Here is a 72,089-nt window from a genome sequence, read left to right on the forward strand (position 1 = left end):
CATCCATTTTGAGTCTATTTTTCTGTGTGGTGTAAGGAAATGGTCCAGTTTCATTCTTCTGCATGTGGCTGTCCAATTTTCCCAACACCATTTGTTGAAGAGACTGTCTTTTTTCCATTGGACATTCTTTCCAGCTTTGTCAAAGATTAGTTGACCATAGACTTGAGAGTCCATTTCTGAGTTCTCTATTCTGTTCCATTGACCTATATGTCTGTTTTTGTGCCAGTACCATACTGTCTTGATGATTACAGCTTTCTAATAGACCTTGAACTCCAGAATTGTAATGCCACCAGCTTTGGCTTTCTTTCTCAACATTCCTCTGGCTATTTGGGGTCTTTTCTGGTTCCATACAAATTTTAGGATTATTTGTTCCAGCTCTGTGAAAAATGTCGATGGTATTTTGATAGAGATTGCATTGAATGTGTAGGTTGCTCTAGGTAGCATAGACATTTTAACAATATTTGTTCTTCCAATCCATGACCTGGAATGTTTTTCCATTTCTTTGTGTCTTCCTCAATTTCTTTCATGAGTATTCTATAGTTTTCTGAGTACAGATACTTTGCCTCTTTGGTTAGATTTATTCCTAGGTATCTTAGGGTTTTTGGTGCAATTGTAAATAGGATCGACTCCTTAATTTCTCTTTCTTCTGTCTTGTTGTTGGTGTATAAGAATGCAACTGATTTTGTGCATTGATTTTGTATCCTGCCATTTTACTGAATTCCTATATTAGTTCTAGTGTTTTGGGGTGGAGTCTTTTGGGTTTTCCACATAAAGTATCATATCATCTGCAAAGAGTGAGAGTTTGACTTCTTCTTTGCTGATTCTGATGCCTTTTATTTCTTTTTGTTGTCTGATTGCTGAGGCTAGGACTTCTAGTACTATGTTGAACAGCAGTGGTGATAGTGGACATACCTGGGGTGTTCCTGACCTTAGGGGAAAAGTTCTCAGTTTTTGCTTTGCCTTCACTCTTCAAGAATATTTTTACTTGATGTATAATTCTTGGTTGATTGTTTGATTTTGTGTTTCAGTTTTTAAAGATGTCATCCTAATATCATCTGGTCTCCACAGCTTCTGATTAGAAATCCATGGTCATTTGAATTATTCATCTTTATGTAATGCGTCATTTTTTTCTGGTGGCTTTCAAGGTATTTTTTTCCTATCTTTGGTTTTCAGCAGTCTGTGAAATACCTAGGAGTGGTTTTCTTTGTATTTATTCTGCTTTTGGTTCATTGAACATCATGAATCTGTAAATATATGCCTTTTGTCAAACTGTGAGAATTTTGGAGTATTATTTCCCCACATATAGTTTCTGCATCTTCACCTGGCACTCCATATAATTAAGACTCTGTTCACTTTTCCTGAATTTTTCTCTCTTCTTCATATTGGATACTGTCTATTTATCTATCAAGAAGTTTACTGTCTCTTTTCTATGTTATTGTGCTTCAGTGAATTTTTATATTTCAAACATTGTGTTGTTAAGTTCTGGAATTTAGTTCTTTTTAATACTTTTTTATAATTTATAATTATAATGGGATTTTTTCATTCTTTGTAAGTATATTTTCCTTTTTGTGATTCAGCATGAATATAATAACTTTTAAAAAAACTTCTGATAATCTAACATCTTCATCATCTTAAACTTGGCCCGCTTTATTATTTTTTCTCTTGTTCCTAGGTCCCATTTTTTTGGTTGTATGTCAAGTAATTTTAGATTGTATTGTGGACACATATTATGTTGTGGAGATTCTAGATTATTTCATATTCCTTTGAAGAGGATCAATATTTTTTTAAGCAGGTATTAACTTATTTGGATTCAAACTTTGAACTCTGTCTTTTTGATGACAGATTAAATCTTGGTTGAATTATCTTATCCTTAACTGTTCTTGACGTGTTCACACAGTTATAGTTCAGGGTTCATCCAGAGATTTTTGGCAGAGATTACATACAGACATTGGGGCTCATCCTCCGTGGCTTTCCCCTTTATAGGATTTTTCCTTTCACTTTACAATGTTAGTATTTGCCCCAAACTTTGTGCTGTGATTCTTCAGGTCAGAAAGACTGTGGGTTCTCTACTGAAATTCTGGTTTTTCCACATGGCACTGACTGCATCTGGTTCTAAGGCTAAAGATCATGAAAATAAGTGACTTATCCTATATCATCTTCTTTTTCCAAGTGTTAACTCCTAGAATCTGCTTGCTTTTGTCCACTTCACAGAACTTTTAAGTCATTGTTTCTTGTATTTTGTCAAGAATTTGAGAGCTTTCTTGGCCATATCAGAGGTGGAACTCTTTGATCGTTGTTTTGAATTTCTAGTTTTCCTTCAGTGTTATAAGACATAAAATTCATCATGAAACCACTTGCCTTTTTCAATCTGATATTCTCGTCCAGCATGGGATTTTCACCTGCCTCTTTTAACAGACAGCTACAATCTCTATCATGCTACACTGTGCTTTGTCTATGTGACTTTAGTATATCAACCAGATTAATTTACCATGATGTTATTTTTCTGATCTGTACTCTTGTCTTCCCAATTATGAAGCCAATCATTTTCATACTGACAAACAAGGGTTTGGAAAAGGTTTGTGAGAAAGGTACTCAGTGAGGTCTTTTGAATGTGATTTAGTTAGGATTCCAAACTGGCTTCAGTATGACAGTCCCATATTCCTGCAGAATAGTTAAGGTGAAATAACTAAGTAAAATAATTTTAATTTTTTTTGCTGTTTCTAGACAATGTCCATCTTTTATTCAAATACAGACTTACGTTAAGCTCTGATAATGTGCCGAGAACTATGCTAGGCTGGGGCTCTGTATTCGTCTGCTTGGGATGCCATAACAAATTACCACGGACTGACTGTCTTAAACAGCAGAAATTTATTATTTTACAGTTCTGGAGGTTGAAAGTTCAAGTTCAAGGTGCCAGCATGTTTGGTTTCTGATGATAGCTCTTTCTGGCTTGCAGATGGCTGCCTTTTCTGTGTCCTCACATGGGGAAAAGAGAAAGAGTAAGCTTTCTGATGTCTTTCTTATAAAGACAATAATCCTATTGTATTAGGGCCCCACCCTTATGACCTCATTTAACCTTAATTACCTCCATAAAGGCCCTATCTCTAGAGTCACATTGGGAGTTCAGGCTTCAGTATTTGAATTTTGTTTGGACACAAACATTCAGTCCATAGCAGCCTCCAAGATGAATCTGACAGAAGGATCACTGTTATGTACAATCTGCATGTACCGAACAGAAATAGGCAAATGAGCTTCAATGAAGAGGGATGTAATATATTAATCTTCACTTTAAAATTTGATAAAATAAATGGGAAGAAAGGGAACTTGAATTGCACATTGAAATTTTCACTTCATTCCCACAGATCATAGCTTAGCAGCAGATCATGTAAAAAATGGAGAGTAAGAAGTCAATAGTCACTCAGTGTATATCCACATTAGACACAGATTAAAAAGCTGCTATCAGGGTAGGTTATAAGTGTAGAATATCTAAAATGAAGGAGGTGATAATCTTGCTGTTATCTATGCTTGCAAGATGACACCTGTAATATTTTACCCAGTTCTGGATGGCAGAATTCATGAAGATTATAAATAAACCAGCATTCACCTAGATGAGTGACCAGGGTAAGGATGGGTAAGGAATGAAAAACTATATCATATAAGGGAACCTGAGTGACTCAGTCAGTTGAGCGTCCAACTCATGATTTCAGCTCAGGCCATGATCTCAAGGTTATGAGATCGAGTCCCATGGAGGCTGACTTAAGATTTTCTCTTTTCCTCTGCCCTTTCCCCCCTCACACACACTCTCTCTTAAAAAAAAAAGTATATCATATAAAGAGTGGTTGAAGAAACTGGTAAGAGTGGCTCAAAGAATAGAAAACTAAAAGGACTATGATCTCCACTTTTAAACATGTAAGTGAATAATACAAGAGCTATTTTTTTATCACTAAACATCTTCAATAATGGATATGACACAAGCCCACTTATACATCTCATTTTATTGCCTCATGATAGTACTCAATTGATAGGCAAGTATTTTTGAGAATTCATTCTATGCTTAGCACTGGATAGGGCCTGGAAAGTAATAGAAATCTCACACAGAGCCCGGGCCCCCAAGGATTTCCACTGTCCTCAGGGAGTCTATAGGCACACAAAAGCCCAAGGGAATGGACTGGGCTCTAGGATTTCACACAGATTGATGTAGGTGAGAATGGTCAAGGTACAAAACATAAGCTAAGATGTACAAGACTGAACTTCTATTTATCAATCCCTGGATACATTTCCTCTTTCTTGTGTCCTTATCTCAGGAATGGAATCAGTTTGCAGCAAGTTTTCCAAGCAGAAATTTGAGTCATCTTTAATGTCACCCTACCCCTCTATGCAAATCATCAAATCTACTGGTAGATAATGTAAATTTTACCTTTATCTCCTACATATTTTTTCCTGTTATACCTGTCACCACCATAACTAAGGATGCTTGGAAAATTGCAACTTCTACTAACTGATTTCCTTGCCCCTTACCCTATTCGTTCTCCACGTTTTAGATGGAATGATCTTCCCCAATTCCAACCTGAACATGTCACTCTTCTACTCAAATCTCTTCATTGGTACCTCATTGCTCTAAAGATAAATTTCATACACCATAGGGTGCTGAAAGTCTGGCCCTAGCCTCTTTCACCAGCATCATTTCTTGCCTCTTTTATCCTCTGTGTTCCTGCCATATTTAAATCATTTAAAAATCTTAAATTTCCTTCCCCTGCTCTTGCTTGCCTCCAGAACTTTCAGCATCCTAGTTTTTTCTGCATGGAGCACTCTTTCCCTTGTGCCTGGAGAACCCGAATTACTTTTTTATCTCCTTTTAGATGTTATTTCCTTTGAGAAATCATTCCTGACCACTCCCCCCACCCCCACAAATCTAGGTTTGGTTCCTTTCCTCTGTGGTACTAATACCCTGTATTTTCCACCATCATATGACCCTTTCCATACTACAGTGCAATGGCCCGCTCACTTATCGCTATATTCCATTAGCCTGTGAGCTGTGTGAAGGCAGTGACTTTAGCAGTCTTGTTAATGTATATTTAATTATTAACACCTGTTACATAGTAGGCACTGAATAAGTAGTTGAATAAATGAGGGCAAGGCATACCAGAACATGGGGGGAGACTAGTATCAGCAAAGGCAAATAGATTGAAATAAAACATGGTACATGTACGCTGGGGAGTAAGCAGGGAAGACATGTTGTATGAAGTGAGTAGAACTGCCTGATAGTAGTCAAGTGTATGCGTGCATGTGTGTGTGCACAGGCAGTCAAAATTGGAGAGTTAGAGTGGGGTCAGATTGTGGAAGATCTTGAATACCAGAGTGAAGAATTTCAACTTGATGAATAATATAAAGAAATTCTGTGAACAAACATTTTTAAATCTCTGCTTCGGACCCCCAAATATCTGCTTTCTATACACTGCTCCTCCTGAAATATAAGGGGAAAAAATTGGGCAGCACCACTTATTAGTAGGTTGACCTTGGACAAATTTTTTTTCAAACTTTTTGTTTTTATCAGACATTATTGAGAACTCACCAATGGTAAACATACAGTTTTACAAGTTGTGACAAATGTGACAAATGTGACATGTAACCACCACCACAATCAAGATAAAAAAACATTTCTTTTACCCCCCCCAAAGTTCCCTCGTTCCCTTTTGCAGAAATCCTGTTCTCCCAATGCTGGGCCCTGGCAACCACTGATTTGTTCTTCATACCTATAGTTAGCCTTTTCTAGAATACCATATAAGTGGAATCATGCAACATACAGCCTTTCAAGCATGGCTTCTTTCACGTGGCATAATGTCTTTAAGATTCATTTATGTTTGTTACCGTATCAGTAGTCTGTTATTCACCAGTTGATGGGCATTTGAAATGTTTACAGTTTGGGGCTATTACGAATAAAGTTGCTGTGGACATTCAAGTAGCAGTGGTGCTGTGCTTGCCTAGCCCCTCAACTCAGAGCAAAGGTGCCTGGCAAGAGATGAATGGACACTGAGAGAGACTTTTGGATCAAGAACCCATGAAGATTTAACATTCCTCTCTCCCTTCACCCTGTCTAATCCATCAGCAGCTATAAGGGTATTTTTATTGGTGACCACAATTTAAAAAATAGTGATTTTTCATTTCTCATTCAAAGATTTTTGTGACTACAAATGTATTGTAGTCACTCAAATATTTGCATCTTCTCTCTCTCCCTCCCATTTTCTGTATTTTCCTATTTACATTTATTTCTCCTCAGTTTCTGTACCTCTTTTCTCCTCTTTTTCCCCTTTTCTTCTTTTCCTTCTCTCCCTATCTTTTCAATCTGTCCTTCCTCTTTCCTATTACCTCCTCCTCTCTTTTTCCTTTCATTTCCTTCTTCCTTCCCTGTCATCTTCTGCTATAGAAATTTGTATTTACAGAAGTTTAAATCAAGGATATAGCCAACTTATGTGAACAGTTACACACCATAAGCATTTTGTGCACTGCCAACTCATTTTATTTACTTGTTTTAACTGGGAGGAAACTAAGCACTCAGTCCCATTTCTATTACATTAGATCACATCAGTCAATTACACTTAATTTCCTATAGCAATTCTGAAAAATTCAGCCAGATAGAGCTTTTATGTTTTGCTTTAAAACATGCAGTTGTTGATTCCTATGCTGCATACCACTGCCAACCCTTCCTGCCCCCCATTAAAACTCCTATGTTTTGACAAATTGGAGTCATTAGTATTTCAGCCCTCTGAAATAGGTTTAATCATTCAGGCGGTGATGTTCTATGTTCAGATTTTGTATTAACAGACTCCCCCATTCCTTTTCTTGTTAAATAGGAACCTGATATATTTAAGCATCCTAGATTAGTGTGTTACAGGTGCACTTTCAGCCCACCCATGAGGACCCGTGCTCAGATTCCCATGTCTAATGCCAGTGAGCATTAGGGGGACTAAAGAAGTTCATTTTATAGCTTTATTAGAATTGCTCCTTTTGTACATAGGCCTTTTCTCATAAGGCTTTGGCTTGAGAGTCTGTGCTGGTTAACTCATATTCTGTTTCCTTTCCCAGGATCATGAGGCCCTTCCTTAAATGAAATGTGGAGGTGGGGGACTTACTGTGGTCCAGTCCTGCTAGTTGTAAGTGAGTAAGCCCAAAAACAAGGGGAAGCGAAAGGGGCAGTAGGAAGTATGGTGTTTAGTGTATGTAGGGAAATAGTACCAGCATCAAAGAACCAAATTGAAACATCACTATCTTGTGAAATAGCTTTAGGGAAAGACAGGAGAAAGAAAAGGAGAGGAGAGAAGGGGCAAAGAAGAGGGGAAAAGACTAAGGGAGGCCAGGCTTCTGAGCAGTCCCTCACCTGCATGGTTTCCAGACTATTCAGCATCTGATTCTCTCCCTGCTAAATAAGTGCATTTTAGCTTATGGCCGCTACACAAATATTACCCCCATTCTGCTATTTTCATGGAACACTGCAAGTACAGGTCTGCCAAGCACAGAGCTGGGCTGCACTATCACTCCCTTGTTTCTCACTCTATCTTTCTATTAATGCAGATGAAGATGGATTTAGTTTTCTGTGCAGCCACAACACACAACTGAATTATATTGAGCTTACAGTCCCTGAAAAACCCTAAATCTTTTTACGTGTGCTGCTACTTAGCCATGTCTCCTCCTTTGCTTGTGCATCTGGTTGTTTTTTGACCCAAATGCAGGATTTCACATTCATGTTCAATAGTTTGTGAACATTTAAAAATTATTTTCGATGCATGTGTTATTAAGCTTATTTAAGATGTTTTTGAAAATAATGTTTTGAAAATAACGCTCATAAATTTTGCAGTCAAGTAAATGTCCTGTTTTGTTTTGTTTTCATTCTGAAAATTAATTTTCAGAATGAAGGCACAGATAATTAAGCTTTCAAGGGCATTTAGATTTTCAAAATTCATCTTTAAAATGTAAATGTTCTCAAATTTAACCTGTTGATAAATAACAGATTTAGATTCATTTTGCTGTTGATTTCAGCCTAAGGTGGAAAAAAAGTGGCATATGTTTAGACTGTCTCTATCCTCCTAAAATGGTGCAATGCTGCAAAAACAACCATAGTCCCTTGTTGCTGGGCAATGGAAGCATCAGGAATCAAACTCCCTTTATTTTTGCATTTACTTATTTTTAGCTGAATGTTGAGATAGGCCACAAACAAATAAGTTATTTGTTATATAAGTGTTAATGTATTTCAGGAAATTTTTAGATCTTAGTGTTTATGTGTACTTTCTGTGTTTTCATCCTTGAAAAAGATACAAGTTATTTAGAGCCAAAATTAAAATTACATTAAAATAACTCAATCTAACCTTATTACTTTGTGATAAACATGAGTCTTAGAAAAATATCTTTGTTGATGTTTTCCATTTGAATGATTTCCAGCAGATGTCATTAAGTTATAAGGTGATGGATTTAAAAAATTACAGAATGGTCTTCTCATTTTAAGGGAAAATGCAGGTTGTTGTTAGCTTTTGTTTTTCTCCCTAAACTGAGGGAACACAAATTCAAAGAAAACTTTCTCAATCTAGAATGCATAATTAGTATATTTCCAGCTCCGCTCAATTTATGTCCAGTCCTTTATAACTGCTAAGAATACCATTCAAGAATATCTTTCAAAAGTATCATAAGTTGTTATGTCCATTATCAGTTATAATAGCTATATTATTTATGCATGACATATCAGAATTCACTTCAAAGACACCATTGCCTCTAAACAGATTGTTTCTTCTGCAATTAGGGGCTGTATACTAAGCTAGCTAAGAAAATAAGCATTAGCCTCATGTACCTAGGCTCTAAATTTAACAGCATTGTTGTGAAGGTAAATGAACAAGATGGATTTATGGGCATTTGGGGAGGAAGCAACAACAGTGCTATACATAGATAAAGAATTATGATAAAAATAACAGTCATCAGATCTGACCTAATGGAAATTGGACCGCAGAACTAAAAGCAATTTCACAAACCTTTCAAACCTGTCTTCTTTTTTTGTTTGTTTGTTTCCATGGCAATCTGTATTTGTGTAAAAGGCTCACCATTGGGATTAATTGCACCATTAGTCCAAAATTTCTCTCCACCTCGTTCTCCAAAAGCCCCCTACCACTTGTCCATTTGGACAAATATCCAAGTAAGTTCAACCAAATAGCTAGTTAATTCAGTAAAATTGGTCAAAATGCCTTAGGATTTGACTATCTCAAGATGATTTTGAAGATAATGAACAGATACTAGCCTTTGAGATGACATTGTAGGTAACATGGCCAACTGTGCAAACTAAGAATGGGTTTCTTCCACTATACCTGACAACTACAGGAGGGAGAGGTTTGTAGTGCCAAAGGAAGGAAAATCAACAGAAATAAACGTGACAAGAAGAGTAGAAAATGTTATGATTCTGATTAGTTTTCTTTATCATATCTAAAATTGTAATATGTATGTATGAATTATAAATTATATATATGAACTATAAATTATACACACATTATATAGGTATATATATTTACACACACATTTCCTCTCAGCTTTTTTGCTTTACCTATTCAAACTAGTGGGTTTGTTATAATTTGAACATAAATTTAGATTTAGAGAAATGTTGCAAGAACACTGTAAAAAATTCCCAGATAATACCTTGATCTCAGATTCTCTAAATTTCAACATTTTAGTATATTTGTTCTCTCTATATATGTATTTTTTACCTTTATATTATATTAATATATGTATTTCTATTACTCTCTATATATGTATTTCTATTACTCTCTATATATATACTTTTTTCCTGAACCATTTAAGAATAAGTTGAAAATATAATACTCACATCACCCTTAAAATAGTGCGTATTTCCTAACAACAAGGAATCCTGATTATTTTTTAAATCTGCTCTAAAATGTTCCACAACTTTTTTAAAAGTTCTCTTTTTAATCATAAATTATTTGTTGTCTCAGTAGAAAATACATGCATGAAGAAAAATGAACAATATCACAAATAATTCTCCACCACATAAAAAAGTGAGCAGAATGAACATGCTATTTTCTTTGAAATGTTTTCTATGTAAGCTTTATGGGATATCACCGTATATTTGTAAAACATATAACAGTTCTCAAAAGCTTCATCAATATAGTTTCTAAAAATTCTGGTTAGTTAAAAAAAAAAAAAAACCTGGGAGGAATAAAACAAGATGAAACTAGAGAGGGAGACAAACCATAAGAGACTTCTTAAGCATAGGAAAGAAACAGGCTTGCTGGAGGGGAGGTGGGGGGGATGGGGTGACTGGGTGGTGGGCATGAAGGAGGGCACGTGATGGAATGAGCACGGGTGGTTGTATGCAACTGATGAATCACTGAACTCTAAAACTAATAATACACTATATTGTTAATTAATTGAACTTAAAATTAAAAAAAAAATCCAGTACATGGCAGTTCATCTTTTATAGGGGAAAATATTTGCATTTCTTAGCTTTGGCTGTAAAAAACAGTGACAGTTTTGCCTCTCACTCTTTCTCCCCACCAACAGTTTCTAGATTCAGTGGTTTCTATCCTCACAATAACTCCCTTCCTCTTTCAGTTTTCAGCCACTTACTTAACTCAAAATTCCTAACTCTTTTCTGGGTGACAGATACTGAACTATGACAACACAGGTTTTAGAATCAGAGGGCCTGGATCGAATTTGTAGCTCCACTGTTCACTAACTTGTGTGATTTCGGGCAATCTGCTTAACCTCTCTGGGCCTCAGTTTTCTGGTGCGTAAGAAAGGAATACTAACAGTGATGCATTGCTATGAAAGCTGAACCTGGCTCACAGTCAGCATTCAACAAATGTCATTGTCGTCGTTGTTAGAAGCACCTCGCAGGAGTGTTGTGAAGGGAAATGTGACAATGTATGGAAAATCTTAATGTGGTGCCTGAAAAATAAGAAGCTCATGATAAATAGTAGCTAGTATTAGTTTTATTTCCATATTAGGCGTAGAAGATACACAGATGAGTAAGTCACCCTTCTCTACTTTTGGAGAACTAACCATCTAGTATTTACAGCTGTCAGATTAATCTGACCATATCTCAGAGTTCAGTTCAAATGTGACCTTATCCACAAGGCCTTCACTGATCCTCTCAGCTAAAAAGAATATTAAGAATATTGTCCTTTACTAAACTTCCATGACCATTTTTTTCTGCACTTTTCTTATCAAACTTTAACACGTTGTACTATTAATGTTGTTTATGCGTCTTTGCTCCACTTCTAGACTTAGTTACTAGAAGGGCAGTGAATGTGTTGTATTAATCTTTTAGCTGCCAACATAGGCACAGAGCATTTTGCATTCTTTGGTTCCTCCCTCCTTCCATCTTTCACCCATCATATTTCACCAAATAGTTGAGGGCTCCTTCTTTATAGTGGCATTTAATAAAGGTTGGTTAAATGAATAAGCATTGGAGTTAACCATATGAAGTTCAAGAAAACATAGTTACCAAGTCTGTCTCATGTATTTTCAAAAAGTATAAAATTTAAGCTACTTCTTGAGGTCATAAGAACAAACTTCCCCTTCATGTTGAGTCTGTGCTGAGTTCCACTTGGTAAGTTTTTTGGCGCCATCTTACAGCTATTTCAAGTGGGATTCTTTCATGGTGTACATATTTTTAAAATATTGTCATGCTGTGCCCAGGATAGTCACAGAACTTCCACAGCAAGTGCTCCTTGTTGAAGTACAGAGTTATTAATAATGGCAAGTCATTTGGATACTTTAATTAGTGTCCAGCACTATTTCCATTAGTTAATATATATTTTTAACATCACAGCGCCTAACGGCAATTGTAGTGTAGATTTCCTTGGCACTGCAATTTCCCCACTGTATTATGCCATCCTAAGTTTCTGGAGATCTTGTTAAAAATACTAAGAGAAAATCTTCTGTAAGTAAAGGTCACATAGTTAATCAAAAAGATCTTTAATGCCAAGTGGCCAAACCTTTTCCTCTACTCCTTTTAGGACATGTAGAAGACTTCCCATATTTTTTCTCTGCATTCCTACCCTTCCTCCTCTACTTGCTCATAGGGGTTCAGGGAAAGGAGATTTGATAGGGCCATCCACCAATCTCTTCCTAATCATCTACACCCCAATCTCAGACACTACTAAATGACATCCAAAAAGTCAGTGGCCATAGTTTGCAGCTAGTCAGTTCTGTATCCTTAGTACTGACAAAGTTATGAAAATAGCTTCTCATATTCAAGCATGGGAAAATGTGTTTGTCCAGATACTTAGTAAAATTATTCATTGATTAATACGCAGAGTTTTTTTCTGTTTTGCTTACTCATGTATCCTCAGAATTAGAAAGCAAAGTAGGTGTGCAATGAATATTTGTTAATAAATGCACAAATAAATAAATCCCATTTGCCTAAGATCTCATAGTGCCTAAGCACTCTGAGCACTGAAGATGATTTTTTAGTTTTGAAGGTAGAGGTACCAAACAGCTCCTCTAATTTTTATTAGGTGAATCCAATCGAGTGCTTATACTAATTTCCTATAGGAATTTTGAGTATTTCTGAGAATTCAGATGAGAATCAGATGAAATCAACTTTTGCATTTGAATTTATTGCACCTAATTTTGATTTTCTTTTCCCTACACACCATGTCCTCCTCTAAACTGTCCTCCTCCAAGCCCCATAATTAACTGATGTGCTGATTGGACAGTTGTCTGATTGGACACATTGAAATCTAACACAGACTCTGATCTGAAAATTACCAGACTTCTGAAAAGGGCCGATCTTTTCATACATGGGTATTTAATATGTGTAACTCTAATTGTAATTACCCCATCTTCAGTTTTTGTTTTCTTTTGAAACAGAAACCTGAACTACTAGGAGCCTGAATTAGAGGGACAGGTGGACTGTCAGCTCTAGAAGTGGCCTCTGAGCCCTGTCCCTGAGGATCTGTGCCCAGGATAGCATAACTAATGGCAGGCAGATAAGGTCATTTTCTTCTCAGTTGCAAGCCCTCCCTCTGGACTCAGATCATGGCCTGGCTTTTCAATTTGGCACAAATAAGAAATTTTACCAAAAATTGCTAGGGGGCACACATGGCCCTGAATGATCTGGCTTCTGTCAGGTCTCTAGCCTCATTTCCAGCCACTCTCCACACATCTTGTGCTGCCATACTTTGCACTTCTTTGCCCCGTATTCCCCCAAAAAAGTGAATTGCGGAGTAGAACATCAGGGAGACATCAGATGCGCGAGGCAGGCAGAAGTTTTGCTGTAGGAAGCCTTATAAGTGCCCTCACCAGGCCTAATGATAGGGATGCTTGAGTCTGGGGAACTTAGGTCGAGAGCTTCATAAGTGCTGACAATCAGAATTCAGTTTTCTCTGCTAGGCTTCCATAATGCTTTGACAGTAGGTCTTTCAAAGCTTACCATGCTCTGCATTATATTATACTTAGCTATGAATGGGAATACATTTCCCACTAGATCATAATCTTGAAGACAGTGTTTAATCTTTATTTTCTTATATCTCTAATCACTTTTTTTAAAGATTTTATTTATTTATTCATGAGAGACAGAGGGAGAGAGAGAGAAAGAGAAGCAGAGGGAGAAGCAGGCTCCCAAGGAGCAGGGAGCCCGATGCGGGACTCGATCCCAGGACCCTGGGATCATGACCTGAGCCAAAGGCAGACGCTTAACCATCTGAGCCACCCAGACGCCCTATCTCTCATCACTTTTTATAATGCTTTGGGTATAATCTGGCTGAATACATGTTTTTTAATTGTCCAAAAAGAAGGATGATGCTATAAGACCCAATAGGGTATCCATTTGAGTCTTATTCAGATTCCCCCCTCCTCATCACTGTCCTGTCTCCACCCCCACCATCATCACCAACCTAAATCCCAGATACCACTGTAAAGAGATATTTAAAAAAAAAACAAAACATGATTATGCTGAGGCTAATCGAGAGTTCTATATTCAGATTTAACTCACAGTTATTGAATACTCATTTGACTGATGAGGAGATGGAGACTCAAATAACTTTCAGCAGCTTGCCAAATGTCACACGATTACCCAGCTAGTAAGTAGCTCTGCCAGGACTGAAATTCAAGCCCCCTGATACAAAGTCAAAATCTCTTTCCACAAACACTGGAACATTTAGATGAACTCTTCTCACTCTCTACTTTATAGTTCTAAAGCACCTGGTTGCCTAACCAGAAACATTTTCTGTGCACCATCAGTCAGGAAGAAGCTAAATATTCTGAATACATGAGGTTCATTTTACGTACATCTTTATTTCCGTGTTCATGTATTTGCGCCTTTATTTTATGTTTTCCTATATGTTTGTATATTTATGTATTCAAGTACCTGGCATACTCATGTATTTATACCTGTGTGCATTTATTTATGCATTTATGTATTTATCTTACCTGTAGGGCTATGAAGCTCTTACTCCCAAAGCAATTAGAAGAGAGCATATCAATTAATTATACCTTAATTTCCTACAGTATTTCTGAGGATTTCACCTTCAAACTGGTGTTGAATTTCAACTGAAAGACCCGCCCCTCCCCAACTCTTAAGCTTCTGCGGGAAAGGACAGAGAGAGCAGTTGTGTGCAGAACCAAATTGCTGAGCTCTGGAAACACCTCGAAGCCAACAGAAGCCTCAGCTACGAGAGCAGGAAAATAGGAAACAAAAACTACCTAAGCTTAAAAGAGAATGAGAAAAATGATGAAAACAAGCTTGGAAGCAAACAAGAAGTACTGCGATGCTACAGAGGAGCCAGGGATTTCAGAATGTTCAAGATATACAGCTGACCTGGAGGAGCGAGCACTAGGCAGAAGCCAGAGAAAAGGCCAACAGGAGGGGGCTGATATTTACCACCTGGAAAGTGATACAGGACCATGTGGGCATTTTAAAAAGCACACAGGTAAAGCTCATCAAAGACTACAGGACACTGATAAATGAGGTCACGGAGCTAAAAGAAACCCCCAAGAGAGGAAAATTACGGAATAAATATCATGGAAGAGAGAATCAGTCCAAATGAGGACCAAATTGAGCTTCAGTCTCAAAAGTCAAAAAGCTTAAGCAAACAGCTCTTCACAGTACAAGAGAAGGTAATGGATCTCGAAAACACATCAAAGAGTTATAATATTCGTATATCTGGCATCCCTGAAGGTATAGAAAATGAGAGCAACCTTAAAACCATTATTAAGGAAATTACTGAAAAACGTTGTCCAGAGCTAAGCATAGAGCTCAGCTTACATATAAAGAGAATTTACAGGTCCCTACTCAAATACAACTCTCAAAGTTACAGTCCAAGGCACATAACTGTACAGTTCTCTCTTTTTTAAAAGATTTTATTTATTTATTTGAGAGAGAGAGAGAGCACATACAAGCAGAGGGGCAGAGGGAGAAACAGGCTCCCCATTGAGCAGGGAGCCCGACGCCGGGCTTGATCCCAGGACTCTGGGATCATGACCTGAGCCAAAGGCAGACGCTTAACTGACTAAGCCACCCAGGTGCCCCTAATTGAAAAGTTCTTAAACCTGAAAGAAAAAGAAATCATCTCGCAAGCTGCTTAGAAAAAATGGAGAGCTGATTTTCAATAAGTTAAAGACAGGGCTGACGCCTCCCTGTGCCTTGCTAACAGAAGAAGAGAGAGAGTTGGAGCAAGATCTACTACCAGCTGAAGGTCCGGTGTCTAAAGCCCCGAGTGAACCATCCAGCCACCTATTTGAGGGTGAAAGAAGAATCTTTGACAATCAAGATGACTTCAAGGCATTTGTCAGCAGAACTCTGAAACTCCTGGCTTTACTGGAAATAGCTGCAGCCCAGGGACAGGGTGCTCCTGGAGATAAGTGGACTAAATTGATTTACAAAGCCAAGTTCCGTAATAGAATGTAGATCTTAGTTGTATGATTAATTGTATTTTTGCCAGGGTAATTAGTGAAAAATGAAGTAACAAAAGTAATGTTGACCGAGTCGAGTGTATAGATCGATCATCTATCTATCATCTATCTATCCTGTGTGAGAAAATTAAAAATGAAAAAGAGGACTGAGAGAGGGGTAAGTGGGAGAGAGGATGTGAATACAGTAAGATAAAAATTTGGTGGTCACTGATATGAGGAATTCTTAATCTCAGGAAACAAACTGAGTGTTACTGGAGTGGTTGGGGTGGGAGGGATGGGGTGGCTGGGTGATAGACATTGGGGAGGGTATGTGCTACGGTGAGCACTGTGAATTGTGCAAGACTGTTGAATCACAGATCTGTACTTCTGAAACAAATAACGCAACATATTTTAAGAAAAAAGAAAAAGAAGACGATAACAGGAGAGGAAGAATGAAGGGGAGTAAGTCAGAGGGGGAGAGGAACCATGAGAGATGATGGACTCTGAAAAACAAACTGAGGGTTCTAGAGGGGAGGAGGGTAGGGGGATGGGTTAGCCTGGTGATGGGTATTAAAGAGGGCACATTCTGCATGGAGCACTGGGTGTTATGAACAAACAATGAATCATGGAACACTACATCAAAAACTAATGATGTAATATATGGTGATTAACATAACAATAGGAAAATTTAAAAAAAGAAAAAAAATTTGGTGGAATAAGGAGACACTGGAATATGATAGCTAAAATAGGAAAAATAATTTTATTATGAATACGAAAGCAATAAACTGTAGTAACAGACTTGTTTACAGAAAGTCTTTCCCCGCCCTCTGTTAAGGGTACTTGGACCTTTTAGAAAATTTGACAGTATCCTAGAGCACTAAACAAGTAGAACTGGAAAAGATGCATGCACATTGCAATGATTGCCTCCAAACTGGTATTTTTAGAAACAGATTGTAAACAGTGGGTGATGTTGCCGTGATGTGTTTTTAAATTGCTAATTTGTGTTGCTCTTGCCGATTACACATCTCCATTTAACTTTAATTATATAATTGGTTACTCATACAATAAATGGGAATAAAAGAACCCAGTTGTTGACTTCTACACTTTCCTTTGGACAAGTGATTAAAAGTTCCCAAACAGCATTCCCTCCCCTCTTCCTCCTCCTCCCTGACCCATGAAAATGCCTACAATTTGGACACACTTGGAGGCAAGCTAGGCTCAGAAGCAGAAAAAAGCTTTCCTGGCACTGGCACTTTGAAGCATCCTGCCTATGTCAAACCTAAACTGCTCACAGGAGCCACTCTGCCTGCCCACACCAGCCAGTGGGGCTGAGACCACCACTTTCTTTCTGGGGCCATCAACTTCATTCAACACTGGAAAACGGGACACTGAAAGACTTTGCAGCCCACCCTCAGAGCCTGCCTTTGTTTTACCCATCTATCCCTGAAGCCCTGCTCCCATGTACCCAGACGCACACAACATATAAGCTCACACGCGTCTTCTCACTGTTGCTCATATAAATGAAAGGCACCTTCTGACACTAGGAGGATTATGGTAGGGAACAGTGGGCCAGTAGTTTACCTTTTTGGTGAATGTTACATGGGCCAAACAGAACCTTGTGGCCCTGCTAGATCGGAACACAACAAAACCTCATTTTCTCTGTCCACCCGTTAACCTTAAGTTAAATTCAATTGGGTAATCACACTGTTGGTTTGCTTTGTGACAGGTACCCGGAGCCTGATAGTACTGGCCTCTCTGCCTTACAGCTTACGATGCCTCCTGGCTCACAATGTGTGTTCTGATTAAATGTTTCAGTTCTGGTTCATCACTTATATTTGATTTATTCTAGGAATCTTCCTTCAAGGTCCTGAAAATACCCTCAGTTATAGCTTCTGCAAGTGACTTAGTGTCCGAAACCATGCCCTTAGTAATTGAAATGCTTGACAAAGGATCAGTTGAAACCCAAGTTGCATGGGCAGTCTCCAGCTTCTGTTTTTATGTCCAAAGGGAGGTGCTTCCCACCTCCAGAGCTCAAACCCCAACCAGGTCTTGCTATTGGAACCTAACCTGTCTGCTTGGGTCTCCCTACTGTCCCAGACCACCTCTTGTCTAGTTTCCCCCTTAATTCCTTATTTACTCCATATACCCTCTCCCTTGCCAAAGAGGTTGATGGCTGAGGGTTACCAGGGAGTGGGAAGGAGTGCTAAAATATTAGCGACCTTCCAAATGTACCAAAAACTCTAGAGATCTGACACAGTCCTTAGGTGGTTTGCCACAATAGTGAAGTGGGGGGTGGGAGGAGGGGGCCACAACGCTCATTGCTCTCTTGAGGGTGTGAGAAAATTGTCAGGATTCTTGGTAGTTCCTGTTTGCCAGTGAGAATCACTGTCCTAAAACATAAAACTGAAAGAAAATGGTTTGCTAGTAAATGTTTAACAAAGAGCTCTCTGGAGGAAAAAAAACTGATTTGTAGCATTTTCTTATTCAGTGATATAAATTCTCTGGCCATGGCCAATTTTAAGCTGCCAATATGATATTACTGAATGCTGGGCTGGGATAAGGTGCACACATTCAGCTCTCCTGAGCCAAGGCTAGCCAGCTCCAGGACCTCACTGGGAAGAGGTCAGCTTTGCCCTGTGCTTCTCCTGCCTGGACTACTATAAGTCAGATTTAGCTTTAAAAAGATTTCCTCATCCTACACTGGACTCAGTTATGGAGAAAGACTCCCCAGACCACCCTGTGCGCAGTACCTGGCCCTTAATGCCTCTCCTCCTTCGAGCTCCACCTTCTTGAAGCTTTTCTAGCACTCTTCTGGTTCCCACTACAGCTTTTATACGAGAGTTGCTCTTTTCTTCTAAGCTGAGAGTTTTTGGAGCTTAGAAAACTCTTTCTTACAAATCACATTAGTCCCGCCTCTACACTCAGCCACACAACTTACTTCAATGTATATAGTATGTACTCAATAAAACATTGTGTAAAACAGTTGTCTCATAATCCATAAGAGGTGATTCTGAAGTTTTGGCAGGAGAAACCCTATTCCAGACCCCATGTTCAAGATGGGAAACTAAGAAGGGGTATGGCTCAGGAACATTTTCTGGTATCACACCCACCTCAGGATGGTGAAGCTGGGAGATCCCATACAAGCCCTCTCCTGTCCATTCGGCCAGTTTAAGGGGATGGAGATTCAGGGGGACCCTGACCATTAGGAATGAGACTGATCATTCCTAAAACATTCCCTGAACGGGGAGAATTGTTTAGTACCAGCCGACTCTAATCAACCAGGACAGAATCCCAGATTTCTTGGTGTGTGTGTGTGTATGTGTGTGTGTGTGAAAGATTCAGAGTCACAGAAGCACAGGCCCAGTGGATTCTTGATGGGGGAAGGTCAGCAGAGCCAAAGTCAAGAACTCCATCCTAGCTAAGTCTTAACCCTAGACTCTCTTGGCCCCTATCACCAGCTTTATAATATTGGGCCACTCAAGTTTTCTCTACAAAGGTTGTCCAGAGACTCTCTCTCTTTCTGCAGGCAGGCTGCAAGATTCAAGACCCACAGAGGGAGCCTAGAGATGAAGCTTCTTCTATCTCAATTGCCAGCTGTAGTTTGAATCAGTTCGCTTCTATGAAACCTGAAGAATAAGTCCCTTCAGTATTTCACAGTGTCCCAGAGCAAAAGGTAAGAGTGAATCGTGTTCTTACCTACAGAGTCCAGGGACCTTTTGCAGGCTTCCAGAGACAATTTTAGTGGGGAATCTGGGCTCTAGATTCAGGTTGCTGGTCCAAAGCACAAGCTTCAGCCCAAGGACTTGCAGAGAGCAGGGGGACACTATCATTGCCTTTTTCCCACATTATTAACAGTGCTTTTCTATTTTACTAAGTAAAATCTGGTTTTTAAATTTTTTAATTAATTACTTATTTTTAGTTTTATCATTCCAAGCATCCAATGTAGAGGTAGCCTAGGGTGATTAAGAACATGGGATTGCAGGGCTCCTGGGTGGCTCATTCAGTTGAGGGTCCTGGAATGGAGCATTATCTTCTGTTGGGCTCCCTTCTCCCTGCTCAGTGGGGAATCTGCTTCTCCCTCTCCCTCATGCCCTCCCCCCCAGCTCGTGCTCTCTCTCTCAAATAAATAAATAGATAATTTTTTTTAAAAAGAACATGGGATTGCAGTTCACAAATATATACAAACATTGAATCATTATGTTGTACCCCTGAAACTAATATAATGTTGTATGTCAATTATACTTCATTAAAAAGAAAGAATGAAAGAGCTAAGAGGTTCAGTTACTTTGCATAAAAAGTCTTAGAAATCCTTTCTATATAAAACCCATTTATAGATATGTTAAAACCAAGACAAATAAAAAGAACATGGGACTGTAAATACAGACTGACTGGATGTGAATCCTAGCTCTGCCACTTGCTGGCTGTGTTGGCCTTGGGCAATTTGTTCAATTGGCTCTGTGTTTCAGTTTCTCCATCTGTAAAATGGGGCTGATAATGATAGCTATCCCATAGTGTTGTTATGGGGAGAAGATGAGTCAAGATTTATAAAGTATTTAGTGCCTGGTACTATCATAGTGATTTCTATACACATGTTTTGGAAACTGGCACGGGTATTTCCATCTTGACAGTAACTATCACTACCGTGTTCCAAACAATCATCATGTTGAGCCAATTTTACCTTTCAGATGTTTCGGGAACTTTTACTCTCCCCTCCTTCACTGGCTCCACTGTCCTAGTTTAGGCACACAGTCACAGCAAACTGCTTGCAGCCCTCCAGGTCTTGCTGCTCTTTCCTATTGCAATACTCTGACTCTCATGGCACCCCTTCCTCCAGCTACCTCTTTCGTGTTTTCCATCACTGTTTATCCTTAGACTACAAACTCCTTAATAGCAGAAACTAAAGAATAATAACAAGAAATCAAAGAGCAGAAACTGCCATTCTTTCTAAATCATCAGCATGTATGACAACGCCTGGCACAAAGAAAATACTCAACAAACATTCATGGAAATTAATGGAGGCTTGCTGTGGCCCAGGCACTCTGGAGTAGTTTACAGGGAGATTGTTATTCAATCTGACCCAAAACTCTGTATGATAGTAAGTACAATTATTATCCTCATTTTACAAATAAAAAACTGAGTCTTGGAAAGTTTAAATAACCTGCCCTCCCCAAAAGCCCCATATATCTGTATTCATATGGCTATGCTATTCCTTGGGGGATAATCTGCAGTTTATAATGGTGCGGAAGAACAAAGGATGCCAGGAAGCCACAATTTATATCACCTGATGCACAAAGAGATGATACTCACTTTGCCTGTTAAAAAGAGCCGTTGTTTTATTTTTATGTGGTTTGGTCTTAAATTGCAGTATTTTTTAGATAATTTGTAATCTTTTATGATTAATATGGCTCTTTTTTACAACGATCAATTGATCTGCCAGTTTATTGGATGCTGCATTTTAATCCCATCATACGACATATGTCAGGAGCTTTGGTTAGTATCTTATCCATACATTTCTCACTTCAAAAAGTCTTTCGTGATCAACTACATTTGTGGAAGGTTGTCTACATCGTTGAAAGCATGTTCTTCTAGGGCATCTGGGGAACGCTTTACAGATTAATAACAGTAGCGGCGGCGGCAGCTCCCATTTATTGAGCACCTACCAGGTACCAGGCATACTGTGCTAGAAGTTTGACTTGCATGATTCCAACAAAGCCCCGTGCAACCTCTTCTGCTGTTGTCTTTTACAGATGGGGAAACTGGGACTCAGACAGTTTAACTCACTTCAGGTCACTCGGCTATTGAATAGTGGAACCTGGACTGACATCCAGATTGGTATGTCCCTAAAGCCTGGGCTTTTATCCCAAGCTGGACTCTGGAGGCTGTCCAAGTCACTTAACCCTCTCTGGGATTCAGTTTCCTCATCTGTAAAACTGAGGAAAGTAAAACATCTTGTAGGGTTGCTAGGAGGATTAGAACTAATAGCTGCCCAGGGCCCAGAGGCATTTAAACCATGATGGCGATGTTTATGCATAAGTGGGGCATTAAATGGGCAGAGGAAGATCTGAGATCCCTTTAAAGGCATTAGGGAGCTGGAGAGGAAGGATCTACAGCTTTGGCAGTCTGAAGAGCTGGCCCTCTCCCCTCCAGGATACAATGACCCAATGAAACTCAGAGCGACAGGAGAGGGGGCAGGGGCCTGAATTTGGCTCCAGCAACCTCTGCAGGGAGTCGGGAGAGGCGGGGAACTGGGAGGGGCGTAGAAATCCCGGTAGTCAGAGGACTGCAGGTGTCAGGCCGAGTTGGTGTAGGTGGGCTCCCAGAGCCTGGGGGAGGGAGGGGAGGAGGTTGGAGCGGACCGGCAAGCGGGCGGGGGAGAGAGGGAGGCGGGGCGCGGAGCCCGAGAGGCTGTCCTTAGACAGCTCTTCTCATGCCCGGCAGTTTGCTGCATCTGGAGGAGCTGACTGGAGAATCTCCAACAGCGGAGCGGGCCTTCAACTACCGTAAGTACCTGCAAATGAGCGCATAGCCCAGTGGCTGAAGATTAATACCGGCCAACAGATCCTAAACAAAACCCCGAAATAGTCTCCCTGCTGTAACTAATTGCCGCAAATCAAACTGCTCCCCAGTCTATCCCTCCCTTTCTCCGTCCCTCCACGGATCCCAGCATTGCCTCGCTGAGAATCTCTGGGCACTGTAAATATCTTCCCTTTTCCTTCTCAGTCTTCCCTCCAAACCCTCAGCGAAGCATGTACCCGCCACCCTGCCGAGCCCAACCTCTTTGATTCCTGGAGCCCTCAAAGCTATGCAGGGGGCGAGCCATTAGACATTTTGGGTATGTCACCCTCAAAAGCACTGCGGCGCTGCCTAAGGGTGGGGATAGTGCTTGGGTTGGAGTAGAAGGGGAGGGTAAAAAGACTAGACTGTGGAAGTTGGGGGTGGGGGTGGGGGTGTGAAAGGCCAAAAATGGGCGTGGCCAATTAACCTGAATCTTGCGGCTGTTTCCCACATTCCCTGGGCATAAGATTCATCTTTTGGGCTGGATGTAAATGGTACAGTTTCCTTAGTGATTGAGGAGGGGTTAGCCATGCTGAGAAGCCCCCCTTCCCTTATTTCACTCAAGTCCCCAGGAGGCAAAACCCTGGTTTAGGGGTCTAAGTGGCAAGCCTGGAATCTCAGCTGGCATTTCTGGGCAGAGTACCAGGTTGAACCTTTCCCTTGGCAGTAGAACCTGGCTTCCCCAATAAATCCTGGCCCAAAGCCTTGGGGGAACCAAGCAACAGGGTGGCACTCAAGCCTGGGCCTGGGCTTGGCCCTGAGAGGAGTGGGGGATAAGGGGCTGTGGGAGCTGAGATGAAAAAGCATCTTTAGGGTCCTACACCAGGTTAATACCCCCTTGGGGAAGAAGAAAAATAGCCATCTTGTAATGAAATGTTTACCATGTGTCCTGTACAGATATTATTTCTGATCCAACACAACATCAATGCTAGATAGGTATTACTCCCCAACTTTACAGATAAGAAAAGTTCAGAGAGGGTAATTTGAGCATCCTTCAGTGCAAAGTGAGAAATGCAAAAGGAAACTCTCCTTGAATCTCTGATGGTCCACCCGTTCCCCACAGCCCAGATGTTTGAAAATGAATCTTGTTTTCCTGCTCCGCCATCCCACCCAGTGTTAACATTGGAGCAAATTCGAGGCTGCAGTGTTGAGATCCCTTCTGGGAAATGAAATCAGCCCCTTTTTGTTCTGGGAGCTGCATTTACCCCCACTCTACTGAGATAGGATGAAACAGCCAGGACCTCAGACTCTGAATAGAGAGTTGGCGGAGGAGAGTTAGCTTGAGTTTGTGTGGTGGGGATACACCTTCCCTTGGCAAAAGGATACTTTGGGTGTGGTGGTGGAGAAGAGGCAGGAAAGCAGAAAGGGTCTATCTTGTATACATGTGGTCAATAGTGATTTTTTGGAAAATGAAAAGGCCTCCCTGAATTCAAATATCTTTACCATATTTCCTTAGGAGCAATGAGAAAAAATGCTTATAAATTACGGGCAGCCAATACATCATTTACACCTTATATTAATTAGCTCAAGTAGCCTGATTCTCCAACACCTACTTGAGATAGGGTTTTGAGCTTTGGGGGGTAAGAGATAAGAATAAGAGTAATATTGCATCTGAGGCAATCTATAGAAGGGGAAGGAGGTGTGAGGAAAGGTAAGAAAGGGGGAGTTTAATACTGGTTTTAAAGAATAAGCATTGGAGTTATTATATAAATATCTGATATTTAATCTTTTGACTTTGGGCAAATTAAATATATCCCCACTAAGCCTCAGTTTCCTTGTTAGCAAAATGGGGATGGCAGGAAAGCCTCCTTTGCTGGGTTGTTGGAGGACTCAGACTATATATATATATATATATATATATAGAGAGAGAGAGAGAGAGAGAGAGAGAGAGAGAGATCTGAAAGGATGACTCTCTACACCTCCCATCTCTCTCCTCCCAAGGGCTCCCCTCTGGCCTGGATTAGGTTGCCCTCTAAGCCTCTGAGATTCCAGGGATGTACAGACATTTCAACAAATCTGACATCTCAGATGCCAGCAAAGACCTTGGGTGCAAGGAGAAGTGGGTGGAGAAAGGGGGCAGGTGACCTTGTAGTACCTTTCATGCCTCTGAAGGAGTGAAAGGTAGGGTTGTCAGGTGCAGTTTAGTGATCCAAACTAAACTTTGAGGAGCAGGCCAAGTCCCCTGAGTAAAAACACCTCTACTTTTAGATCTCACCACCTGCTGAGGGGCAAAGCCCTTCCAGACTTGAAGCACACATTGAGCACCAGAGGCCCCATGACCCTGGACAGGCCAGGGGAGCGGGCCACCATGCTGTGGACATTCACTGTCTTGCTCTTTTGCCTTCGTGAGTACAAGGAAGGGGTGAGGGGCAGGTGACCCTGTCACAGGTACTCCTATGGTTGGGCACCTTGGGGAGGGAGAAAGAAGAGAGTTGAGGATTGAGGGTTGGTAGGGTCAATGTGAGGGCCCTTCTTTACCATTATCTCTCTTTTCAGGGCTGAGTCTGGGTATGACATCAATAGGTAAGTGAGTCCTGACACCTCAGGTACCTTCCTTCCTGGAGGTTCCAAGACATAAGCTGCCTCCATGGCACTGGATATAACTACCTTGAGACCACAAAGGTTCCCAGATTGAGCTGGTTGGGGACCAGAACACCTCACTTCATGACTTGGTTTCCCACAGAATAATAAAAAGCTTTACTTCAGGTGGAATGGAAGCCAGACTTGCACTGTATTCCCCAACTCACTTGAATCCCTCGAACAAATATCCTAGGGGCCCTATCCCATCCCCCACATGAGCAGACACTCTTGTCCCCAAGGGAAGACAAAAAGAAGAATTTGGGTCAGGGCTAATTTTAAGGGATATTGTGGGGCACGTTATGGGAGGGAGAGGGTTGAACTGCTCATATCTTTGTGATCTTTGGGAATAACAGTGGTGCAATCTCAACCGGAGCTGTGGATAGAGACCAACTACCCCCAGACCCCTTGGGAGAACATCACACTTTGGTGCAAAAGCCCCTCTCGGATTTCAAGCAAGTTTCTGCTGCTGAAGGATAAGACACAGATGACTTGGATCCGCCCTTCCTCCAAGACCTTCCAAGTTTCATTCCCTATAGGTGCCCTTACTAAGTCCAGTGCAGGTCTTTACAGGTGCTGCTACTGGAAGGAGACAGGCTGGTCAGAGCCTAGTAAAGTTTTAGAGTTGGAGGCACCAGGTAAGAAGACAGCAATAGATAATCAAGAATAAACTCCAGCTCCTGGAATTCAAACTTGCCTTCCCAGAGCAAGATTTGTTTTGTTTTGTTTTCTTTAATTAGTTAATTCATTTACCTCAAATGCATGAATGCATACATGCAGGCATTCCACAGTTAGTAAGTGCTTACTCTCTATAGGCAATGCAGATGAGGATGCAGTCTCTGGAACAGATCTAGAGAGCAAGCTCTCAACATAGGGGAGACCCCAGATAGGGGGAAGGAAGGGTGGTAAATAAGGATCATGAATGAGGGAAGGCTCATTTAAGTAGCGCTCTCCTCTCCTGCTCACTGAGCAGCACTATCCTTGCTCTACCTGAATTCCAGCTCATTCTCTCCTTCCAGGCCAGCTGCCCAAGCCCATCTTCTGGATCCAGACTGAGACCTCCCTTCTTCCTGGATGTAATGTTAACATTCTCTGCCATGGCTGGCTGCAGGATTTGGTATTCATGCTGTTCAAAGAGGGATATGCAGAGCCCGTGGATTACCAAATCCCAACTGGGACAGTGGCCATATTCTCCATTGCCAACATGACACCTGAGAGCGAAGGGGTTTACATCTGCCGCACTCATATCCAGATGCTCCCCACTCTGTGGTCAGAGCCCAGCAACCCCCTGAAGCTGATTGTGGCAGGTGGGTGTGGCTATGGCTGCTGGGGTCTGATGATCGTTGTCCCTGGGATCATGGCTGGATGAACCAGGGTTTCTGATTTTCCTTTCCTTAGCCAGGTCCTAGGTCCTGCAAGGCCTATGAGCTAGTGTCATTTGACATTTTCCTGAGATGCAAATTAGAATCACATATGCTACCAGGAAGATATGTGGGAGCCAATCACTTGGCTAATGAGTGAGCCCAACCAAATGTCTGGCAGCTTCAGCTCATCACAGTTTTGTTGTTCTCTACTTGTTGAATATCATGCTTTCATTCATTCATTTGACTAATATTTATTGAGCACTTACTATGTGCCAGGCACTGCCACTGCAGTCTTATAAACTGGTTTTTACATTTTAAATGCATTTTATTGTATTTGTGATGATTATTTTTACGCGCAAGAAATAGAATTGTGCTAGCGTCGATAAAAATAAACAAAAATTACAAAAAGTGATAGCTCGTATTTTAGAAATGGCTTCGTATAAATTACTTTAGTCCTATATATATAGATCTAGTAAGGCAGTATCAAGATCTAGACACAACAGAAGTCTCCCCAAAATGTTCAAATGCCAGACACACACCCCAGCCCCAGTTCACCCACCCCATGGCCTGGATGATTTTACACAGAATTGGCCACATTTGCTTTAGTTCCTCCATCAGTCTAAATAGGTGCCACAGAAGGTACCCTGGACTTAGAAGCAGTAATCTTGGTTTCTAATTCCACCTCTGACACTTCCTCCCTGTGTGATCTTAAGCAAGTCACTTCACCTCTCTGTGCTTCTATTTCCCCCACTCTAAAATGGGATAAAAGTATCTATACAACATACTGTATGATGCCTCTCTGTGCCTCAGTTTCCTGATTTGCAAAATTGGTATAATAATAATGCCTACCTCACAGGGTTGTTGTGAGGATTTGCCTAAATATAATATATGTACAGTGCCTGGCATATACGTTCTCAATAAATGGTAGATATTAATTTTATTAGTATAGCTTTTTATTGAGGATTGAATAACAAAAACTGTTTGTTTGAACTGTGTGTATGGATGTTTGTTGTATGAATGTCCTTCCAGAGTAGATTCCACTAACATACACTTTCAGAGTTACCTATTCACTGGTATCCCTCACTAGACCATGAACTTTTTGCTGACAGGTACTGTATCTTCTTTACTTGTACATCCTTAGACCTACATGATGCCTGACACATCCTAAATGCTCAATGAGCATATGACAGAGCTTATCTTTCCAGTAACAGATGGGTGGGTTTACCTGGGATTGCAGTGGGTAAGAAGGAATGGTATCGGAGTAAGTTTTGCCCTCTATTTTGTAGAATGATCCCCTTGGGGGAACAATACATGGAAAAGAAGGTGTGGCCCCATTAACAGAGATTTCTTTGGGTCAAAGACTTATTGGCCAATCCCTCCTTGTCTTCTTCCTATCTCATGTTGGAAGTAGGGTCTTATGTGGGCTTAATGTGTTCAAAGGGCATTTTTCTTTCTGCAGTAGTATTCATGCTCTACAAAGATGAAATCAAAGTCATTTTCAGAAGCTTGGTTTCTTGGGTGGTTGGAAGAAGTACATTTGGCATTTCAGGAACCTAAAGATACAGACAATTACAGATGTGGATATTCCACTGAGACACAGCCCTATACATAGTTAGAGCTCAGTGGAGCTGATAAAGTCTGGTGAGAGGGGAGGACATGGCCTTGATTATCTCCTAGAAGAGGCCAAGATTCAAGGAAGGGAGAGGGAGTAAAGGCTAAACTTCAGCTACCACTCCCTGTCTTTAGAAAAAACTAGGAAAATAAAACTAAAAGATAATAGGGAAGAATCATCCTATCTCTAATTCAGGGTCTCTTCCCTTTCTAGGACTCTATCCCAAACCAACTCTGACAGCGTATCCTGGGCCCATTATGGCACCCGGGGAAAGCATGAACCTCAGGTGTCAGGGGCCAATCTATGGAATGACCTTTGCTCTAATAAGGCTTGAAGACTTGGAGAAATCCTTTTACCGCAAGAGGCCAATAAAAAATGAGGCATATTTCTTCTTCCGGGCTTTGAAAATCCAGGATGCTGGACATTACCTCTGTTTTTACTATGATGGGTCATACAGGGGTTCACTCCTTAGTGATATCCTGAAAATCTGGGTGACTGGTAAGAGAGGGGAATGCCAGGGGACCTATGTTAAGGGCTAAGGATATACAACTCCCGCTGGGCTGCCTGGAGAGCCTGATCATGCAGCCAGGGCTAACACTGGGGAAGGGAGCAGAATTTGTACAACTGGGCTTAGGATGGGATTTTCCAAGGGTGGACTGAAGGAAGAGAACCCTTAGTGGTGAGAGGGGAGTCAGACCACTAGCCCTTTATATTTTGGGTCTCATCCTAGACACTTTTCCCAAGACCTGGCTACTTGCTCAGCCCAGTCCTGTGGTCCAGATGGGTCAGAACGTGAGCCTGTGGTGTCGAGGGCCAGTGAATAGAGTGGGGCTTGCACTCTATAAGAAAGGAGAAGACAGACTGCTTCAGCTCTTAGATACCACCAGCACTGATGACAATGAGTCATTCTTCCTCAACAATGTGACCTATAGTGATGCTGGCATCTATAGCTGTCACTATCTCCTCTCCTGGAAGACTTCCATCAGGATGACATCACACAACACCGTGGAGCTCGTGGTTGTAGGCAAGTGCTAACAAATGTCGTTTGTTTTTATCATCATTACAGTATTCTAAGAAGGAGCTAGCAGTCCTGTACCCTCTTGGAGTTATTTTCTCCAAAATCTTTACATACTTTTTCTCCCAAGATTGTTACACAAGCCCTGTCTCTTGGCATGGCCTAGCCCCATTGTGACCCCGGGAAATGTTATTTTCCTTCTGGCCAGGGGAAACTTACAGGTATGAGGTCTTTGTGATATAAGGTAGAAACACAAGAATCTTTAGAGTACTGAGGAGTAGACCAAGAGGTTCTAAAGAACAGTCAAATTTTGAGACCACTGATCTAGTGGAAGTGGAAAGACAGGAAAGATCACATAAGAAGCCGAGAAACTTGTTGGGGGAAGGGGTACTGAGTTCAAGGTCACTTATTCTAACTCTGGTTTCTGGATTGGTTGCAGATAAGCCCCCCAAACCCTCCCTGTCGGCCTGGCCCAGCAACATGTTCAAGCTAGGAAAGGCCATTACCCTTCAGTGCCGAGTACCTCATCCAGTACTTGAATTTTCTCTGGAATGGGAAGAAAGAGCAACATTCCAAAAATTCTCAGTGGATGGAGACTTCATCATCAGTAATGCTGAAGGAAAAGGCACAGGGACCTACAGTTGCAGCTATCGCATAGAGGCACACCCCAACATCTGGTCAGATCGCAGTGAGCCTCTGAAGCTGATGGGGCCAGCAGGTGAGAGGACAACTTTTCCTAGGGTTGCCCCTCCATGGCTTTGGTTATGATACCTGTGTGATCCCGAAGCAGTGCCCAGAAAGCAATGGAAAGGGGAGTCAAGGGCATGTAAATCAAGGCCCTTGGGTTTGGGCATACTTCCCCTGGGGTGGTCTCAGAATCACTCAAAGGCAATGAGCAGGATACTTTCAAAGTTCCCATTCTTCATGAAAAATAAGGTCACTTCTGTCTCACCTTCCCTTCACCTTCAGTAACTAACTCCTCCTCCCTCCTCCCCACCCCAATCCCAAATGTGTACACCTCCCCCTTTCCCTGTCAAGGCTCCTGCTTCTGGTCTTCTCTGGCCACAGGCTTTCTCACCTGGAATTACATTCTGAATGAAGCTATCAGGTTGTCCCTAATCATGCAGCTTGTTGCCTTGCTGTTGGTAGTGCTGTGGATAAGGTGGAAGTGTCGGAGGCTCAGAATCAGGTAACTGTCTTGTCCTAGCCCCCTGTCCTTCAGTCTAGCTGAGTCCAGGCTCCCCAGAGACTCAGAAATGGGTCATACCCCAGTTGAGATAAGCCACAGGGTCACACCCTTTGTATCCCCCACCTTCTGGGTTTAAGAAACAAGACTTTCTCATCCCAGCCGTTTCTCTTTCACCTCACAGAGAAGTCAGGACCCAAGCCAGAGGGTAGAGAAACATTCTCAGAGGGAGAAGCAATCAGAACCTCATTCACTGATTCCCTGTCTCCCCGCCCCTACCCAGGAGAATGCCCAAATCTCCCTCCCAAACCACTCGGCCACTCAGAGATGACTGATGTCTCCCAAATGAACTTAGTCTGAACTTTTTCTCTTGTAAGAAGCCAAGCTGTCCTATCTCCCTGGGTGTAATCCAACTCCCATCCCAACTTTTCACCCTAACCCCTAGCTTTCAAGGGCTAGAGAGCCTCATGGTCCATCCTAGTCTCCATAGAAACCAGTCTCTCTGCCGCTCTGGCCTCCAACCATCTGTGCAGAGCACCCTGAGAATATAATCTTAACCTGGATGGGCATCTGATGAGGCAGTGGATTGGGCCAGGGAATCAAACTGCTTCCTCTGAACCACAAAATGGCAAACCAAACTTGCCATTTCCTTTGATCCTTTGGTGTCCCCTGGGCCATCCTCCTTTTTCCCTGATCCCCATGGCCTGTGCTCAGGCGATTTTGCCTGACAACAGGAAGGGTAATGACAGCTACTATGTTGGTGGGGGCCTCAGCCCCTGAAGGCCTTACCTACTATCCCCAAACTTCTGCTCTTGGCTGTAGACCCTCACCATGATCGTGGGCCTTTGTGTGTCTGGGAGTACTCAATACATGATGGATGATGACTATGATTGTATATGTCTGTGTTTTCCACCAGGATCTGAGGGACAGAGTGCTTGGGTAATTAGAAGGGAGCACCATAAATCTGCAAAACTCACCACCCTTTGAGTTTTCAAAAAGTCTCAGTGGGGGGCCAGCCCTAGTTGTCCTCAGAATCGATCCTGAGTCCTGCACCTTGGGGTAACCTCCAAGCCAGGGGTTAGAAAAAAAATGTAGTTTCAAGTGCCCCACCTCAGCTCAGGACCATTGCATCAAAGAATGAGCTCAGGAAGCAGATTTCAGAGAAAGCAGCTTGAAAAACATGTTTTCCTGACCAGGAAGGAGGGTCAGTGTTTTCTAAGTACAAATTGCCAAATGGATTATGGCTTAATATCATCTAATTCTACAAGACCCATAACCCAAAGCTGCTGCACATTGCTAGTCATAATCTGGGTGGGGGTAGAGAGATCCCACTCTCTGACAAGCTTAGCTCAGCACTGACAATCTTTGGGTAATTCACTGTGGCTGCCTAGGCAACCCTTCCATAACAAAGGCAGGTGAGGCAGGTCGGTCTGAGGACCAATACTGCCATAATAAAAACTGCTTCCAAACTTAAACTTGATGAGGGAGAAACACCCAAGATTTTTCCCTCCACCCCCACACCCGCCACCCAGAGCTGCCGATCACTCTGAGCTCCAGAGGTTCTGAGAGCTGGAATTACAAAAGCATTTTCACATCTGACAACTCCATTCCAGCAACAGCCTAATCAGGGGCCATAGGGAGCTGACATCTGATACAGGCTGAGGAGGGGGGAAGGGGGCGGGGGGGGCACGTGGGTCATGAAAGAGCAAGGGGTTTGTAGGTGGTGAGGCCCTCAAAAAGAAAAGTCATCGATGTCAGAAAAGATTATATCCCATTATCCTGCCCAAATCCAATCCCTATTGGGTGGTGAGTAAGCCAATGACATAAATTGCCGCCCCCTTCTCTCCGCCCTCCCCCTAACCCCAGCAGCTCCTCTCATCTCTTTTCTGGTCTCACTAGAGAAGCCTGGTTGCTGGGAACAGCTCAAGGGGTCACCATGCTCTTCATAGTCACGGCCCTTCTCTGCTGTGGTGAGTACAAGGGGGTGGGGAAGGGGTCTGGGCAGAAGGCCGGGTGAAGTCCCGTGGAGGAGGCGGCAGAGCTCTGGCAGCAATTTCTTTTGCAGGACTGTGCAATGGGGTATTGACAGAAGAGACTGGTGAGTTTTTCCTGCTCCAGACTGGGACATTCCTTCCTGGAGATCCGAAATAACTACAGAGTGTCAGTGTCAGTGGCCAGGGAGTGACTGGTTGGGAGGGAAGGACAGCCAGGAAGGGGCACTTGCTAAAGCTGCTGGCAAAATTCAGCCTCCAACTCTGCTTTTCTGCCTGCAAAATTTCCCCCCAAGCTTCTGCACTTTTCTGAGGTTCAGCTGAGACATAATCTTCCCCTTTCCCCAGCACCTGCAGAAGGAAGGAAAGAGTTTGGGTTTGTGTTGAAAGGGGAGTTGGGCACTGTGATCTGGGGAGGGGGTTGAAGGGCAAAGAAAGGGGGAGGGGAGGGAGGAGGGAAGATGGCTTCATTAACTCTGCTGTTTCTAGAAATAATCATGCCAACCCCTAAGCCTGAGCTGTGGGCAGAGACCAACTTCCCTCTTGCCCCGTGGAAGAACTTAACCCTCTGGTGCAGAAGCCCTTCTGGCTCAACTAAGGAGTTTGTATTGCTGAAGGATGGGACCGGGTGGATTGCAACTCGCCCGGCCTCAGAGCAGGTCCGGGCTGCCTTCCCCCTTGGAGCCCTGACCCAGAGCCACACCGGGAGTTACCACTGCCATTCCTGGGAGGAGATGGCTGTGTCGGAGCCCAGTGAGGCACTTGAGCTGGTGGGGACAGGTAAGAAAAGGTAGAGGTTCTTCCCGGGGTGACCCTCAGTGCCCTGTGACTCCAACACTGTTCCTAAGGGTGGGGGGAATGCACAGCGACCTGGAGCCCAAGGGGCTTGTGCTGCAAGTAGGAGAGGAGGGGCCCTGAAATGGGGGAGGGGGTGGGGAAGAGAGTGAAAGGAGACTGATAGGAAGAGCCAAAGGCCAGTCCAGGATGAATTTCTTTTTTGCTGACAGAGTGACTCCAAGTGTCCCATCTGGGTGCCTCCAAACTTCAGCCTCCTTTTCCACCCCATTTTGTTTTCCAGACATCCTCCCCAAACCTGTCATGTCTGCTTCCCCCCCAGTCCGGGGCCAGAAACTGCAAATCCGATGCAAAGGATGGCTGGCGGGCATGGAGTTTGCTCTGTATAAGGAGGGAGTGCAGGAACCTGTCCAGCAACTTGGTGCCGTTGGGAGAGAAGCTTTCTTTACAATCCAAAGAATGGAAGATAAAGACGAAGGCAATTATAGCTGCCGTACTCACACTGAAAAGCGCCCCTTCAAGTGGTCTGAGCCCAGTGAACCTCTAGAGCTTGTCATAAAAGGTAGAGCTGAAAAGGGTGTGTAAGGGAGGAGGGGGAGGCAGAGCTCTGGGTCAGATACTCCTCTCCCCACAGCAAACTTTGCTGCTGGTCCTGGGAGCCTGTGTCCAATCTTAGAGCCAGGCAGGCGTGGCGCTGGGAGTGCCAGGGCCTCTGGCTGCACGATATTAATAGCCATAATTGTTATTAATAGCTGGGGTTTGTGGAGGGTGATTTAATTTTTCTAATTATTTTCATATCAATTATCTCATTTAGATATAGGCCAAATATTCCAGGGAGGCGGAGGAGGTACCATTTCCCCTTCTTGCCCAAATGGGCAAACTGAGCCTCAGGGGACCAGCAGAGCCCTAATGACAGTTCACTCTTTTAGCTGGCCTCCATTGCCTACCCTGATGACAGGCAGGATTCAGCTGGAGGAGGTGAGGGGTGGGGGGGGGCGGACAGGAGTCCCTGGGAGAAGTCCATCTGCAAAGTGGATTTGCCTTGATTTTTAAAAGCACCTACTTCTGAATGTAATGCTGTAGAAAACAAAGCAGCTTCCAGAAACCAACATTTGCTATATTAGCTATCTTTTTTTTTCTTAATTCGGTTTTGTGTCATGTTTTTGTTTTCTGCCTTCTAGAAATGTACCCCAAGCCCTTCTTCAAGACATGGGCCAGCCCTGTGGTCACTCCTGGTGCCCGAGTGACTTTCAATTGCTCCACTCCCCAGCAGCACATGAGCTTTATTCTTTACAAAGATGGAAGTGAAATAGCATCCAGTGACAGGTCTTGGGCAAGTCCAGGGGCCAGTGCGGCTCACTTTCTGATCATTTCAGTGGGCACTGGTGACGGAGGGAATTACAGCTGCCGCTATTATGACTTTGCTATCTGGTCTGAGCCCAGCGACCCTGTGGAGCTCGTGGTGACAGGTCAGGAGTGGGGAAACACACATGGAGGCAGGATTGACCCTGGGACAATGGGTGGAAGGGCTGTCAGCGGGAGAGGAAAAGTGCTTCTTCTAAAAGTCACCAGGATAGAGCACAGGACTCTTGATCTCAGGGTCATGAGTTCAAGCCCCACATTGGATGTGGAGCCTACTCAAATAAATAAATAAATAAATAAATAAATAAATAAATAAATAAAATCAAGAAAGTGCTTAGGAAAGTGCCTGGCACATGGTAAATAGTCCATGAAAGGCAGCAGATTCTATTATTACTAATACAGGGAGAAGAGACAAAGGAGAGGGGAGAGGTAAGTAATTCACTTCTAGGGGAAGAAATGAGGCAGATGGGGGTGTCCAATCCCCAATGCTAAGCTCACATGCCCTATTTCTAAAATCTTTTTGTGGCTTGGCCTTGAGCTTTAGGCTCAATGTTCACTTTTTCTTTAGCTGAGCTGTCAGAGATTGGTGGGCTGGATGGCCCTCAGAGAAAGGGCAAAGACCTTGAAATGACAATTGCATATTATGCAGCCATTACAAATGATAGTTTTCAAAGGCTGATTAACGTCATAGGAAAATGTTTACTACATAAAGTTAAGTGAAAAATATTAAACTGCACAGCTGTGCATATAGTAGGATCCCAATTATGCAAATAGTTACAGCTACAATGACATGGACACATAGAGAAAAAAATGAAAAGGAGATATAGAGACATGTATAAAGAGTGGTTATCTTTGAATGGTAGAATTGTATTTTCTTAGGTTTGTTCTGTATTTTCTAATTTGCTAAATAAACACATACTCTTTCTTACAATAATGCTAAAAAAGCAATCTGCAGAAAGTGGGGGGCAGGCTTCTCTCATGTTGTGGTCTCTTGAATTTCAGAATTCTACCCCAAACCCACTCTTCTGGCACAGCCGGGTCCTGTGGTGCTTCCTGGGAAGAATGTGACCCTGCGCTGCCAAGGGGCTTTCCAGGGCATGAGGTTTGCCCTCTTGCAGGAGGGAACCCAGGTTCCCTTACAGTTCCAGAGCACCTCCGGGAACTCAGCTGATTTCCATCTCCACACTGTTGGAGCAGAGGACTCTGGGAACTACAGTTGTGTCTACTATGAGACAGCCATGTCAAATAGGGGATCACATCTCAGCAAGTCCATTATGATTTGGGTGACTGGTAAGAACAGACAAGATATATTTAAGAAATAAAACAGATGAACATATGGGAAGAAAAAAAAAAGAGAGGGAAGCAAACCATAAGAGACTCTTAAGGATAGAGAACAAACTGAGGGTTGATGGAGGGAGGTGGGTTGGGGATGAGCTAAATGGGTGATGGGAATTAAGGAGGGCACCTCTTGTAATGAGCACATATGTAAGTGATGAATCATAAATTCTACTCAAACCAATATTATACTATATGTTAACTAACTAGAATTTAAATAAAAATTTGAGAAAGAAAAAAATAAAGTAATTAATGATATGGAAAAAAAAGAACAGACAAGATATGAAACTGGGACAGAGACAACTGGAGTAGGGGTTAGGGAAGGTAGAAGGCTAGGGCCAGACCATGGAGAGGGGAACTATTGTATCCAGAAGGAGAAAGATGAAGGGTTAATGCAGCAAGTGATAAGTATCTATACTCACTATATCTTTGATCTCTTTCTAGACACATTTCCCAAGCCATGGTTGTTTGCTGAGCCCAGTTCTGTGGTTCCTATGGGGCAGAATGTTACTCTCTGGTGCCAGGGGCCAGTCCATGGAGTAGGGTACATTCTACACAAAGAAAGAGAAGCCCCTTCAGTGCAGCTCTGGGGATCCACCAGTAATGACGGGGCATTCCCCATCACCAACATATCTGGTGCTAACATAGGGCGTTACAGCTGCTGCTACCACCCCGACTGGACCAGCCCTATCAAGATACAGCCTAGCAACACTTTGGAACTCATAGTCACAGGTAATGGGAAGGTGCTCTGGAGCAGGCATGGGAGCGTAGAGAGGAGAGAATGGACTGTGAGAGGGTTCATGGAAATAGTTTTCAAAGAGCTCAAGGAGAGGCAAGCAATAGTCTTTCCTCTTTATTGAACAGACTCTAGAGGTAGCACACTGGAAAGTGGCCTCCTCTCTCTGACCAGGAGTTAATTCCTTCTAGGTTTGCTCCCTAAACCCAGCCTTTTAGCCCAGCCTGGACCCATTGTGGCCCCTGGAGAAAATATGACTTTTCGATGCCAAGGGGAACTGCCAGACTCAACCTTTGTCCTGTTGAAGGAGGGCACTCAAGAGCCTTTGGAGCAACAGAGCCCAAGCGGGTACAGGGCTGACTTCTGGATGCCAGCTGTGAGAGGTGACGATTCTGGGGTCTATAGCTGTGTTTATTATTTGGACTCTGCTCCCTTTGCGGCTTCCAATCGCAGTGACTTCCTGGAGATCTGGGTGACTGGTAAGGTCCTGGAGACCTCAGTAATAGTCTATATTTTGTAGTTTTGAAGTAATTAGCCCTAAGGGGATTCAGGACTGCTTCTAACTCTGGTTGGTTGTCCTGGTTGGTTGCAGATAAGCCCCCTAAGCCCTCTCTGTCAGCCTGGCCCAGCACCGTGTTCAAGCTAGGGAAGGACATCACCCTTCAGTGCCGAGGACCCCTGCCAGGTGTTGAATTTGTCCTAGAACATGACGGAGAAGAAGCACCTCAGCAGTTCTCAGAGGACGGGGACTTCGTCATCAACAACATAGAAGGAAAAGGCATTGGCAACTACAGCTGCAGCTACCGCCTCCAGGCCTATCCTGACATCTGGTCAGAGCCTAGCAATGCCCTGGAGCTGGTGGGGGCGGCAGGTGAGAGGATAATCCCTCTATGGTTCTGAAATGACCCACCTGGGATCCCAGAGACAGTCTGGATGGAGACCACCAAAGATGGAGGTGGGAGGATTTGGAGTCAGAGACCTCAAGTGTGGTCATCTTTCTCCTAGGGATGGTGAGGAGGTGGACCTCAGATCCACCCACAGATATGAGCAGGCCTCTACTTTCAAGGCCTCTTCCACCCCCAAAAGGAGGGCAGCTTCTCCTCAGCATAAGCACTGGCTCTGACCAACCCCTCTGCATTCTCAACATGGCTCCCAAGTGAACCCTGAAGGAGGCCAGATGAGGGGACAACAAGAGATCTGGGGAACGTACATGTGCTAACTTCCATAGCCTTGGTGTCTACTCTTTTGTCATCACAGGGCCTGCCGCTCAGGAGTGCACTGTGGGGAACATTGTCCGAAGTAGTCTGATTGTGGTGGTAGTTGTAGCTTTGGGGGTGGTGCTAGCCATAGAATGGAAGAAGTGGCCTCGACTCCGAACCAGGTAAATGCCTCATGTCAGCCTCCTTCTATAAACTCAAGGCTGGTGGAAAAAAAAAAATTGTATGAATGCTCCTCGAATATCTGAGCCCCATAACACAACCTGTTTTCAGATTGATAGTTTTGGATCCTCCCTTAGTCATGTCTTTTTCTCCACACAGGGACTCAGAGACAGATGGAAGAGACCAGACCGTAGCCCTTGAAGAGTGTAATCAAGAAGGAGAACCAGGCGCCAACACCAGCTCTCCCTCATCAGTCTCTCAGGGAACCTCAGTGGAACTGCCAGTCCCGATATAATAGTCTCCTCCTTTACAAGAGCTTTCCTCTCCTCTCTTTTATCCTCAGAGACCTGCAAATCCTATTGGTTATACTGGGAGTCAACCCCATCTACTGCTCCTTGGCCACTAATCATCTGAGCTGGGTTAAGGGGATTCTGGGAGTTGAGAGCTCTACCAGGGTGAGATGTTTCCTGAAGAGAGATTCCCCACCCCTGTAACTCCTCACTGTACTGATTTACTGGTGCATGAAATTCTGTTAAAAAATGTATTCTGAATAAAAAGAGTATTCACTATTTAACTGCAAAAACTATGGCAGTGGTTTTTCCACGGGTCTGTTGTCCACTTATAGCTTAGAAATTGTGTATTGGAGCCGACCTCTACAGCAGAATAAGAGAGTATGGGGCTGCTAGCACAAAGGAAAGAGCTTAAGGATGGGGTGGGGGAGGAGGGAAGGCTCCAAAAGACTACTTCCCAATTTGGTTTGAGACATGGTTCAGTGAGTAGAATGTCCTTTTGTCCTTCAATCTCACTACTGAATGAATGGATGGGTGGATGGATGGATGGATGGCAGTGTTCCCTCCGAGTTCAGCACAAGGAGGGCAAACATTGAAAGCATATCATTGAACACTACACCAAAAACTAATGATGTATATATGTTGGCTAATTGAACTTAAATAAAATAAAGTAAATAAAATAAAACAAAGTATATCCCTTTCACCATGTTACTTCTAAGTCCATAGTATGTCTGCTTTCAAACATTAGGATTAGTCCTCTGCAGAACTTTGAAATTAATTAAGTGTGCTTTGTGGTCCTTACCTAACAATCATGGAGTGTACATTAATTCACTCAAGTGTAAATGATTGGTAAAAGCCGAATACTTTGCCATTCACTGAAAAGAGTTTTGTTTTCCCAAAAGGAATGGGCCTCTGGTAGTGGGATCTCAGGGAGTGGGTAAGCAAGTGAGGTGGTTGAGGTGGTTGTTTTGGAGTGGGAAGGGTGGGGGGGGCATGCTCCCAGGACTCCAGATGGAGACCAGCTTGCATTCTGAGCCCCTGATCTTCCTCCCTGGATCAACATGCCATTTGCTTCATGGGTGGGAATTCAGTATATATACATCAGGGGGATTGGATTAGGGAAGGGGACTTACCTAGTTCCTCGAACCTGTCCAAGATCTCAGAAGAATTGACCTACAGGTCCTAGAGGAGGTCATGATTCCTCAGACCTGAACCCAAAAGTTCCTTACCTCCCAACACTGTTTAATTCTAAGATAACACTGTTCAGTAGAGCAATGCACAAGGGTGCTGCACACAGTGAGTTGTTTATTCCAGATTACAATAAAATTTTATTGTAAAATAAAATAAAATTTTACATTAAGGAGCTTATTTACCCAGCAACTTAATGGAAAAAAATGCATCCCATTTCCCTTAATCCTTACAGAATGAAACATGGAATACTATAGATTAATTTGCATTAAGCTCTTTGGAACGTAGAAGTACAAAGTTTCACTCTGATTTCCATTTGATGAGATTCTGTTAGTCGTTTATATTAATTTCTTATGGTGTTTCTAAAAATTACATTTCAAAAGTGCTTTTACACTTGAATTTAGCAAAACCTAATTGTTGCTTTCTGCTGAGCACTACTCTCTGCCTTCAAACTCTTAATCCCTAACCCTCAATCAAGCTGTACATTTTGAACACTAAAGGGAGGCTTGTTCTTGGTCCTTGGTTTTAGGATAGAAGTCCTTTGCTCAGGTCTGATTTTGTTTTCCAATCATCAGGTGTTCCAAAGTGTATTATTAAGGCTAGGGGCAGGGCTGTGCAAGTTAGCAAGAGATTACTTTAGCTGTTAACCAAGGGAAAGAGAAATGGGAAGAAAAGAGCAGAGGGCCAAGTCTGAAATCTAGAGAAGCCTCTGAGTTAGAAAAGCAGGAAGAAGATGAGGCAAAAATGACAGAAAAAAAGACTCCTATGAAATCCAGACATTGAACCTGGGGTCTCCTATGTGAAAAAGATTTAAATACAGGCGCTCATGGAATCAGATAAAATTTTGATAAACCTTTCAATGAGAAACAAATAGTGAGAAATATTGTGACACTGGACTGTTAGTTGGTTTTCTAAAAACACTCGCATATACCATTCTTTCACTTAGAGAACAAAGTTCTACATGTTTTAGAAGGGAAAAAAATAGTTGTCAATTAACTGTGAAATACTTAAAGACAAAGAGTGGCTTTGGGATTTAACTTTCCTACTCGCTGTCAGAGCTATCTCAATGAATTAAATATCTATTTATAATGCAGAAGTCGTCACAAACTATCTCAATGAATTAAACATCTATTTATAATGCAACCTTAGCTTGTTGCTGACAATGCTCCACATGGCACTTTTTTCAACCTGGTTGCCATGGGAATCAGTCCCTTTACCCCTGGCTGGCCTCTAATCATCAGCCTAGCATCAGGTAATTTCTGGGAAATGGAATCTCAATTAGGGTGGAATGGACCTTTAGGAGCAGAATTTGTCTCTGGGACTCCAGGAACACAGGCCAAAGATCCTGTCCCCATGTTTAAAAAACAAATGTAAATTACCCCTAATCCTTGAGCTCACACACCTTTGGTCCCAGCATCTCACAGCTACAAAAATTGTCAAGGTGGTGTGGTCCAATCCCCAACCCAGTACACAATCCCCACAGCAGAGCTTACAGCCTCTTTCTGTACACCTCCAGGGATGGGGAACTCACTACTTCATGACAAAACCGGAGAATTTCAAATTGATTTATCCCATGTCTGCCTGTGTACATTCCCTTTGTATTCACTAGCTCTAGTTCTGCCTCAAGTCGCAACCCAGACGGAATCTACTTCTTACACATAATAGTCTTACAACTCCCAGAAAATATAAGTTGGCCTCCCTGCGTTCAGAATATCTCACTAGTGCTGTTTCCAGGGTTCGGCCAACATTCATTTGTAAATGTATCTCTCTGTAGTTAACTCAGTTACCCAGGCTTCGGAGGGGGTAGAGTTCATGCCCACCCAACTCCTGCCAGGTTCAACCACAGCAACTCTTTTACATATTCTATCTATTACTGTATAGAATAATATGCTATAGAATATTAAACAACGATTAAATGATGTGATGAAAAATAAAACAGAGAAAGGAAATACATAAGTGTGTGTACGGTGGGGAAATTGTTGCAATTTAAAAAGGGTAGCTGAGGGGCACCTGGGTGGCTCAGTCGGTTGAGCGTCCGCCTTCAGCTCAGGTCATGATCCCAAGGTCCTGGGATTGAGTCCCACATCGGGCTCCTTGCTCAACAGGGAAACTGTTTCTCCCTCTGCCTGACGCTCCCCCTGCTTGTGCTCTCTCTTCCCTCTCTCTCTGACAAATAAATAAAAATTTAAAATAAATAAATAAATAAAATAAAAAGGGTGGCTGAGAAAACCTCACCAAGATGATAACATTTGACTTATGGTTTGAGGGGCATGCGGAGCAAGGCACGCAGATATCTAGGTAAAGCAGGTTCTTGTCAGGGAGAGCAGCAAATGCAACAGCCCTGAGACAGGAAAATGCCTGGCTAGTTGGAGGAACTGTGACTAGACTCTAGTGGCTGAAGCTGAGTAAGTAAGGGGAAGAGCAGGAGATGAGGTCAGAGAGGTGGTGGGAGCCAGGCCAAGCAAGACTTTTGCAGGTCTTTGTAAGGACTTTGACTTACACCATGAATAAAATAGGAAGTCACTGGATTGACATGATTAGACTCACGTTTCCAAAGGACTGTTTAGTCTTCTGCATGGAGAGTAGACTGAGAGGCGAGGGTGGAAGCAGAGAGATCTGCTAGGAGGCTATTGCAATAATCGGGCAAGGGGGTGGGGAGTTAGGTCAGCACAGTAGCAGAGGGGATGAGAAATGGTTGGATTATTGATATAATCTGAGAAAAGAGCCAACAGAATTTGCTGACAGATTGGATGTGGGTGTGTTCTGTAAACATCTTCATTAGAAGAAAGAACAGTTTCAAATATTGCCTTAGTGTTTCCCTCCCTGGGTTATTTTAATCTCATCCTCAAGAAAGAGTTTTCCAATGCCTCCCAAGCCAGGTCACCACTTCTGGACAGTTTGTCAATGAGTTTGTCATTGTCTATCTAGAAATACTGTGAGCAAAATGCAATCTTGCACATCCGAAGTGACCTGACTGGCACAGAGCACAAAGGACAGTGAAACGATCATTTTCCAGGATCTCAACTCACCATTTCTATTAATGCCATCTAAAATTATATTAGTCCTTGGGCGGCCAGATCACTCTGTTGGCTCATAGGAAACTTATGGTCAACTAAAACCCACAGATATTTTTCACGCAGATCTTCTTCCCAGTTCAATCCTTTCTTGTTCTTGTGCAAGTGATGTACTATTTTGCAACTGAGTTTTTACTCAGATATAAGACCTGACATTTATTCCTGTTACATTTCATCAGACAGGCCCTAGCTTACAGACATCATATATTACCACTTAATGAGCCTCCTTCAATATGCCATGCATATAACCACTACCTACCTCATTTACTCCTAACAGCACTTCTGTGTGGCCCCGTGCTATTATTATCCACATTTTACACATGAGGAAACAGAGGCTTGAGCAGGTTATGTAACATGCCCAAGGCCACCCAACTCATAGCCAAGGGCAGAGCTGGAATTAGAATACAATTTTGCCTGATTCCAAAGCCAGATTCTCCCATGCTAAATCTTGGGTAGCACAGTATCTGGAACATAGTAGGTGCACATTGAATATTTGTTAAATTGGCCACCTTTACACCCTACTTTTTACTCATGTTATTGAGCTGACACTCATATTCACTTGGCATTTCTCGGGCTCTGTTCTAGAGCTTTATATTTACTAGGCATCTTAATCTTTACAATAAATTTATGAGATAGGTGCTATCATTATTCACATTTTCTACAAAGAAGGAAACAGAGCCACATAGAGATTAAGCAACATGTCTAGGTGACACAGCCAACAAGTGTTGGGGACGGGCTTTGGACCCAGGCAGTCTGGCTCCAGAGTTTGTGTTTATAACCACTAAGCTATGCTGTCTCAGGCTATTCTGAGATCCTGACCTTGCACTCTCAAGGGAAGGAGGTACCTCAGTCTAGCTCACCGTCCACTGCCCAGTACTAAACCCATGGCCCTCCTGTTGAAATCCATTTGGGCCTCCCTCTTTTCTGTTTCCCTTTCCCATCGATGAAAGCTGGTCTCCAGGCTTAGTAAGAAGGAAAACTTGCTCATGTCCCCAAACTTAGTCTTGATCTCTTCCCTTCCTCCCAGAACTCCATGACACTGCTCTTACGTAGACCAAATTTTTCAAGCCCCCTCCTTAAGGAGGGACCCAATGTGATTAAATGATCCCCTTTCTGGGTTAATATTTGAAAAAAAAAAAAGCCCACTTAGCTGGTGGTGGCATGTTAGTAGTGGCCAGGAGAAGAAGGATGTTCCCTCAGCCCCCTCACCACCCTGAACTGTGGCCCCCTAGACCACACACCATTATATCAGACTATGGTAAATTAAGTCTATAGGATCCTGGCTAGAGTCATGTTTTAAACTGGGCATGGTAAGGGCGTATGGAGAAATTGAAGCCATTCACACAACTTATTGGTCCATCAAGGATGACTTTTAATGAGGAAATCCCTTCTTATTTCAGAAGGCCATCTTTGGCACCATATGTTAAAGGCCCAAGGATGATCCATATAATATCATAGGCTAGCAAAATGTATCTCAGGGGCTAGAATTAATTTTGAGCTTGAAACAAATCCTGTAAAGGGTGGCATGTCAGAAGAAACTTTTCAAAATTAGCCGAAGTTCCCTTATTTTGCAGGATCATTACCCAAGCAATTGTACCATTTTAACCCAGCAGTCAATCCTGGGGAGTCCATCAATTGCTGTCCTAAAGTTAGACTTGACCATACGCATCTGGACACAGTGAAGGAATCCTAGACTTGAAGAATATTTGAATTGTCAAGGCCATCAGAGATGATAAAATGCACAAACTTTCTACAACATACCAAACAAATGGCTGACCAACCTGTGCTTGAAACTTTCTGGAAGAGGGGTGCAGGCAGTGTAGGAGTGGGTGGGGGAGTCTTAAGGAGTGGTTGTCCCTTCAATTATCAGGTAACTGTAATGGTGAGGAAATTCTTTTAATGTTCTGAAAACTTCCTTCTTTCAGCTTTTGTACCCATTGGCCCACAGAAAATATTTAACACAAAATCCTTCCTTAAGTTTTTGCTTTTCCAAGTAAAACATTTCTTCAAATGTTGCAACCAGAGTAAAACAATACCTTAGAGATGCTCTGACCAACTTTAAATACAAAGAAATCACCTCCAATGTGATGGACACTATACTTCCATTAATATAGCCCTGAAATCTCAATAGCATATATAGCAACCACATAACACCATGAGCCAATACAAAACTTGATGCTAACCAAAACTCTCATGCCTTTTATTTATTTTTTTAAGATTTTATTTTATTTTATTTTATTATGTTAGTCGCCATACAGTACATCATTAGTTTTTGATGTAGTGGTCCATGATTCATTGTTTGCATATAACACCCAGTGCTTCATGCAATATGTGCCCTCCTTCATACCCATCACTGGGATAACCCATCTCCCCACTACCCTCCCCTCTAAAACTCTCAGCTTGTTTCTTGGAGTACATAGTCTCTCATGGTTCGTCTCCCCCTGCAATTGGATATTTAACTCCAAAGACACAGATGTAGTGAAAAGAAGGGCCGTATGCACCCCAGTGTTCATAGCAGCAATGTCCACAATAGCCAAACTGTGGAAAGAGCCAAGATGCCCTTCAACAGACAAATGAATAAAGAAGATGTGGTCCACATATACAATGGAATATTACTCAGCCATCAGAAAGGATGAATACCCAACTTTTGCATCAACATGGATGGGACTGGAGGAGATTATACTAAGTGAAATAAGTCAAGTGGAGAAAGTCAATTATCATATGGTTTCACTTATTTGTGGAACATAAGGAATAGCATGGAGGACATTAGGAGAAGGAAGAGGAAAATGAAGGGGGGAATCAGAGGGGGAGACGAACCATAAGATTTTATTTTTAATTAATCTGTACACCCAACATGGGGCTCGAACTCACAACCCCCTGGATCAAGAGTCACATGCTTTATGGATTGAACCAGCCAGGCGCCCCTTCCATGCCTTTTAAAGAAGTATTTCTAAGCCTTGCCCTCACTCTGTAGTTAATTTTAGAGCTGAAACATACAATTTCATATTTGTCCCAACTACATTAGAGTAAGAAGGGTTTTTTTTTTCTTCTTTTTGGATGTTTGGCTTAACAGCTATTTGTCCCCTTGGCAAATTACTGAATCTGTGAGGCTCAGTTTTCACATCTGTAAAATGGAGATAATCACTATTCTAATTTTACAGGGCTGTGGTAAGGATGAAATGAGTAACATATGTGAAAGTGCCCTGTAATTAGAAAAGTATCATGCCACTATAAGGCCTAATGATGACGACAATGAGGATTCTTATTTTGTATTGTACAATGTACACATATATCCCCCCAAACTTGGCCTTAATCCCAAATTTGGTCAATGTCTTCCCTTTATCTTCATTAAAATTGAAAGTACATGCCTTTCTGGGTTTGAAACAATTTATTAAATGCATACATTTTGCATATGATCATTTAATGAGTTAAACATTCAACTGTCCATACTATCAGCCTACCCCATTTTTCTACCCTGTCTGAAAGAACATCAGAGAAGTGTTTGTCAAGATCCTTGCTGAAGCCCAGGTAAGTGATTTTTGCAGCTTCCTCTTGTAAGCCCATCCAAAAGGAAATGAGCTTAGTCTGGCATGACTTGCTCTTAATGAACCCATGCTGGTTCTTCGTGATTAGTAAGTCCCTTTTCAAGGGCTCAGAAATCATCTTCTTAATAATCCATTCTAGAAATTTGCTGGGGATCAACGTCAAACTCACCAGGCTAGCATTTGTAGATTCTCCTTGCCTTGTAGGGGGAAAAAAATCATTGTTTCATTTAGTCTTTTGGCACCTCTCTCCTGATCCATGAATCTTTGGAGACTACCAACAGAGATATCCAAGCTTATAAGACAGACCAAAAAGAAACAATGCTAGCTCCTAAGCTGTCTTTCACTTTTCCTCATTTTATTGAAGTGGGAGAATTCATTTTGGTTAGACTGACATAGACACACCCTCTGCAATTGAGGTTATAGAGTTTATATGTCTTATTTTAGAAAACCCAGGATGTCAATGGCAGATTGGTTAACAATGCAAAAGTGTCCTTTCCAGGGGATGCTTTACAAGAGCTCACACTTCTAGAGCAGTGCTTAAACTTTAATGGGCACATGAATCACCAGTGGATCCTGTTAAAATGAAGACTTTGATTCAGTAGATCTGGGGAAGAGTTTGAATTTAGGCATAACTCCCAGGTGATGTCCATGTTGTGGGTACACAGGCTATACTTTGCATAGCAAGGCTCTAGATTAATCATTCTAGACCTTGGATATACACTAGAATCACCTTAAGAGCTTTTAAAAACCTCCATGACCAAACTGTTCCCCACATTAACTAAAGCAAAATCTCTGGGGTTGGGACCTAGGAATGGGTATTCCTGAAGCTCCTCGGGTTATTCCAATGCACAGCCGAGGTTGAGAGCACTCTTCTAAAACTAGTTATCTTTAATCTTTTGGCCAGTAGTCTTCAGGAGAACTCAAAATTTATCCCTTGACTCATGCAACTGCAGAAACTAGCTATTATAAGCTTATGTATAAAGACACTCCTTTTTAGTAGAATGTTGTTAACCAAGAGTATTGGAAGTGTTGTAAGAGACTATATTTCAATGTTGGTAATTTTAGGGTTACTTTTGCTTTCTTACTGCTGCCTACCACCATAATTGAGGGGTCAGTAGGGTGACATGTGTGGGAGGAAGGTTAGGTTAGAAATAGTTTTGTAGCAATAGAAACTCACGTTTCCCCAGTGGGTTGTTTTATATAACACTACCACTTGTACAACAATTTAGAAAGTACTATAGAAATGGTCAGGTTGTGGTTTGGCTTGGACTGCCACAGAAAACTCCACTTATAGTAAACATCTCTCTTTTGATCAGAGTGAATACACAAATAAGACAGAATATGCTTTATTGTTAAACAAACTCTGTCTTTATTGATAGTGGGTTAATGACATGAGAGACAAGCTATCCCAGGGAACTAAAAGACTTTGAGACACGTTATATGAAACCATAAGACTCAAAGACAAGTCATCAAAAGGTATAATCTCTTCCATGAAGATTCCTCAACATAAAAGTTAAGGATCAACACTATGAAAGAACAAAACTATAACAGAGAGCAGCCATTGGAATTTTATAGATCTGAGCATTTCTTAGTTGAGCAATGCTGATATAAATCCTCTTCCTGGCAGCCAAGCACAGGGAGAAAGCACATCGGTCTGCGGGTGGGGTGTGTGAAGGGCAATGGCTTGGCTGGCACTCTAGCTAGAGGCATACCAGAGGGAGAACGGCCAAATGAGGCCAGGCTCAAAGAGGAACAAAGAGCAGACCGGATGGTGGCAGGTCTCAAAAAAGTTCTAGGCAAGAATCCTCCCTCGGCAGCAATTCTTGCTGGTGCCAGACCTGACAATCCTTTGGGACAACGTGGAAAAGGGCCACTCTGAGGCTTGCTAATAAGATCACCATTATTACATTATTGACCATTTTACATTTAGAGTCAACTTTCAGCAAATTCCTTCTTTTTATGCCCTGGGCATACATTAAAGAATCTAAAAAGGGAAGGCCTGGGAAGGAGAATTTGTAGCTCCTGCAAAGAAGGAAGGGCCCTGTCAGAAGATTCTCCAGTGATTTATTTCCTCCTGGAGAACCTCCCAAGGACAAAGAAGAGATGGGACTGTACTTATCGCCCCCTCCTTCAGAACTGAGCTCATCCCTACTTCTCACTCCCTTCACACCTCCACACCTCTTCCAGCATTTCATTCTAAACTTTCCATCAGACTGGTAAGTCAAGGAGAACAAAAAATCGCTCCCTTGTAACACATCTTAGTTCCAGATGCCGCTCAGCGTGGCATCAGCAGTTCAAGGATCACCGTTCTGAAAGAGACAACACTAGTCTGAGAGGTTTTTCTTGCATGGGCCCTAGGCATTGTTCCACACTGTCTATTAGACTGTGCCCGCTCATTCCCCCAAGGCTAACACACAATGATACTCTTAATCCTCCACATTTGTCCAAAAGCAAACCACGAACCCTTCTGAAGTGGCACAGTACACAAATAGTTCATTTTATGATGTGGTGAAGAATATGAGCTTTGGAGTGAGGGAGCAAGCCCAGGGTTTGCATCCCCCATTGCCACTTACCAGCTGCACACCCTTGCATGCCCACTAGAATTCTTGGTACCTCTGTCCCTCCTTATGTCAAATAAAAATGAATACTAATAGTACCGAATTAAAAGGGTTGTTATGAGGATTGGTTATTATGTATGTCAACTGCCTAGCATGCAGTAGGTAAATGGTCAATAAGTAGTAGTTTTCCTTATTTTTTCTAGACTTTTCTTGTGGCAACTATAAAGAAAACAACTAGTGAGGTTTAAAAGATACTAACTGCAAACAAAAGTTGAAGGCTACAAAGTCACAACAATTTGAAAGGAACATACAAGAAAAAAATCATAAAAATCACAACCTGAGGTAATCACTGAAATATGAATAGAAATAACCTTGAGCTGTCTCTGCTCCAGGCTTGCTGAAGTTCAAGATTTTTGCTTTTTCTTTAAACTGCAGTCTGGGGTAGAGAAGAAAGTCCCTGGTCTAGGAGTCAAAAAAGCCTGGGATCACATGCCATCAGTGTCCCTTACCAGCTCTATGACTTTGGACAAGTCCCTTAATTTCCCCCAGCCTCAGTTCCCTCATCTGCAGAAGGAGAATAACCAGGTTACCCGATTCCTATGGCTGTAGTAAGGATGTAATGGGCTTGTTACAGCCTAAGAGCTCAGTAAAAGGAAGTTGCTCTCATTAGCTTGTGTTCCTACCTCCTGGGTCTGTGAATTTCTAGGGCTGTGTTCATGGATACCATCCACATCTGAGGAGTTCTTTCACATTGTCTTTCCTCCTAGGTCCTCTTTTGCTTTATGGGAAAATTTGAGCTGACATATTTCCACCCATCGGTTGAGCTTACTTATCTCAATCACTCCAAGGAAGAAAGGAGCAGAGGAAACACACCCCAAAACTGTAAGAGACCTTGCAACCCTGCCGAGCAGGAGTGGGAGGGGCGGGGTGAGAGGCAGAGAAAGGCAGTCCTTCCACCTCTGCCTTTTTGGCCCCTCCTCTACACCTGCTAAAAGCTCCCTGGGCGGCTCTGGAAAAGACCACAGAGTGGTGTGTCAGCTCTGCTGCTCCCTCCAGTGGTGGGGTCTGGAGAAGCCATGAGGTGGAGACGGGGTGAGGAGTGTAGTCCTAGGACTCATGGAGAACAGCAATTAATAACCCCAGTGACAACCATAATAAAAATGACAACAGTAGCAATAATCCACCATAGGCTCATAGGGAAGAAGGAATGATCATAAAAACAACAATAATAGTAATATGTGGTGGCCTTGTGGAGGGAAAGGACTAAAGTTCTCGGAAGATTCATGGTTAAGAATGGATCATGAGGATTATAATTAATGTGGCAAAGATCACTGTAATCCTTAATGGGCTCATGTAGAAGAGGGAATAATCGTGATTATAAAAGCAACACTTAGCAACTACTCCCTACACATCAGTGCTAAGCACTTTGTAAGTATTATTTTACACAACCCTTCAAGGAACTTGCACCTCAGAAAAATTAAATAACTTGCCCATGGTCACAGGGCTAACAAGTGGCAAAGCTGGTATGAAAATCCAGATACGTCTGACTCCAAAACCTGTGCACTTCTCCCTGCACTGTGCATGTAGTGGCAATGGAAGGAAACCAGCTGACTGAGCTGGTTAGGACACCTATTTGCCTTCCAGTTCTCAACCACAGAAGTCTGCGGAAGTCTGCAGGATTCAGAGCATGGCTGACTGGTTACCATGGGAGCCACCCTCTCTCCCCTAAGCTCTTATTACCAGTCCTGGACAAAGGGGCTTCAGGAAAATAAAATTCTCTCCCACCTCCAGTAGGGTGGCAGGTTCCCCACTGAGTAGAACAGTCTGGTACCCAGACAACCAGGTGTGTCATCTTCTCATAAATGTGTGAATTGAGGGACATACGGGAGATTCCTCCTCCCTGATTGTGAATGCTTGAAATTGGACCTTTGGAACATTCTGTACTTTATTAAAATGCAAATACCTGTTTTGATTCATTTACACCACAGTGTGAATCTTTTAGTTCATCATTTCCAAGAAAACTAGTCTCTGAGACTTTCATCCTAATGTAGTTAGGACTACAGGACTACAGGCAAAGCCCTTCAATTGCCCCCATTCTCCATCCTAACACCTCCTACCACACTCCAGTTCAAACCAACAACTTCGAATATGTTAATGTTCCCTCTGCCTGGAATAACCCTTGCATCCCTTTTACTTACTTCTTAATTGTCAGTCAAAATTCAGTACAGATGCCAACCTCCTTCCAGTGAACTTTTCCCAGGCACCCACACACCACCACACACAGGGCTCTACTGTCTGGCTTAGAGGACTGTCCCTTGTGCTATTACAGCGGTTCTGTTTTTATCTGAATTTCTATCCATATAGATGATTTTATATATATATATACACACACACACACACACACACACACACACATATAATACTTATGGCATGTATTATTATATGTTAGTTCCGTCTAAAATAGTATGTATTTAATCAGAATAGTAGTAGTAATGATAATAAGCACACATGGTTAAAATACACAAGCAGTGCAGATTATGAAGTGAAAAAATAGAATATTTCTATATCCCTCCCACCACAGTCTTAATCTCCAGAAGTAATCTCTGTTAACTGCTTTTCATTGTATTTTTCCAGAAATGTTGGATGCATATACAAGAATATCTGTATATGTTTCGTTTTCACATAGGAAGAATCATACTGCTCTGCACCTTTCTTTTCTCACTCTGAAGATCTTGGAGAACTTCCCATATCGAAATATGTATTTGTTCTTAATCTGTTGTAAAATATTCAAGCATAGATTATCATGATTTCCTTACCTATCCAGGAGTCTGTCTTTGTTGTTGGTTTGGTTTCTTGCTGTTGCTCTTGCTTTGGTTTTCTTTGCTGTTAGAAACAGTGTTGTAATGAACATCTTCTTACAAATATATATTTGCTTCTTTATATGCATATGCACTTAGGATAAATTCTTGGAAGTAGAACCACTGGGTTAAAGGGTATGGCCTTTTACAGTCTTGATAAATACGTCAAATTGCCCTCCAAAAGTGTACCTCAAGTTACACTCCAGCGGAGTGCAAATGAGAGTTACTGTATCCCTACATCCTCAAAAGCATTAGGTTTTTATCATGTTTCAAGTGTGGTAGAGGGAATTATACTTCATTGTTTTGATTTATCCTTAATCATCAGCATATTTGAGTCAAATTTTTATATTCATTGGACATTTATATTTCTTTTCCTGTTAAAAATTTTTAGCCACTTTTCTGTGGGGTCGTTTCCCTTCATGCACTGTAAAAGTTTTTGGTACATATACTTTTTAAATTTTATTATATTGGTACATATACTTTTAATTACTGTTTTTAAATTTTAAAAAAGGGCTTGAAAAAAATCTTGTTAAATGTGTAACCCTTTTTTTCTTAGTTTGTCATTTGCCTTTTGACTTGTTTATTCATTCGCTGTTGCCATATATAAGTGATAATATTTATGTAGTTAAATGTATTAATCTTTTCCTTTAGAGTATCTGGTTTTTGTAGTACACTTAGTTAGAAATGTCTCTTTCATTGCAAGATTATAAAAACAATCACCTTTGCTTTCATCTAGTACCTTGTTTTTCCTTTTTTAAATATTTGTCAAGTGATCCAGAATTTATTTTGGTGTAAGGGATCAGGTACAGATTCAGGTATTTTATTTGAATGGCTAGCCAGCTGTGTAATCACTTTGTATTTTTTAATATTCATTTGTCCCTTCCACTAGAATCTGAGCTCTTTCAAGAAAAGAGCCCTACTTTACTAATGGTTGTAACCCAGCATCTAACACTGTGCCTGGAACATAGTAGCATTTACTCTATACATGTTGAAAGAATGCCAGATACGGTTTCAGTTTCCTCTGTTGGTGAACATAGCCTGCTGGAATACAATTAGTAACCTGTATGTGCCACATTTTGTTAACTCTACCGCTAACCCAGTGGGAGCCTCTTCTCATCAGCTACTGCTTGCTACCTATAACCTCTTCCCAAGCTAGCTGATTTAAAAGGCCAGACAGACATGACCTGAGCCTAATTAAATATTGCAGGCTCATGGTAAAAAGAGACATCATAAAGCTCCATCTGGCCAAGAAGCCCCCTACTCCATAATTACTACTGCCTGAAATTCTATCTTTAGGACTTGATGTCCTTTATTAAAATGCAAATATCTCTTTGAGCTGGGTTTCTTTATTCATTCACACCACAGTGTGAATTTTTGTTGCCCAATTCAATGCAAAAAAAAATGTCTCTGACAAATTTTGAGGGGATGGCTGGAAAGAAGTAAAGGGCAAAAGAGGGATCACTGAGGAATGCTGGAGCAAGGGATTGCATGGAGGAAAGCTCTTAATTCTAACATTCTAACATGGCACTTTGATGTACCAAGCCACTTAATCACAAAATACATCATCCTACGCATCTTTCCCAGAACTTCAGCAATCTAGACTCTCCAGATTCATTGGACATATTTGTAGGGAACTATTTAAATTAGAGAAGATTACATCAGTCTGTTAAAGGCTAATTTCTTTGGAGTGTCTTTGAGAATTTTATCTTGAAAGAACATATGGATATTATATTTTCATTTAAAGAACTTAATAGTTGATTCCAGGGCCCAAAGTGCCTTTTCATCCTCTGTTGACTCCAAACTTAACATCTACGTGATTAAAAGTACTTTGGAGGAGGAAATGGCAAAAAGAAGGTCAAGATGTACCTCTGCATTCTTCTGATTTGGGGTTTTTAAATGCATACTGTCAAACTCTCTTTTCCCCATTTTGTCTGGCTGAAAAGAAACCCCAGTTTTAAGGATCTTAAATTGGTGTGACTTGCAAGCCTGCTCAGCACCTGGGCCTATGCTTTGGGGGTTGACGTCAATGAACAATGGGGGTTAAGAAAGTCATTTTCCTGGTTTATTAGAATCTCTCTCTTTGGACCCAGGTCATTCCTCACATGCCCTCATCATGTTGGTCGAAGCTACTTCCATCACAAGCTGTTTTTCATTTCCTAGTTTGTATGAAAAATTGACCATAAAAGTCTGTACATGAGCCACTTGTTTATTGCTAATCCATTCCCGGAGTTTGAAGGGAATGAAATAACTAATAGACTCTGAAATTAAGTCCTTATTAAAAGTGTATACTCAATAGAAAGTGTAGCATTTGAGTTAATACTCATTCATGTCTTACTTAGCATAAATTAGTGTTGGGGTCTTCCCTACAGAAACTCTGAGGACACAGTTTGGGAAAGAGCAAAGAATAGAAAGGGAAACAGGGCATTGGACCCTTGGGGAGAGAGTACCACCAGACCTAAAAAGACCTTGAAACAAGAAGTAGAATAACACCAGAAAGAATCTTCTGTTTTCTCCAAATTTATCTGAAATCTGGTCCCAGAAATGAATGCTCTGGAAATTCCCACTAATTTATTAACCTTAGGCTATAATAATAATAATGAAAAATGTTAGGTAATATTCAGTGATGAACCAGAAGACTCCAGAATTGAATTGAATTTAAATAGCATTTATTGAGAAAAATATAAATATTTTAAAGGTCCTGTAAAATAAATATATGCACATATATATTAAAAAAATAATCGCTATAATGGAGAGGCTGATGATATTAATGGCAAGTTATATTTACTGAGTACTTACTTTGTGCCAACCACTATATGCATAATAACTCATTTAAGCCTAACAATAATTTTTAGGAAAGCACTATTATACTCTCAGTTTTACAGAAGAGGAAATTGAGGCTCAATGAGGTTAGTAACTTGCCCAATATCATCCAACTAAGAAGCAGAATCCTCCTCTACTGGCTGAGAACCAAGGCTAAGCCCAGAAGTAGGCTTGTGCTGCTGCTGCTGCTGCTGCTGCTGCTGCTGCTGCTGCTGCTGCTTGTTATCTCCAGGCCCCAGGTCCACAGCAATTCCTACTCCGGATATAATTCTGATTCAGAGTTGGTCTTTCTGTATCTTACTTTCTCCAGCCGGAGCCCACTCCTCTAAATACTTGGAAGGCCATTTTCGTATCCCACTTTGGCACCTCCCTCCTAAGATGACTGATCCAGATGAAGCCAGGACACATCTCTTGCATGTCAGGCATTTTCCTAGGTGCTATTACATTTGCTTTTCTTATTTAATGTATCAGTCTTTGAGGTAGAGATTATCATCCCCATTGACAGATGAGTAAACTGTGATTAAAGCAAGAATATACCTAAGACAAGTGACAATTTGGATATGGATCTGATTCCAGAATTTGAGAGTACTGGTGAGATATAAATAATTTATACTTCTCCAGAGTTCTTGCATGTTAAAAGGAGACTTCTTAAAGGATTGAATGACTAATGTTGGAATCTCTGGTAAAAAGGACTGGCAAATGAGGCATATATTTTGGGACAAGAGGCTTCCATCTTAAGGTCTTCTTCACATCAACCCAAGCAGGAGCTTGCTCCTTAACTCCTCTCTCCCTCCAACACACATAGCACTGGCTAGGTTGGCCTTGCCCCTGGTCTGTCTTTCCCTTGCTAGGATTATCCTGCAGATCATGACAAAAATACAAAGGTCACACCCTCGCCTAGCTCCCTTTTTCCTGGCTCAGTCTGGTTCTTACAAAATGGCAGAAAGTCCATCATACATTAGAAAAGTTAGATGGGGGTAGCAGGAGCTTTGCCTAGCCCTTTCGGACTGGGACAAAAGTATCTAGAAAGAACCAGTGGGTCCTAGAATAGTCTTCTTGGCTCAAGCCTATTTAGAACTCAAAGTGTCCCTCTTAATCCATTCATGGGAACCACAATAAAATGATGCCCCCTCCTCTGTCTCCCAAACACTGATGAGTTATTAAATAAGTTTTTTTATTTCTAATTTAAATAAATTAGAATAAGGACTTAGATTTTCTAGCATAGACAATTATATTTACCCAGTTACTTAATGAAAAATGCATCATTGAAGTTTTGCAGTACTTAAGCACATGGAAACGTATAGGTTAATTTTAAGTTGTTTTGCCTTTATGATACCAAGCACTCACCTTCAGTTTTATTAGATGAGAACCCATCAGATGTGTATGCTAATTTTATAGTGAATACAAAATTTTTAGCTGCAAATGACCTCTCCTTATTCTTTAGTGAAGCCACTTTGACACTGCAAAACACTCTTTATCCAACTCCACCAAACTGCCTGACTGGTACTACTTCCAATATGACCTGACTCCATTAAAAGTTCTTGCCTTGGTACGCCTGGGTGGCTCAGTCAGTTAAGCATCTGCCTTCGGCTCAGGTCATGATCCCAGGGGACTTCGGCTCAGGTCATGATCCCAGGGTCCTGGGATGCAGTCCTGCATTGGGCTCCCTGCTCAGCGGGGAGCCTGCTTCTTCCTCTCCCTCTGCTTCTTCCTTTGCTCGTGCTCTCTCTCTGGCAAATAAATGAGTAAATAAAATCCTTAAAAAATATTGAAAAAAATAAATAAAAGTTCTTGCCTTAACACACTAAAGACACTGGATTCATGTCTTATCTTCAATTGAAGATCTCAGATCTGTGGAAAGAGTTGAATTTTTAAGATGTAGGTGTTTACAAATTTGAATTTTAAAACTACCCTTTTCTTCATTCGTTTTACTTTTTTCCTTAAGAAAATGGATATTTTTAATTTTTTTAAATTCAACTAGCTGACATATAGTAAGATGTAGTGTTCAATAATTCATCAGTTGTGTATAACACCCAGTCCCCATCACATCATGTGCCCTCCTAATAAAAGCTCTAAAATCTATAAAGAACTCATCAACACACAAAAAATAAATAACCCAGCTAAGAAATGAGCAGAAGACAAGCACAGAAATTTCTCCAAAGAAGATTTACAAATGGCTAACAGACTATGAAAAGATGCTCATCATCACTCATCATCAGGGAAATACAAATCAAAACCATGATGAGATACCACCTCACACCTGTCAGAATGGCTAAAATTAACAACACAAGAAACAACAGGTGCTGGCAAGGATGTGGAGAAAGGGGAACTCTCTTACACTGTTGGTGGGAATGCAAACTGGTGCAGCCACTGTGGAGAACAGTATAGAAGTTCCTCAAAAAGTTAAAAATAGAACTACCCTATGACACAGAAATTGCATTAGTAGGTATTTACACAAAGGATACAAAAATACAGATTTGAAGGGGTACATGCACCCCGATGTTTATAGCAGCATTATCAACAATAGCCAAACTATGGAGAGAGCCCAAATTTCCATCAACTTATGAATGGATAAAGAAGATGTGGTATATATATATATATATACATATATACATATATGTATATATATATATATTACCCAGCCATCAAAAATAATGAAATCTTGCCATTTGCAGCATCGTGGATGGAGCTAGAGTATATTATGCTAAGAGAAGTAAGTCAGTCAGAGAAAGATAAATACCATATGATCTCACTCATATGTGGAATTTAAGAAACAAAACAGAGGATCATAGGGGAAGAGAGGAAAAAATAAAACAAGATGAAATCAGAGAGGGAGACAAATCATAAGAGACTCTTAAAGATACAGAACAAAAACAAAAACAAAAAAAAAGATACAGAACAAACTGAGGGTTGATGGAGGGAGGTGAGCAGGGGGATGGGCTAGATGGGTGAAGGGTATTAAGGAAGGCACTTGTGATGAGCACTGGGTTTTGTATGTAAGTGATGAATTCTACTCCAGAAACTAATATTGCACTGTACTTTAAGTAAAATTTAAATTAAAAAAAATCCGAAAAAAATCTGAACACACAAAAATAACTGTTTAACAATTATGCCACAGAAATAGGCAGAAATTATATGCAGGAATTAGAAATGATGATTTATGTTTATTAACTTAGAAAAAAAGAATGATTAAGTATTAAGGCAAGTTAAAAACCTAAATAAATAAATTAAATAAATAATAAATAAATAAATAAATAAATAAATAAATAAATAAAAACTCTAAATGACAGGTCTCTTAAGTCAATGTTCTATGAGAACAATCAACTGACAAAGTTGTCTAGGAATTTGGCAGATTCTGCACTGTATCTGAACTCAACAAATTTAAAAGTGAGTGCAGGTCATTTTCTGTAGTCTATGAGGATTACTCCCTTTGAGCACAGGACATTCCTCACAAATCATCATCTTATGGATTGTTAAACTTTGCTCACAATTTCAAAGTTTGCATGAAGCACTTCCTAAAAAATTGTTTCTGTATTGGAGGTGGGATGTAGTTGGGAGTAAGGGAAATATGCCTATAGCCAGAAAGTAACTAAAGTAACTAAAGGTGGACTGGGCTCACATGTCAGGTTTTCCCTCAAGCCCTAAATCCAGAAAAAATTATATATTTGAAGTTAATATCTCTCCAACAGGAATTAAAAAGAAGTATAATTTGTCTAAAACAAATTTTGAGGAATCCTTTTTCAGTGTTAAGGTAGAGAGAATAAGATTAATGGAGAAAAGAACAGCCTAAAAAATGTACATTGTAGAGAATGGCTGAATAAGGTGGTTATGACCCCAGATGATTTCCAAGCCCAGAGATAAAAAACCAAACAGGTAGAATATGGAAGCCATGGGAAAATCATTATTTGTTAGAGTACTCTATCTTGAGAAGCTAAATGGTTTAATCCCTGAATTCCCTGTCCAGCTGTGTCAAGTAATGTGTGGCATAAGTGTTTGTCCCAGTCTAGAACAATTATTATGGATTCTTGGGCTGGAGAAGCAAGACAGGGACCTAAGTGGTTGACCACACCCAGGAGAAACAGGAAGCATCCAAGACCAGAAAATGAGTTACTTACACATTCCACTCAGAAGTATGCCCTGTTTTTTCTTAAATTCTTGTTAACTGTGCAGACTGTGAGAAAAAGAAACATCATCTGGAGGCAAATAGGGGTTCTCAAAATCCAAGGTGAGAACTAACTAAAAATCCACAAACATTGGTGGGGGGGAAAGCCTAACAAAAAGTTGCCAAACTCAAGAATCAGGACTCATGCTCCAGGAAACAGAGTAGGAGTTAAAAACAACAAAGAAAATTGAAGGGAAAATTGATCTAACAAAGAAGAAAAGGATAAAACTTCTCAGAGATGAGGAAAGACAAAAATTTTCAAATAAAAAGCACACACCAATTACCAGGAGAGGTATCCAAACTGAAGACACATCATGGTGAAATTTCAGAACTCCAAAGAGAGAGAACACAAAATCTATGAACGTTTCCAAGCAGTAAATAGGCAACCTACACAGGAATGAGAATAAAGACAGCATCAGATTGCTCATCAGCAATACTCAATGTTTAAAAATAGTAATGGATTAGCCTCAAATTAATGAGAAAAAAGAACTTGGAATTAAAGATGTTATACTCAGAAAAACCAGTATTTCAGTTAAAGGGTTAGGGCCTGGGTGAAATGAAGATATTTTTCATTGGGCACGCAAAGATTCAGATATTTTCCCACCTGAGATTTATCTTTGAATGAATTACTGAGGATGTACTCTCACAAAAATGAAAAATGAACCCAAGGAAATGATGTGCAGTAAAAGAAGCAATGAGATCCAAAAGTCTGTAGAAATTATAATGAAGTCTAAGTAACCATTGATTGAAAACAATAACAATATAGAACTAAACCCCAGATGATCTCTACATGGGAAATTAAGGGGTTTAGGAAAAAAGAGAACAAGGAGGTAAACTATTGCTATGGTTGTTGTCTTTTTCAAGGTCAGGATATAAATAATTATACATTCTAGAAATGTATGGAAAATAAGTGTTTAAATACTTTTTAAAAAATTAAGGGTAACAACTGGAATATGAGATATAATGTAAAACTTCCAAAAAAACTACTAGAGGACATAAAATAAAACACAGGAAATGCTATCTTCCAAAAGGGTGCTGAAAAGAAAAAAACAATACAAGAAGTCATGATAATTAGAAAAGGTGAAACAGTGAGAATAATCATAAACATCAAGAATTATATCAGTCTACATAGGTAAATGTTATTAAAAGACAGATAATTTCAGGTTGGAGAAATAAAGAAAATCTAGCCATATCCAGTTTAAAAGGGACACATTTTAAACAAAATGACACATGAAACTTGAAAACAGATTGAGAAAGGCACATGAAGAAAATGCTAACAAAACTGAAGTCAGGTGTAACAATAGTAATACCAAGCAAAAGAAAACAAAAACAAAAATTAAAAGGGACAAAAGGGATATTTCAGATTGGTATAACCCACCAGGAGGATATACAAATTACTGGATTACCATACCAATTAGTCAATTAATTATACCAATTATTAGATTAGTTATAAAAACATAACTGAAATAAATGAAATAAATATGGATAAGAAAACAAGAAGAAACCAGAAATCCACAACATTAATGGGAAACTCTGACACACCTCTCACTCAGAAACCTAGCAATAGATCAAGTAGAAACATGAATACAAAAGAAGAGAATTGGTAGGACCCATGAGTTTGATACAACAGACATGAACATGCATGTATTCAACAAGCAGAGAATTGGCATTACTTAAGCATATATGGGACATGCACAAAATTTGACTGTGTAAAGTTACAAAAATCTCAACAAATTAGGAAAAGCAGAGAACATTAAGGCTATATAGTCTGAACATATCAATACAATTGGAAATTAGTAATACTGTTGAATGAAAAGAAGTTTCGAAAATTTCTCCATAAAATCTTTTAAAGTTTCTTTTCAATGACTCCAGGTTAAAGAAAAATATCAAAATTAAAATTACAAACTATTTAGAAATAAACAAGAATAAAAGCACTATTTAGTGGAGTACCTGGCTGGCTCAGTAGGAAGAGCATGCGACTCAATCTCGAGGTTGTAAATATGAGCCCCATGTTGGGTGTAGAGATTACTAAAATAATAATAATAAAAATAAACTTTTTAAAAAAGCACTATATGGCAAAACTTTTGGAACATGGCCAAAATGGCACTGAAAGGAAAAATCATAGTCCAAATAAGTGTATTAGAAAACTCAAGATGTTAGGGAAAGAACAAGAAGGTTAACTCAGGGAAAATAAAAGTGAATATAAATGTAAAAGCATAATTTAAAGAAATTTTAATAAGAACAAAAACAAAGAGAAAGGTAATGTGGATCCATAAAATCTAACGCAATTTATTTGAAAAGGGTACTAAAATAGATAAAACTTTGGGGTAGTTTTGAACAAGAAAAACAGATGGGAAGTATAAGCAGTGTTTGAAACAATAGCTATAACAAATATATATAGGGAGGATATTTAATGTTGTACTAAATGTAGTTATGCATAATTTTCTGACAGTAAAATTTTGAAAATCAATACTTAATGAACTATTTTCTAGGGAAACACGCATTGCTAAAATTGACAGAAGGAAATGTAGAAAACCTGAACAGACCAATAATCTGGAAGATAATCATAGATCTACCCTGTAAAAGAGGAACAGGGCCCAAAAGTTAAGTAGACAAGTTCTATTAAACCCTCACTGGACAAGTTACTCTCGTGCACTATAAAATGCTCTGGAGCATACCGAAAAAAGGAAATATTCTCCATTCATTTTGCAAATCTAACAAAACTTCGATGCCAAAAATTGGGCAAAGATTCCAGAAAACAGAGAACTATGGAGCCAGGCTTGCTTCTGAGCCTAGATGCAGAATACTAAGCAGAACATGAGCACTTCAAGTCCAGGAATGTGTTCAAAGAAAATACAGCATGAGTCATGACCAATAACACTTTTCCCATGAAATGAATATGGCTTAATATTATTTAATTTATTAATGCAATTCACTACATTAACAGATTGTGATATAAAAATTATATGATCCCTGGGCGCCTGGGTGGCTCAGTCGGTTAAGCGACTGCCTTCGGCTCAGGTCATGATCCCAGGGTCCTGGGATGAGTCCCACATAGGGCTCCCTGCTCAGCGGGAAGCCTGTTTCTCCCTCTGCCTCTGCCTGCCACTCCCCCTGCTTGTGCGCTCTCTGTCAAATAAATAAATAAATAAAATCTTTAAAAAAATTATATAATCACCAATAATTTGATGCCTCAAATTATTTCATGAGCTATTCCCAACATGACACACACCATTGTAGCAGATCATATTTTAGCACCCATAAAACATTACTGTTTTTTTCAGTGCCCTGAGCTTCCAGTTGTAACACATACTTCCAAGTTCTGCTCTTCCATGTTGATTACACCTAATTGACTATTATAACGTGGTTCTTTGGGTTAATTCATCTTAAGATTTCACTCTTTTCATTTCCCTTTCTACAAGGTTCTATTTTTGTTGATTTGGAGTTTAGTTTCTATCTTATCATTTATTTGATCTCTCTAATAAAGTTTTATTGGCTTATCTTCCATGGTTCCTCAGAGTTCTTATATATAATTCAACCATGTTCACACTCTAAATTTTTTTAAATTTTGATTAATACCTAAATGCATAAAATAATGAATAAGTAGAGTCATGCTTAAAAAGTCCCTATCTGTGTCAATAGAATCACTGAATGATTAGAATAAATGAAATGAAAAAGTTTTGATAAAGTTGCCACGAAACTACTAGCATATGTATAAATTGGCTTCAAGAGCAATTTGACAGTGTTTAATAAAACTGAAATATTCAGAACCAGCAATTCCACATCAGAGAAATATACCCCAAGGAAATACTTGCACGTGTGTACAAAGAGATGTCTAAGGTTGTTCATTGCAGAATCGTAACTGTGATCATTTGTAAACAACTTATATATTTATCAGTAGGAAAAATAGCTAAGCCAATGATAGTATATGCATACTATGCAGCAGTTATTAAAAATGAGACAGTTGTATATGCACTGACATGAAAATATCCCCAAGACATGCTGTTGAATGAAAAAGTCAATTTGTAGAACAACAAATGTGGTTTGATACCATTTATTTTAAAACTAACCCCCACAAAATAATATATATCTATATGTCTATAGATACGTAACAATTATTTGGAATATTGCACTACAAATATAATTTCTATCTTGGAAGAGATATGAAGTAGAGGGCTGAAGGGGGACTTTGGTATTGTTTAACATTTTTACAATGAGAAAAAAAATGTTACTTGTGAAATTTAAAAAATACATTTAAAAAATAAACACACAAAAAGGTGACAAGGAGGACAGTCAGGGGTTTTCCTGCAACTCCCACATTTTATAAGTGAAAAAAACCAACCTCAAAAGAAACTGAGTTATTGTCTCAAAGTCACACAGTTCATTAGTGGCAGAACTGGAATTGGAATCCAGACCCCTAGTCTCCCAGGCCAGGGAACATCGCATAGGTAGTCATCCCTGTTATTACCTAGAATCCCTCTTGTTCCACCAACAATAGGAGGCATTTTGTGATGTTACCAGGATTGTCATTTGGGGATTACTAGACCAGTACCTTCTTTATAAATGCTATATAAGCCAAACAGAACCTTTTGGCCCCTGTAGAATGGAATACAACAAAACATCATTTTCTCCTACCACCTACTAACCCTAAGACAAATTACCTTGGTAATCACAATACTGGATGTTTTTTTCTGTGATGAGCAAAGGGAAAATAATTCACAATAGACCTCATCTAATGCCTTATGGTGCTGAATGATTACTTTTATTAAATATGTTTCTGTTCAGGCTTTAGTGTTTGATCTATCTACAAAGTCCTCTGTACAATTCTGAAAATATTTTCATTTATACTTTCTGAAAATTTCTTTAGCTCCTGAAACTGGATCTTTAATAACTGAAGTACAAAGGATACATTCTTTAGATAAATATTTTGAACCCTTCACAATATGGCTCCAGACAACAGGAATTCTTCCCTCTACTACCCTACAAGAATTCTTGCCTCTAGTCACACTGGACTGGGATACTTAGTGTCTGTGGCCACCCCTTGGCCATTCTTACCCCTAGAACATTGTTCAGACTTATATCTCCTTCCAGTTTGGAATAGTCAACCTCACCCTTCTACCCACTCCCATAGAAAGGCAGTAGTACAGTATAGTGGTCAAAAGTATATGCTCTGTGAATTGTGCAAGACTGTTGAATCACAGACCTGTACCTCTGAAACAAATAATACATTATATGTTTAAAAAAAAAAAGAGAGAAGATTCCTAGTAGGAAGGGAAAAATGAAGAGCGGGAAATTGGAGGGGGAGACGAACCATGAGAGACGATGAACTCTGAGAAACAAACTGAGGGTTCTAGAGGGGAGGGGGTGGGGGGATGGTTTAGCCTGGTGATGGGTATTAAGGAGGGCACGTTCTGCGTGGAGCACTGGGTGTTATGCACAAACAATGACTCATGGAACACCACATCAAAAACTAATGATGTGATGTATGGTGACTAACATAACATAATAAAAAAAAGTACATAGAGGGAAAAAAAGAACATACAGAAGTAACACAGTAAGTAGCAAGCAGGCTTCTTGAGTTTTTAATTAGTTGTGAAAATGATACTTCTTTGAGTATATGCCTTTGAATCCACCACTGAATTTGTTTCATGTTTCACTATGATGAAAACTGGAAGTTCTGAATAGATTATGGACAAGTTTGTATGTTGGACTGGGGTGCATGGCAGATATATGTGTTTATGAATGAAACTTTGTGATTAATAAATGTGATTAAATCCAAAAAAAGCATATGCTTTGGATCAAGACTGAAGTTCATATCTTGTCTCTCACACTTAACTGTGTGATTTTTTAAAAGATTTTATTTATTTATTTGACAGAGAGAGAGACAGCAGGAGAAGGAACACAAGCAGGGTGAGTGGGAGAGGGAGAAGCAGGCCTCCTGCTGAGCAGGGAGCCTCATGTGGGGCTCAATCCCAGGATCTTGGGATCATGACATGAACCGAAGGCAGATGCTTAACAACTGAGCCACCCAGGTTCCCCTTACGTGTGATCTTAAGAAATTTATTTAATGCATCTGATTTTCAGTCTCTTTGTTTTTAAAATGGCAATAACACAGGCGCCTGGCTGGTTCAATCCATAGAGTGTGTGACTCGATGTCAGGGTCATGAGATCGAGCCCCACGTTGGGCAGAAAGGTTACCTAATAAATGGTAATAATGATCCTACCTCATGTGGATGTTCTGAGGATATATAACTCCCTTAGCACAGGGTCTACAGCATAGTAAACCATTATTATTATCCATCTTTCAGCAATACCCCCAAACCCTTTTATCTTCAAATACATGCAAGAGCACATGTGGTCACATGCATATATGAACTGACATATGAGCTTACCTGCACAGAGCTTATGCACAGGAAGAGGCTGATTCTTATCCTAACAACCAATCAGAATCAGGTCAATTGTCCAACAGCAATGTAACGTCTTCCCTATCGTCATGCCTCAAAAAAGATAGAGGCACACCTTCAGTTCACCACTCCACTCTGCATGGACTAGAAGTATTCAATGGCTGAGTGTGAAGACATAAGAGATCTGCTGAGCCAAAAGTACTTCCAGAAAGGGAGAGAAATTACAGATGTCACCCCAAGCAACCATGCCAGAGTTGGGATTTGATAGGGAGGAGAAAGAACCACCTCTACTCCAAAATATTTCCTCATGAGTCAAATTTACAGGTTTCTGAAATCTTCCCATTAGAATTTTAAGTCTGAAAGACCTGGAATGTGGAGACTTCTGCATGGGTTTCTAAAAAAATAAGCTGACTGTGGCATGAAAACTTTAAAAGAAAGACTTATTGTCTCCAAATTAACTGACTGGTCTTTATTAAAATGCAAATATGAAAGGTACTACATTAAGTTGTTTTCATCTATTCACACCACAGTGTAAATTTCTGTATCAGGTCTGTTCCAGAAAAACAAACAGAGAAAACAAGCTTTCAAAGAAGGAGATTAGAGGGGAGAAAAGGTCACTGCTGTGTACATGGGCACCCACCCTAGGGAGAAAGATGGGAAAACGGTTGCATAGAAGACAGCACTTAAAGATCATGTTCTAATACAGGGACATTTATTTACAAAGCAGGTAAATAAAAAAAAATGCATCCCATTTACTTCTTTACGAACCTAGGCAATCCACATTCTCTAGATTGATTGATTGGATATGTTTGTACAGGACGATTTCTTTTAGAGGGGATCACATTAGTCAGTTGTGGGCTAATTTCCTGGCATATTTCCCAGAATTTCAATGGGAAACAGCATTTGGGCATTATATTTTTTCTGTTTTCTTTAAAGACACTGATAGATGATTCATATGATGAACATACCCTCCCTATCCCACAAAAAATAACCCTATTTTAAAAAATAAAGTATCGACTTTGAACATTTGCTACTCATAAGAACCTGGGGAAGAGATGGGGAGGGGGTGACCGGGAGCCAGGTTGTTTCCTACAAAGATAAACCCTCACAACTGGCCCTGTCTCCCCACTCTGGTCAAAGTTTCCATTCTACAAATCAGTCCATAGTTGTATCACTGTTACCATATCACATTGCCATTATCTACCAAAGTCTCTAATCTTCCAGAAATCCATAAGCTACAGAAAAGCAGAGGCTATGGATTTATTATCATTGGACCCTCAACTCTTTGCATAGTATCTGGCACCCAAGAGATACTCAATGGAGTTGAATGAATGAATGTGCAAATGAAGGAATGAATGACTAAATGGAAATCAAGAAGCCAGAGTGGTGATAACTTCTGACTCAGGTCATCTAAGCCTATGGTGGGAACAGGATATTCTCCTATGGGAGAAAGAGAATGAATTACTTGCTGTCACCCTGAGTGAAAACAGATTAGAGGCCTCAAGGTCAGGCACAACGGCAAGGCCCCTGGAGTTGTAACAGTCAAACAGAATGAGTCTTTGAAGGTCTTCCTCCCACGCTCCAGTGGCCTTCAGGAACCAACAACAACATCTCCTGGGAACATGTTGCCCTCAAGGCTCCCCACTCTCCTAAGGGAGTGGGCCAACTTTGGAGCTGGAAGACTGGAATGCAAATCCTGATTTTGTACTTACAAACTCTAATCCCTTGGGGAAGTCACTTGCATTTTGAGAGTCTCAGTCTCGTTATCTGCAGAATGGGAATGACTAATAAAATCTACTCTGCTGGACTGTTCTGTAGATACAGTGAGTCAGCATATGTGAAGGCACGTAGTAGGAATTTAGAAAATGTTACACCTATCCTTGTTTTTCAGTGATACTGTTGGTTTAGATCAGGATCCCCTTAAAGCCCCCGAGATTCCAGGGGACAGACAAACAGACTTTTTTTTTTAAATCAAATCTGACATCTCAGATGTCAGGAAAGGCCTTGGGAGTATGTGTGGGAGGAAGAGTGGAATGGGTAGGAGTTGGGGGGTAGAACCATGGAGAAGTGAAAGTAGCTAGGGAAAGAAAAGAACAGAAGTCTTTGTAATACTTTTACAAAAGGAGGGAGGAAAAAGGCGGGACAGAGAGGTTGATAGGGCAGAAGTTGTAGTTTAGGAGTGATCAAGGGAAACTAGAGAAGTCTTTGGAGTAAGAAGAGCAATGCCCCTTGGGTGTTTCCCCCCACCCCTGGTGGCTACCATGAAATAGGACCTTAACCGACTAAAAGGGAACCAGCAGGGAGCTCTCAGCCACACATCTTCACAAAAAGAAGTGTCATGTCCTGCCCCACCTCCCTCAGCACAAGCACTGCCACCCCAAAGATTCTCCTAAACTCATTCTGGGCTAGAATGACTGGTTGAGTTCAAGGAGGAGAGGGCAGATCTGTGGGGTGAAAGGAGGGGTCTGAGCTTAATGAATTCACCTGACACCCACAGCCACCATGGCCCTGAGAAGGCTTGCAGTACTGTCCAGAGACATTGGCTCCCCTCAGAGGAGGTTCCAATGGAGGAATAACCATATGAAGGAGTGATTCTCAGGCATCAAGAGACTGGAACAGTAAAATCTTTCCCTAGCACTCACAGAACAACTCTAGAGGTACCTCCACATGGACTTAATTCCCTAACCATGTGCCTAAAAGACAAAGGCCTACTATCTCTTCCCTTTGAAAATCTGTATTCCTTCTCAAACTTCCTCTTCAGAGACCTCCTTTGGGTCTGAGATAGCCAAATGGTTGCCATGGGAACCTGCCCTTCATTTTCCTCTAATCACCTGTTCTGGAGGGATAAAGCTTCAACTCTCATTTCTTTTAGATTAGATCCCGTCAATCAGTTATACTAATTTCCTATAGTGTTTCTGAGAATTTTGGCTGGAAATAGCTTTTATGTTCTGTTCATCTATGTATTACATACTGCCATCACCCCTGCCTGTTCCCTGTGAAAACCTCTATTTTTAAATACACTTGAGTCCAGTCAGATAGTGATTATAAAATTTAGCCCTCTAGAGTGGGTTTAATCTATCAGATGTCAAAGCTGAAACTTCATATTGTCAAACTTCCAGTGGCTTTTTAAAACAGAAGCTAGGGAAATAAACATCATGAATTAGTATTACAGGTGAACTATTAGCACACAAAGTTGTCAAGAGTCCCACTCATGTGGAATTGGCCTCAGGTCCCTGTGTGTAACATAACACAGCATTGTATCTGAGGAAAAGTATTTTCCAGATTCTTGGATTTGGTCTGGAAGATGGGAAACTCACAATCTTTCTCCTTTGCCACCCTCTTCTGTGCCTTTCTCCCATTACTAGGAGCTGAAGTTCTTATGACAGAATTGTGAATAGTTTTGTGCCTAGAGACGGAGTAAGATGGAAATTGCACTTCATCTCCCTGAAATGGCTTTCAAATTTCCAGTTCAACTCCCTCCGATTTCATGATGGAGCCCACAGTACCTGTCCCTGCTTCTGTCCCCATCCACCCCCCTCTGCTCTTCTCACCCCAGTCAATGCCTGAATAGTGCAAAGCACTCCAGCTGCTGACCCACAGCGGTTCAGAGGCCACTCTTCTCCCTCCACACCCACCTTCCTGTACTGCCCCATACAGAGCATTGTGCTCAGCACAAAGCCTTTTGTAGAAGCTTAATACATACAGACAATAAAGCAGGCACATTTGCATTTTCAATTCGGGGAGAAATTGGGTTAAGGAGAACTTCAATGCCAGAATCTTGGATAAGGAGCAGGAATAGAGTAAAGGACAGGGTCTTCAGGGAGATGGCCCAAGGAGGCTGGACTCAGGAGACTGGGAGAAGCAAACGGGGAAGCCAGGGACAGGAGAGGGGGACTGTAAGGAGGTAGTGCAGTTTGCACTAAGCTGGCTCTTATTTGTGACTTATTTGTGATTCAGATGAAGTCCAATTCCCAGGCACTGAAAGAGCTATGCCCCCTCCCCATCTTCTAAGGACATAAGAAAGATGAATACAGGAGGCAGACCCATGAGAGCTATGGAACACTTTGTAGGGAAGAAACTTAGGGCTACCTGCAGTGCGGTGAATTTTATTAGTGAGCATTATCTCTCTTGCTTTTCAGAAAATAACAAATGGCCTTAATAGCTTAAGGCATCGTTAGCAACAAAATATATACTGCAACTTCCTTATAACATTTTTCTCTATAGAACAAAACAAGGCAGGTCCATCATGAACCCCATTAAAGTAGCTTTAGTTACTGAAGTACCAAAAACATCTTGCCATTAGGTGTTCCCAAGGCAAGAAACCTGAGGAAAGTGTTATTGTGATGCCACGGGTAATAAAAGCATCTAACAAAAGGAGGTACTTTCTTTCCTTTGCAGCAGTGACTGTACCCACTGCTAACAGAACATACACTGGTCCAGACCCCCTCATGGCCGATAGCAACAAATCTGCAGAACAAAAGTGAGCATAGACTGAGTCAAAGTCAATATCCCTACTACATTAAATCCAAGTAAGGGCATATGAGGAATTTGATGAGCACACAAAGAAAATATCATATCTATATGCTTATTTATTCTTTATCTACTTTAAAAAAGAAACTTAAAAAAAACAATTAGTAAATTATTGGTACAATTAGATGGAAATCTGTCAACAAAGAATAAAAGCAGTGCAAAGGGAAGGAGATGGAGACAAAGTACACTAACCCCCCTCATATTTCTGGAATGCTGAAACAATTGAGCATACAATCTATAACTGAGTTTCCTGGCAACCAAGGTGAAAATCAAAATACTATGTTAACACTTGGATTATGATAGTACCATTCATGCAAGTCTCCACATGGATTTTTGCAATATGCGACCCATTTGTCTCATGATCAATTAACAAGGGTAGTAAGAAAGTATAATTGAATTGGGAGGTAGTAAGATTTAGAAAATCAAATATTTCTTATACCCCATCATGGCCGCCTCAGTGTACTTCTATAAAGCTATCAGATCAGCAGATCTTATATACTTCCCATGGACAATTAGGCCTTTTCTTCTGTTTGCCTGAGCACTACCAGTTTCCAGAGCTTCTTGGTCCTTCAAATCAGTGATACTCAAGCGGAAGACTCACCTGAGATCTGTTTCCTACATATTCCTGCTTCTTCCTAACTGTGGAGGCCAGGCCCAGCTCCTAATTTTCTGCTAGAGAATCCCCAGCATGATTCAGCTTAGAATTTGATGGTGCCATCATTGTTGCCAGAGGAATTCTCTAGATTCCCTGTTAGGTTTGTTTGTTTGTTTTTATTCCAAATTTTTATTAAAATTCTAGTTAGTTAACATATAGTGTAGTATTGGTTTCAGGAGTAGAATTTAGTGATTCATCGCTTACATTTAACACCTAGTGCTCCTCATAACAACCTGTTAGGTTTTTGGATACGGCTAGTCAGTCCTCTTCAGAAGTTGTGGCTTACCCTGTTTCTCCAATTTGGGGGGAGCTTTATGAGCTGTCCTTGGCTTCTTCCTCACCTCTGACATTCCTCCTCTCAGCAGACCCAAAATTTTTCACACAGCTGGAGAGTTTTTGTCAACCCTCTGGCTAGGGTGTGGAGGAGGGGTACTTCCATATGATGGGTTTCATTGCTTTCATTGTCTGGCCAAGGAAAGCAGACACATTCACTAGGAAAAGCAAACTTTTTTTCCTGGCCCTGATTTTGGATAAGAATTTGTCATGAGGTTTTATATAAGGAGGAGCATTGAACAATATAATATGTGATGTCAAAATATGGGAAGCCAGCTGCGAACTCTACAAAAAACCTCAGTTCACAACTCTGCATCTGGTGCTCATAAATCAAAAACCTCACTGAGCTTGTGATGCTGTTGCCGACACTCCAAGACCATGAAAATTTAGTCTGGGGCCAGGCACACCCCCACACTCCCATCCCAAACAGTCTTTTCGTGGTTTTCAGAGTCTGAGTGTCCCAAATTCCTACTTTCTACTCTCTTTACTAGGCTTTAGCTCAGACCTGCCAGATGTGGTTGAAGCTCTTCCTTGTGATAAACATCAGGCAAAGAACCTTGGGGAAAGGGGTTTCTGAAGGTCTCTACATCCTAGATAGCAATATTCAGTGCTAAGGAAAAGAATTTAATTGTTATCAAGGAATGACCCTGTAACTCCTGGTTACTCTTCTTGGCAGACATCCCCAATTCCTCTCCTCCCTCAGACTGCTTGATTGGAGGAGGCTTCTCTGTCCTGGGGTGGGCCAACATGAGGGCTTTTCCTACAGAAGCCTTCTTTTCTCCGTTCTCTATTACCCTGGACTTCACTTTGTTTTAGCCTCACTTCCCAACAATCAGGAGGTGCCTGACTGACCACAAAGATAGGAAAGGGAAGATTGAATATGGAGATGGAGAGGGAGAATAGAGCTCAACTAGAGAGGGGTTCTAGCTGCCCTTCCTTTGTCTATGGAGCCAGAGCTTCACCCTTTCCTTCAACTTCCTCTGCCAGGAAAGCACCCAGACAGACAGAAGAACAATAAGGCAACCATTTTGGAAAAGAGAATGGGAGAAGCCTTCACCTCTAAGCCCTACCTTCCTTTCTACCTCTCTCTGCAGGGGTAGTATGTAAATAAAGAGACCTCTCCTCAGAGAGCAGGAGTCACCTGCTACGTCCCTCACTTCAATTCAAAACAAGTCAAGTTTATATAACTCTCCTAACTTCATACATGCTTATGCCTTCTACTCTGTCTCTAATTCCTGAGGTCCCAGTTCATTTACTTGAGATGAAGGACAACCAGTTCCCACTATAAGGGTACAATTATTTGTCATGGATGCTGTGGTCAGTTGACTAATGGCCCCCAAAGATATTCAGCTCTTAATTCCTGTAAACTCTGAATGTTGCCTTATATAGAGCAAAGGAGATTTTGCAGGTGTGATTAGATTAACAACCTGGAGATGGGGAGATTACCTTGTGTTAGTCAGGTGGGCCTGATAGTCTCTTCTTTCAGCCAGTTTTAGGCCCTGGACATCTCTCACAAAGAGATTTGAAGATGCTAGGCTGCTGGTTTTGAAGAAGTGGGCATGAGCCAAGGAACACGAAGAATGCATCTCTTGAAGCTAGAAAAGACATGGAAACAGATTCTCCTCTGGAGCCTTTAGAAGGAGTGCAGCCCTACTAACACCTGATTTTAGCCCAGTGAATAAATTTGTATTGCTTTAAGCCACTAAATTTTGTGGTAATTTGTTATAGCAATAGGAAACTAACACAAGAGTCTTCTGTTCTGCTTGTGTCAGGAAAATCAGCCCATCCCACTCTCCTTCCCATGCTACAGAAGAAGCCCCATGTCAGGAATCTTCCTGAGAATGTGAGAAAAGTGGCCAGAAATTGTAGAAGCCTCA

General features: G+C 41.1%; 1 protein-coding gene across 6 annotated transcripts; it reads left to right on the forward strand.

The window, feature by feature from the left end:
* The first annotated feature begins 22,305 nt into the window (after positions 1-22,305).
* Positions 22,306-38,090, forward strand: IGSF1 (immunoglobulin superfamily member 1). Of its 6 annotated transcripts, XM_088028925.1 has the most exons (21): positions 22,306-22,388; positions 24,652-24,788; positions 24,940-24,966; positions 25,080-25,082; positions 25,377-25,658; positions 26,040-26,327; positions 28,210-28,494; positions 28,727-29,020; positions 29,451-29,729; positions 30,080-30,200; positions 32,097-32,167; positions 32,263-32,295; positions 32,678-32,968; positions 33,267-33,545; positions 34,165-34,452; positions 35,348-35,635; positions 36,125-36,412; positions 36,608-36,895; positions 37,009-37,287; positions 37,674-37,797; positions 37,955-38,090. In XM_088028925.1, exons 2-21 carry the CDS (start codon positions 24,719-24,721, stop codon positions 38,088-38,090), a joined length of 4,014 nt encoding a protein of 1,337 aa, XP_087885051.1. In that variant the 5' UTR covers positions 22,306-22,388; positions 24,652-24,718. The 6 variants fall into 6 exon arrangements, with proteins under 6 accessions (XP_087885051.1, XP_027948506.1, XP_087885049.1 ...); XM_028092705.2 differs by lacking the exons at positions 22,306-22,388; positions 25,080-25,082 and having other exon boundaries at positions 24,719-24,788; positions 32,248-32,295; XM_088028923.1 differs by lacking the exons at positions 22,306-22,388; positions 25,080-25,082 and having other exon boundaries at positions 24,719-24,788; positions 32,248-32,295; positions 36,125-36,409; positions 36,854-36,895.
* Positions 38,091-72,089: the final 33,999 nt, after the last annotated feature.

This window comes from Eumetopias jubatus, unplaced genomic scaffold, assembly GCF_037043125.1.
Source record: "Eumetopias jubatus isolate StellerSeaLion01/CBP00866 unplaced genomic scaffold, mEumJub1_p1.0 scaffold_11, whole genome shotgun sequence".
Classification (NCBI taxonomy): domain Eukaryota; kingdom Metazoa; phylum Chordata; class Mammalia; order Carnivora; family Otariidae; genus Eumetopias; species Eumetopias jubatus.

Coding starts and splice junctions, on each gene's coding strand:
- IGSF1 (XM_028092705.2), top strand. CDS start 24,719: ATGACCCTGGACAGGCCAGGGGAGCGGGCCACCATGCTGTGGACATTC. Junction 26,328..28,209: donor CCTGAAGCTGATTGTGGCAG/GTGGGTGTGGCT, acceptor TTCCCTTTCTAG/GACTCTATCCCAAACCAACT. Junction 36,896..37,008: donor CCTGGAGATCTGGGTGACTG/GTAAGGTCCTGG, acceptor GGTTGGTTGCAG/ATAAGCCCCCTAAGCCCTCT.